Source organism: Dunckerocampus dactyliophorus, chromosome 9 (genome assembly GCF_027744805.1).
Source record: "Dunckerocampus dactyliophorus isolate RoL2022-P2 chromosome 9, RoL_Ddac_1.1, whole genome shotgun sequence".
Lineage (NCBI taxonomy): Eukaryota > Metazoa > Chordata > Actinopteri > Syngnathiformes > Syngnathidae > Dunckerocampus > Dunckerocampus dactyliophorus.
This window is the reverse complement of record NC_072827.1, coordinates 14,868,290-14,923,334: the sequence shown is the minus strand read 5'-3', so window position 1 is coordinate 14,923,334 and position 55,045 is coordinate 14,868,290. Positions and strand designations below refer to the sequence as shown.

At 40.4% G+C, this 55,045-nt stretch overlaps 1 protein-coding gene across 3 annotated transcripts; it reads right to left on the bottom strand.

Moving 5' to 3' along the window:
* Positions 1 to 13,615: 13,615 nt before the first annotated feature.
* On the bottom strand, positions 13,616 to 52,231 carry igfbp5b (insulin-like growth factor binding protein 5b). 3 transcript variants are annotated; one of them, XM_054787225.1, is made up of 8 exons: positions 52,147 to 52,231; positions 51,209 to 51,310; positions 51,073 to 51,135; positions 49,698 to 49,776; positions 32,678 to 33,051; positions 19,501 to 19,715; positions 19,211 to 19,330; positions 13,616 to 17,041 (listed from the first exon to the last, which is right to left on the bottom strand). In XM_054787225.1, the coding sequence occupies exons 5-8, from the start codon at positions 33,009 to 33,011 to the stop codon at positions 16,904 to 16,906; spliced, it is 807 nt and encodes a 268-aa protein (XP_054643200.1). In that variant the 5' UTR covers positions 33,012 to 33,051; positions 49,698 to 49,776; positions 51,073 to 51,135; positions 51,209 to 51,310; positions 52,147 to 52,231; the 3' UTR covers positions 13,616 to 16,903. The 3 variants fall into 3 exon arrangements, with proteins under 3 accessions (XP_054643200.1, XP_054643201.1, XP_054643202.1); XM_054787226.1 differs by lacking the exon at positions 51,073 to 51,135; XM_054787227.1 differs by lacking the exons at positions 51,073 to 51,135; positions 51,209 to 51,310 and having other exon boundaries at positions 52,147 to 52,219.
* Positions 52,232 to 55,045: the final 2,814 nt, after the last annotated feature.

Here is a 55,045-nt window from a genome sequence, read left to right as displayed (position 1 = left end):
AGTGTGGGAATTTTAGTAACAGAAAATGGCTGAAATGCTAACTATTAGCATGCTAACACGGAGCATGATAATAAGCAAGTTTGTACCTATCAAACCTATCAAACCTATCAAGTTTGTACCTAAATGGTAACATGCTAATGTTAGCATGCGAGCAATGCTAAAATTCTAACAAAAATGCCAAGAGTTAGCAGTTAGCTCTGAGTATTTATTTAAGATTATAAGTGCAAAAATGGCTAAAATGCTAACGTTATTCTATGCTATGCTAACAGTTAACATGCTAACAACTAGGATGAAAACGTTAAGTGTCTATATAAGCTTAAAACTATAAAATGGTTAAAATGATAGCATGCTTAGCAACGCCAACATGATAACAGTTAGCATGCTAACACCTAGCATGATAGCGTTAAATGCCTATGTAAGGTTATACCTGAGAAAACGGCTCAAATATAAACATGCTAATGTTAGCATACTAACAATTGGCATGCCAACACCTAATATGAAAACACTCTCTTTACGTTTATATTTAAGAAAAACTCTAAGAAGCTACCATGCTAATGTTAACATGTTAACAATGCTAGCATGCTAACGTTATATTATTTATTAGTATTTGTGCAAGTTTATAGCTACGGAAATGGCTAAAATGCTAACATGCTAACCTTAGCATGCTAACAAGACGAACTGGTATAGGTTGAAAAAGGAAAGGATTCAAAAAAACACAAAAGATAAAGGATCCCTATCATGTTCCTGTACCATGTTCCCTATCATGTTTTTCAACTTTGATCTACCAATTATATGTTGCTTTATGTTCCTTTATTTTACAATGATGTTGGCGAATTCAAACTATCCTTGCAACCAGCGGCGTATTTATCAGCAGCGTCATTTGGGGGTCCAAGGCAAACCTACTCATTGGGGCCCTCCACATCCTTCTTTTTCTTCTTTTTTTCTTTTATGATTACAAAATGTCCATCCATCCATTTTCTATGCCGTTTATCGTCACTAGGGTCGCGGGTATGCTGGAGCCTATCCCAGCTGACTTCGTGCGAGAGGCGGGGTACACCCTGGACTGGTCGCCAGCCAAATCAGAGGGCACATATAGACAAACAAACCTATGGACCAATGGACAAACCTATGGACAATTCAGAGTCATCAATCAACCTATAATGCATGTTTTTGGAATGTGGGAGGAAACTGGAGTACCTGGAGAAAACCCACGCACGTAAGGGGAGAACATGCAAACTCCACACAGAAATGCCCAACAGAGATTCAAAGCCGGATCATCCCGATCTCCTGACTGTGTGGCCAACATGCTAACCACTAGACCACCGTGCGGCCCTATTACAAAATGTGAGTATGACATTTAGGCCATTTTTTTTCCCTGCTTTTGAAATCTGTTACAGTTATCTGTCTTATTAACTTGGTAGTTACATAGTCATGTTTAAATACCGCCTCAAACACAATTTGGAATATAAATGTTTAATCATCTTCCAACTAGTGTGAAAATGATCCTATTTCCTGAACTAGATAAAGTCTTTCCCAATCTCCTGGGGGATTATTATTATCTAACAAGTTAATCATCACTGTTACTGATAAGAACATTAAGTGACATTTAATACAATTTCTCCTCTTTTCCGCTCCGCTGGGATAACTCCGCGCCAACAATGTTTTGCTCCCATCTTCCGGAATCAATCTGCACATGTGCAGTAACATGGAAAAGTCCTTTGCATGAGAAGGGAGCGGCAGCGGTTAAAACGCTTTTGATGTAGTTTTAAGCACATGAATTGAGACTAAAACAGTAGTATGTACTTTGAATTGAAGAAAAAAAAATCAATAATCAGTGTTTATGAGATGTTTGGGGGCCCCTGGAAATCTCTGTGCCCCAAGCAATTGCCTGTGTTTGCCTAATGGTAAGTCCGCCCCTGCCTGCAACGTGTATAATCTCACAATTTTGGCCAATCCTCGCTTCCCAGCACAATTTGGCTTATAATTGTAATTTTCACCAATCAAATTTGTTGCTACGTGATGCTCAAACGGCCACGTCACCTGTCCAACCTATCAAATGCGTCTCGGCATCGCGCACACGTCCTCACCTTCTTGTTTACATTGACAGACATGTCGGTTTGTGATGATACTCTATCACTGGTTTGGTTTTATCCACTTCATGTGAGCAGTATGGGGGGTCGCTGGTATCCCGCCTGTGGAGGGTGCCCATTTGAGACACATATCCTGACCTGAGGAGAAAAAAAAACTTGTCTACACTGTGTGTGTGTGTGAATGCAGCACGTATTCAGGGGCTCATACGCTCGGGTCCACCATTGCAATTTTGTCATTTACTTCTTGAATTGGTCTGCTCATCCCTTGCAAACTCTTTATATTTATAATTCTAAAAGCCAGTCTGACAACACCACTGGATGACTGCACTGTAAAAGTGTGGTCATAAACATCATTCAATTTTGCCTGACAAAAAGTGTCAGCATGATGTGGCAAATGTCAAGTGAGACAGTAAATACCACATAGACAGTTGTAAACATAAGTGTGGGAGTTAACATGGTTAGTGGGATGACTGCATTCCGTCTACGCTTCGCTATGTCTGTACGGTTTTTGTTGTAAAATTCAGTCATCAGGAAGTGATTATAAAAAGCTGTAGTAGTTTTGTAGACTAAAAAAACATATGAGCCAGCCCAGTTCTTCACATGATGGCTAGGAATTGAATAGAATTGTGGGGAAAAAAAGCCACACCAGTACAGTTACATTATCAATTTTAACTATTGTACTTTATCCCAAGCAGATAATCCCTGCCGTATCCCTGCACACGAAGACAGATGAAGACACTTTCTTCTTCTTCTGCGACAGAGCGCCGCGGCCATCTTGTTTTACGTGTGTGTTCCACAGCGGAAGAAGATGCGAGCGTCTTCATCACATACACACGAATGCACAGGCGACAGTGCGCAGGGATACGGCGGGAGACAAATATAACGCAGAGCGATTTGTGAGGTCTTGATTGTTTTGAGGAGGCATTTTTGTGATGCAAATGTATTACTCTTTTGAACGCATATTGTTTTGAGAAGCCAAACATTTTACTTAAATGGTCCCAGCAACTAAGCGGAACTAGGTTGGGGTCCCTTTAATGACAGGTATGACTAGACAAAACAAGGACAAAACAGGACAAAGCAGTCGTTTGTCGTTTGAGTATTAGCATCTATAAACTCTCCCTGTCAAGGAGGGTATACCTATAAGTTGAAGACGCCTGGCACCAGAGCCGGAAGTGGAGTGTGCGATGAATGACGTCTTCCCTGGAGGATGTTGATGTTGGACTCAGGCACGTAGAGATGTGGTGGTCCATTTGGCCACAGTAGGGGCATCGTGAGCCAACAGTGCAAAATGGGATAACTAAAAGCACCATGTAGGAGCTAACTACATAACAAAGAACAAAAATGAACAGGTAAGCTAGAAAGAGTTGCTGAGATGAAACAACAAGACAAGGCAGGAAGACACACGGAAAGTATTTAGAAAAATATCAACCATACCGTGACAGGTAGTTGCAAAAAAGTAGAACATAATTTGGCCATAGGAAACAGGAAGTGCAAGTGGACAAGAAGAAACAACTCTCTTAGCTCTGTAGGAGCTGATGGTATGATCCGGCGTCTTCCTGCTGCAGCTATTGTGCCCAAAAACAGAATCATTTTCCTGATCCAAGCAATTACCAAGCAGGACTCCATTATTTTGAACCCATTTGTACATCTGCTGACACTTTTTGCTGCTTTATTTCTTCATAACTTTCCAAAACTTCAACAATTTCCTATATAATTATCGTAGTAACACACTTAGAAATATGTTTTTTTGGAACATTTGCTTCCTTTTTGAGAAAAAAAGTAAATATAAATTGTATTAACCGTGTTTAGAAGCTGATCATTTCATTTTCCTGGTTTCTATGGAAGGCCTTTTCCCAGGAGTCGGACAAGGTCCTTGAAGAGATCTTTACAGAAGAGGTCCATTGCAGATCCTTTATGAGCTCACATTCCCCAACTGTGATAGGCATGTTCTGTACAACCTCAAACAGGTGAGCCAGTGACAGATTGTCAGTTGCTTAATTCATCATACATCAATTTTACACACAAGCGTAGTTTTATTGAGAAAGAACACTCATAAATGCTCAATACCTTAATCACGATCTAGGAGTAGAATGCCATTTAAAACCTTCCATTGTTATGATTAGTAACTGTGGGAAATAAATATCGAGATACTGGAAAGTGCAATTGAATATTTATATACAGTACTTTTTTTCTTGGAAGAAAATAAATGGCTTACGATTACTGGCCTATACAAATACAGGAGTACAGGAGGAACAATTTGTATTTTTACTATTAAACAAAACTTTTGAGGACGTTGTTGTGCTTTACAGTATAACACTGCACTCATTTATGTTTTAGACAAGTATCTGTTACGGATAATATGCATTTTTTCCGAGTACGAGCATGAAACGAGTACAGCTTGTCATTGTCCGTAATTCAATGATATAAATCAACAATCTTGCACATAAGCTATTGTGCTATTACTGCTATAGTGTTTCAGATTAACCAATCAATTAATCATTAGTCCCTATTCTTACCATAAGCAATTCAAATGATGCTGCTTTGTCCTGATTTTTCTTTTTCACATACATAACAATGACATTCTTGTGTTACATATTGCCTTGTTTATTCTTTCAAACTTGACACACATCTGCGTAAACAAATACTTTAAAATTAGGGATGCACGATCATTTGTTTTACAAGCCGATGTTGATAACTGTCCTCTTTTCAAGACCGATACGGATAACCAATAACTTTTTATATCTATTAATTAAAAAAAAAAGATTTAACTGCAGTTTGTGCACACCTTGTGGTAAAAGTGACTCAAAAAAAGTTGAATTTGACAAACTCTACCAGTAGAATTGTTCTAGCTGTGACACAGAATTACAAACCGTGGTTCGGAGTGGTTTGCTGGCCGATGGGGGCCGGTGTCTTCAGGGATGGTGGAGGACGCTGCGGTTGTCAGCTTCTTTGGCAGCGCGGGTGGGCTTTCAGAGCACTGTTGTGGCGATGCTGGCATTTCGGGTGGCTGATTGGGTTTAGTGAGTTGAGGGTCGATGTTTTTTGTCTGTCATCGCAAAGTGTTTGCGGAGCGTTACCTACAGTAGCTAGCGCGCAAGGTGTCTGAGTCAGTGGGGAGGCTCCACACAATTTGTTTGTTTACAAGCCAGGAGGACTCCATCATCCATTTACAGAACATCACACGTAGGAGAAAAGAAGTGCTTGATTTGCTCACTGTAACCTAACTACAGCACAGTCTAGCCTCTTTGGAGCGTTCTTTTTAAATGATGGTTATCTGAGCTATTTGTTAATCTTATCGTATTTAGCGTATGACGTCATAATTCCTTATATCGGCCCGATAATTATCAGTTCAGTAGTTGTCGTGCACCCCTTGTTCCAATCCATTGGCAAATTTATCGGTAGTTTTTTTTTCCCCCATTAGCTCCACATTTCTACAAAACAAACCATCCCCAACCTTTTTTTAAAACGCACAATCTGTCCCTTCTTTGTCAAAACAATAAGACACACACATGTGTGTAGGGAGATGCCATCATGCATGTGGCAACAGCTTCTAAGCTCAAGGTTACAAGGCAGAACAACTGTTTGGCGTACTGCATGGGAAGGCTTTTGTTAAGCTGGGGAACAAACTGTGCTTCCGACTGGGGGCTTGAATTTGAATTCAAGCTCATTCATAGAAATGTGACAGGGGAGGACAAACAAGGTCACATATCGAGTGTTTTCTTGCGAGGATAGTAGAGCAGAAAAGAAGATTTGAATAGATGCCACCGTTTCCTAAAGCAGGGCTCTCAACCACTCAGCCAATTTTCATCACTGGTCACAAACAACAGCATTGTTTCTGCAGTTCCCAGGGAGGAACACTGTACCTCCTCACCACTCAGCTCCCTTTTGGAGTTGTCCCTCCTTGTCGCGGGGTAATTACTGTAACTGTCACTTTTTTTGTTCTTTCTCATCGAAGGAAGAAAATGGGAAGTCTTTTCTTTCCCCCATCTCTTCATTCTTTTTGTGGTCCCCTTCTTGACCACCCTGGGTGCACGGCGTAAACTGTGTCCACTTCAATCACGACCTAATTTTTGAGTAGATGTGGGCTCAGTTGGGGACAGGGGGGCTGATAGTGAGTGTGGTTAAGTGTCTTTCATGTGTGTCTATAGATTTTTTTGTAACCAGGGGGCATGACCTGAAGATGGGTTGTTATTGGGTAAGGATTGTCCCACCCAAACCATGTCCCACTCTCTTATCCAATGGGCCCCATCCAAAAAGAATTACAAAAGCATGCAAACACATAACAAGAACGCCCACTTCTCCAGCCAGTTAGTTAATCAACACACCCCCAATTTCCTACTGTGTAGATTTTTCCCCCTCCCCTTTTTCACTGTTTTCCAGCTAGTCTCAAAGTGTTTTTCTTTCCTCTCTCCAGTGCAGTATATTCAGTCATGGCCAGTAGGGTGAGTGTTGGTGTGTTAACCCATTAACTGGGGTCGATATTCCAGCGACACCAAAAGTCAGGGGTGATCCCAACTGTAACCTGCTTTAGGATGAACTCCAGTTTATACCCACCAACAGCATCTCCCTAAAAAAAAGCACACTTTAATGCCCCCATTTCACTGAACAGTACCTATTCTGCTCGACCCATCTCTGCTCCTTATTCATGCCTGTAATGTGTGTAGTGGCAAAAGGTCATTCAAGAAAGGCAGTTGCACTGGCCGAGCAGTACAATGTGAAACAATTTTACAGACTCTGAAACTATCCATCCATCCATCCATCTTCTATGCCGGTTATCCTTACTAGGGTCGCGTGTATACTGGAGCCTATCCCAGCTGACTTTGGGGGAGAGGCGGGGCACACCCCGGACTGGTCGCCAGTCTATCGCAGGGCACATATAGGCTAACAACCATTCACTCTCACATTCATACCTCCGGACAATTTAGAGTCGCCAGTTAACCTAACATGCATGTTTTTGGAATGTGGGAGGAAACCGGAGTACCCGGAGAAAACCCAAGCACGCACGGGGAGAACATGCAAACTCCACACAGGGATGCCCAACAGAGATTCGAACCCAGATCTTCCCGATCTCCTGACTGTGTGGCCAACAAACTAATTTGGGAAAAACAAATTAAAAAACTCAAGACTAAATGACATTGTAAAATACAAGTTTTCAAAATTGAAAACAGATTTACAAACCATCCATCCATTTTCTATACCACGTGTCCTCACTGGAGTCGCGGGTATGCTGGAATTTATGCCAGCTGTCTTCAGGCGAGAGGTGGGTACATCTTGGACTTTTTTTTAACCATTATGTCAATCAAACGTCTTGGCAATGATAATTTGATCAATAAGCTTTAACTCTCTAGGGTCCTTCCAGAAGAAAGCATGCTGAGGACCCTTGAGTCCCTTTAGGAAAAGTCCAATAAAAAAAAAACGAATTCATATTTGGTGTGGTAGCTGCAGGATTGTCACTGCTTTTTGTGGGTGATGTGGTGCTGTTGGCTTCATGGGGCCACAATCTTTAGCTCTCACTGGATTTGTTCGCAGCCAAACAAAGTGATTTAGTGGACAAAAACTCACAAACATACACAAAATAGGTTCTCATGAACATTCACAGCACAACTTTACCTCACAACCAATCAATGAAGCTATGATTGTTGTACAACAACATATTTGATTTCTGACACTGAGGGGTTACACCCTTACATTGGCCCAGCTTCCAAAGAGTGGTTAAATTTATTTTTTTAACACAGAGGCTGAGATTGAAAAGGTCGTCACGGATATCACCTTAAGTGATGCTCAAATTGCACTTTACCCCAGTAATGTGGTCTAAATGGCCATAAATGGAATTACTTTGGGCCGTGTAGTCCGTGTGTGTGCAGTGAAGGTCTAACTTTTAATCCCAGAGAGTCTGTGCACTTTTAAACTGTCTAAAAGGACACAATTGGGTCTTGGCGTCCTGGCAGGATTAAGCCTTCAGGACCTTGAAGGTACACAAAGTATGTTAATGGTGAATGTTGCAAGTTGCTATTGCCTATGTTACGCTTATGAATACACTTATGTTTGTAAAGGTGGAGTTGCTGGCAGGAAACCCAAAACAATGACTCGAAAAACATAAAAAATGCCCTACACTGCGGGAAACTGCAAGGCCGGAAGGTTTATTTGTTCCTATTTTATAATAGGTGACCTATTTCACATCGCATATACTGTAGACATCTGATCCACTGTAAACGTGAACTCACAGGTTTTTCTCTATCAATGTTGGTAAAATTGCTACAGGGACAATCGATATTTCATATCATATACTTATCCAAAGGAGGTTTTCATTGTAGCAGGGGATTTTAATCAGGTGAATTTGAAAACCGTGTTCCCTCACTTCCATCTGCATGTGGATTTTGCAACAATGGGATATAACACTCTTGACCTGCCTTACATCAACATCAAAGAGGCATTCAGAGTTGCACCCGGCCCCCATCTTGGCTCCTCACACGATTTCTCTGTGATGCGAATTCCTGCATACAAGTATAGCTGTGTTCGAATATTTGTTTGGGCATCTCTGTGTGGAGTTTGCATGTTCTCCCCGTGCATGCGTGGGTTTTCTCCCTCATTCCAAAAATATGCATGTTAGGTTAATTGGAAAATGTAAATTGTCCATAGGTATGAATGTGAGTGTGAATGGTCTATATGTGCCCTGCGATTGGGTGTACCCCGCCTCTCCAGAGACTCCAGCATACGCCCGCGATCCTAGTGAGGACAAGCGGCATAGAAAATGAATGAATGAGTGCTATATTTTTCTCATAAGCTGAACTCAAAGATCTAAAAATTTTCCTCGGTACAAAAAAAGGCCTATTTCTCTCATATATTGTTCACAAATTTGTTAGTAAGCGTTCATAATTCATAATTCATCCACCTTACAGGTATGGCATATTAAGATGCTGATTAGGCAGCAGGATTATTGCACATGTGTGTGCCTTAGTTTGGCCACAATAAAAGGCCACTTCAAAATGTGCAGTTTAATTGTATTGAGGAGATGCAGAGGTAAGGTTTCCAACCATTGCTTGAAAGACGAAATCGTCCGATATTTAGGAACAAAAGTGCAAGAATCAAAAATACTTGGTGAAATGTCAATGGAATTAGTTGTGGCATTTTATGGTACATTTCCTTTCATGCTGAGAGAATAAAAAATCATTAAAATAAATAGATAAATCATTTTGGTAATTCCTGGTGCTGTGGTGATACACGTTTCTCCCTTTTGTGGCAAAGGGCGATCCCCGGCCGGGGTAATGTGGGGCAGTGCATCCGGTGTACGCAACATTGTGGCGACCCTAATCGAAAAAGCCAAATTTCACGATTGAATTTCACGGTTTCACTCGATCATGGTTTTTCAAAAATATATTAATTAATAAATCATGCTGTTTCCTATTATTAATAAAAATGCACTTTTAAGCAATGCTATGTATTTTTTGCCTAAATTAAGCATTTTCATGCATAAAAATGGCTAAATGAACTAAAATAACAAATATAAGGCATTCAAAAGACATCGATGAAATGTAGTATTCTGCACTGGTCACTAGGTGTCAGTAGTGTTACTATAATATTTGGTGAGACACACGAGAATCAGATTTGATCGGCGGAACAACAGGCATTTATTGCAGGTTTGAATTATCTCATAGCAGGCACAATAATCCCTAACAAAAAATCCCTAAAAAATATACAGGCTACTTTTGCGACCGTTGCCCATGCAAAGCTGAAACTCAACTCTGAACCCCTGACGTCACTTCCTGTCAGTCTCTCTTTCAGGTCCCCTAGGGAAACGGCACTGTCTACTACTGTACATTGGGTAATATGAGCGTAAAGCTGACAATAGGGATGTTATTTTATGCCTAGAAGGCTCTAATAATGTTAAAAAAATAATTTAGAAGGTTGTAAACAGGTTTTCTATGATCTTACTACAAAAATATTCGATTTATAAATAAGGAATCCTACTTTGTGGAAATTCACTGATCACGGTCGGGTCTGGAACCAATTGATCGCAACAAACGAGGTATTACTGTATATACAGCATATATATATATATTTTTAAAAAATAAAACCCCACCAAATTATTTATGGGGGGGTTAAGAATATATTAGGGAGGCTTCAGCCTAATGATGTCCCTGCATATCATGTTTAGACTGCAAACAGTGATGCAGACACAGCAAGAGTTTCAGATCTGAAAGGTACTCACCTCACTTGCATGTACTATAGAGTAAATACATGAAGCTTTTCAACATTTTTGCACTGATTATGTAATAAAAGGGGCATATATGCTTTTAAGTCCTGAAGTTGTATGTGACTTTGAAGGCAAATTGGGTCATGTTTATTGCACCACAAATCAAATCTTCAACACATTTCCTACTTCCTGAAGTCAATGTGCCCTCACTACCACACAGACACACACACACACACATACTGTACTGTATCACAGCAACCTTTACAGCAGCCATGATCTCCTCGCTATACCAAAACAGGCGGGACTTCCACCCCTTAATACACTCCATCGCACACATATGGAGGTGGTCAATGTTTTTTACATCCCCTGGGAAAGATTTTGATGGCCTCCTCAGGCACAAAGGCCCAAACCTGTCACATCCAGAGGTTCATGCAGAAGTAAGGTTGAGCAGACACCTCCAAGCAGACATGCTTGGAGTTCTAGTCACTTTAGGACTGTATCTAAAGAATTGATGATACTCATAGACACAATATCAATATAATAATATAATATCAATATAACATAATATTATACAAGTTTATATTATACGCTCAAAAAAATGTAAATGCTTGTTTTTGCTCTTATCTTACATGAGCTAAACTTAAAGATCTATCTTTCTCAAATGTTGTTGACAAATGTGTGTTACTGAGCACAGCTCCTTTGCCGAGATAATGCATCTACCTCACAGGTGTGGCATATCAAAATGTTAATTAAACAGCTTGGTAATTGCAATGGTGTGCCTTCGGCTGGCCACAATAAAAGGACACTCCAAAAAGTGCAGTGCTATCAATGTCGAAAGCGTTGAGGGCGTGTGGAATAGGCATGCTCACTGCAGGAATGTCCACGAGAGCTGTTGCCCGTGAATTGAATGTTCATTTCACTACCATAAGCCGTCTCCGAAGGCCATTTTAAAGAGCATCCAACAACCAGAGACCATGTGTAACCACACCAGCCCAGAATCGCCACATGAAGCATCTTCACCTCCAAGATTGTCTGAGACCAGCCACTCGGACTGCTGCTACAACAGCAGTTTGCATAACCAAAGAATTTATGCACAAACTGTCAGAAAACCGTCTCAGGGAATCTCATCTGCACGCTCGTCGTCTGCATCGGGGTCTCGACCTGACTGCGGTTGGTTGTCATAACTGACTTGAGTATGCAAAGGCTCACGTTCGACGGCTTCTGGCATTTTGGAGAGGTGTTTTCTTCACAGATGGCAGACAGCATGTATGGCGTTGTGTGGGTGAGCAGTTTGCTGATGTCAGCGTTACGGATGGAGCGGCCCATGGTGGCAGTGGGGTTATGTTATGGGACACAGCAAACACCAGTGAATTTTAATAGATGGCATTTTCAATTTTACTGTCAAGAGATCCTGAGGCCCGTTGTTGTGCCATTCATCCAAGACCATTACCTCATGTTGCAGCATGACAATGCACAGCCCCAAGCTGCAAGGGTCTGTAAACAATTGCTGGAAGATGAAAACATCCCAGTTCTTGCATGGCCAGCATACTCACCGGACATGTCACCCTGGGGCGCTGTCAAGGGGGGAAAAGTTAGGCCAATTCGAAGGGCCCTTGACTGACAGGGGCCCTAGAAAATAGGTCAAATAATTTAGCTGTATGGTTGTGATTTTTTTGTAAATATAGTCTTATAAAGTTGATAAAAAAAAAGTTTACATCATCAAGCTCAGACATTTCATCCAAAAAGATCCCTCTTTTAAACCATGCAAACTTTTACGACCCTGCTCTTAAAAGCATCGGATTCGAGAATTGTTAGGTACCGGAATGGAAACTAAGGAATCGGAACCAGAATCTTTCAAATTCAAACGATGCCCAACCTTACCGGTCAACATCTTGAGATTAGGAGAAGTGATTTGTGAATATTTTTTGAGAGATATGAGCCCTTTGTATACATGTGAAAGATGGGATGCAAAAACAAGAGTGGAGTTGATATTTTTCAGTGTATTTACCCTGCATTTCTTCTTTAATTACTTTGGCAGTAGATGTATATTTTCAAGGGGTCCCCGGGACTGCAAATCACCTCTTCTCCATCTTTTGAATAGGCAGCCTGTTCCGGTAGATGTTTTGCTCCCCTTGAAGTTCAAACTCACGTTAAATGACTTCCTGTTCCTGTGCAATTTTTTGACTATGTTGCTGAATACCAGGTGACTTGCCCCCAAGGCAAGGCTTTATAAAGTCACATCCTGCATGCTGTATGATATCCTGCAGGCGAGTCCTGATGTCTCAGACTCATGTCTAAGAGGTTTATCAGCTCGAGCCGAGGAGATTAGTCACCGCTTACTGCAGAGATAAATCGACTTTAAACTGTGCGTTTTAAGACAAACTAAGGCAGGGGTCACCAACACGGTGCCCTTGGGCACCAGGTTGCCCCTAAGGACCACATGAGTCGCCCGCCAGCCTGTTCTAAAAATAGCGGCAGTTCCCAGCTAATCTAATCAAATTTTTTTGAGTTGCTATTATTGTTTAAATCACACTTGACAATATATATTTAAAAAAACACTTTAAAAATACTGCATTGGAAATGAACTCTGACCTAGTACAGTTCAAAGGTCAGTATTGTGCGCATGACCAAAATGTAGCATTTGTGGAGATCTTGCAAACATGGCGGGAACAAGCTAGCGGGAACAAGCTAGCGGGTGCAGCGAAAATGAGATGGCTGACCCTCAGAAAAAATAAAGAAAACATATCATTTTCATGATGAATGCGAGGTAAGGGTTTTTTTTTTACAGCACAATACAGAAAGACATTTCACACCGTGTCACACAAGCTACCATGCTAGCTAGAAAAAATGCTACGTGAAGACTAGAATGGAACCGATGTAATTTCCACTCTCTCCGGTGTTCAAACGGGGCGCGACTACAATGGTAAGAAGAGCGTCGCCGATGTTTTACATGTTTTATTATTTGTACTTACATGGTGCAAAGTAATTCATGATTTGTGAAAAAACGTTAGCGGCTAGTGAATATGGGACATTGTGATGTGTACACTTGCACTTAAGAAAAAATATAGAAATAAAGTGTTGCAAATTGATAGTTATGTTTTTTTAAATGATTAATTATTATTATTATTAATAACAACATATAGTTAAAGGCAAATTGAGCAAATTGGCTATTTCAGAAGGGTGTATCTAACTGGTAGTCCTTGGCATTCATCGGCACCCAAGAAGGAGCTCTCGCTTTCAAATGGTCGGTGACTCCTGAACTAAGGCTACGCATTTCGACAACAAATACAACACAAGAGAAAAAAAAAAGTCGGACCAGAATGAAGAAATGAATACATAACTTTATTTAAATAAATGCTTTGTCATAACAAAAAAGACAAAGGTTAAAAGAGTACATATAAATTACAAGTTGAATAAATATTACACAGTGATATTCACTTTAATAATTTGATTTTTTTGTTTTATTCTTATTTGTCTTATGTCGTTCCAAATACTGACCATTTCCATTCCCCCCATCCTCCAGCCACGTAGGGATCTTTTTCACAAGCCAGAGAACACCAAATATGGATAACCAATTGTACTGTTTCATTACATCCAGAACAGGTTATGTATTCAGAAAAGCCTGTATTTACTGTACTCCTAAAGTATGACGTGTGAGTTAAAACCAGTAAGGAGTTGCAACAAAAACCTGAGGAACTCACCACTTCCAACCACTTGTAGACACACAGGAATTCACATAGCTGAATAAACCAAGTAACATGAATTTTGTCGACAAAATCTCGCCATTCATTTTCTATGCCGCTTAATCCTTTGTCGACAAAATGCATTTTGTTATCCAAACCTGGCTGTAGTGTGTCATTCCACAGATTTCACTGACTCCCGATAACTGTCCTACAAGCTGTATCTAATGATATGCAGTTGCTGACCCCATGTAGGGGAAGTGGCTAGACCCTGAATATTTCCACTGTACAAGGTGGTCACTCTTCCCATGTCACTGCCTCTCAAAATACCAGCCCCACCACCAACGCATCTTAACGCTCATCTCTGTGAAAGACGCTTTAACAACACCTGAGGCTGAGTATTATCTCTGTTCTATGTTTCTGTAGTGGAGGTCCCAGGCATGGGCTGCAGAGCCCCTGTCAACAAAATATCACCCAAAGTAACCTTTACAAGGTAAGCACAACATTAAACAACATTAAGATTTTTTTTCTTCTACTGACTTCATGTTACTACATCTTAGGTCATTGTCATTTATCAATATCAATAGTGAGTACTTGAAATATGTGCAAGCTGCTTTTTTTTTTTTTTTTTTGAAAGTGGCAAAGGGGATTGGGTGCTAGGGGTGGGGCAGTGCCTTGATAATGTAATCAAAACTGGAGGCCTTTTCGAATTTGCAACCGTTTCCTTTGTTGAAGCAGAGGGAACTGTTGTTTTACCTAAAATAAAAAAATAAAAACTTTGGAGTCCCCCGTCTGGCAATCATATACATTGGTATTCAAAAAAACAAAACGAGCTTACAGGAATCTTAGCTTATCGGTTATGAAACAATGATCATATGGAGGTTCAACAGACTGCAGGTATACAGCAGTTCACATTCAGAATAGCCTTGACACCAACCACTTCAACTGATCCAAGAACTAACCCTTATTGTCACTACAGGAAGTGTCGTCCTTATGAGGGGCTCTGAAAAAGATGTGACCTGTGTCATTGTTGCATCACATTTAGGTATACAGTGGAACCTCGCGTTAGCAAGTGCCTCGGTTGGCGCATTTTTTGGTTTACGTCTTATTTTTGTGTACATTTCCCTGTTGGCGCGAGTCTAGTGGTACACTGCGTGAATCCAGCCGTGCTAGTAACGTATGATCACGGCTGCAAAATAACCCACAATGGCGCCAATGGAAGTTGCAGGTGCCAGCATTTTGATAACGAAGGTGAGAAACAGTTTTGAATTCAAGAAATAACTCGTAGCAAAATATGAAGGTGTCGTAGGTGTGGATATCTCTTATCTCTGATGTCTCTGCTCGTCATCCCCATATTTCTCAACAATCACGTCTTCAATCAAGATAAAAATGTTTTCTGCATTTTTGGGTGTCTGGAACGGGTGAATTGGATTTGCATTATTTCTTATGGGGAAAAATGTATTTGATTAGAGTGCGTTTCAGAACAGATAAACGGCGCTAACCGAGGTTCCACTGTATTTGCATATAGGAAGGCACTGAGACTTTTACAAAAGACACAAAGCAGTTCTATTTAAATTGACCTGTTTGTTGTGATAACACTCCTAGTTGAAACTGGGTAAACGTCAGGTATTCCAGCTTATGACCACCCTATGTCATTCACAATAACACATTGGAATCCATTCCAGCTGTTTTTCCAAGCACATTTTAAATTGCTGTCAAACTTTGCTTCTATAGGAAAGAATACAATTCAATGACTAGATTAAAACACACCATGATCACACTGAAGTCCAAGTACTGAGTGGAAACCACTTGATGAAATGGAACATGGCTCAAAAATGTGGGCTGTCTGTACTTCACTGAAGGCAAATAAAACAGCTCAAACAAAACCGTACAAAACGACACCTCACGCAACTGAATCTGAGAAGCAACCGGCCTGACCTCGCAAGTTTGATTGTGCACTCAACTCAAAAGGTCAAAGTCAAAAGTTTAGGTGAAAAGTGTTGCTTTATTTCACCAGTTAAGTCAGCGCTCGCTTGGCTCTGTCACCCCGCATGGCAGTGTCTGCTCAAATAGGCACAGTTGGCATATCAGGCTAGCTACATTGTCAAAGAGCCACATACATAAATCCATCTGTAATGATCTGATTCCTCTTTTGCTGCCAAACGCTCCACGTCCAAAAACATATTTTACATGAGAGAAAAGGACAGTCTCAATACCACCTCAAGCGCTACGAGCAGTACTTGTGACAAAATCAAACAAGAGAGAAAAAAAATGACATTCTTTTTTTGTAATAGGCTCACTCCATTATACACCAAAGCAGGCTAATACACACATTCACACTGTAAACATACACGCATTCAAGCTCACTTTATTTTGTGAAGTTACACGTCTAAGAAGATTGCCCTGTTTATAAGTGCTCGGACAGAACCACATACCCAAAAACTGGTGCAGCACACCCCTGTCTCAGTTATGCTTCAGGAAAATGCAAATACAAAAGCTCAGCCAATTCAAAGTTCGATTGTGAATAGTTCTGAATGCAATTATTTTTGCTTTGTTTTTACAACATCAATGTATATGAATACATCTGCTTCACAGAAAGCCCCCAGTTATAAAAATATATCCATCGCGTGCATATATTTTTATGAATATGCAGCCCGTGAACCCAGCTGGCACAAGGGGTCCCATGTGCGCTGCTGTCGAGAGACCTCCTTATAACTTTTCCCCTCATTTGGAGATGAGTGTTTGGTCAGAAAATTTGCAGTCTTTCTTCTTAATCCTGGTCCTTTCATGTTGAATTTCTATCTTAAAATCTGAAAAGAATAACTCTTGAAGTGAAGGGAGATTAAAGGTGTGATTCAGAGAGGAAATGTCGGCCCCCGGGTCATGTCGAAGTTAGGGTTGTGGGGTTGGGGTTGATTGTGGTCCGTTTTCTTTCCATTTTACTCATTGTTGTTATTGCTGCTCTCCAGGTCTTTACACTGAATGTCTCCGCCACTGTAATCTGTCCCGGGGAGTTGAACGCCATACTTGTCCACGCACCAACAGATACCCCGTTTGCGGCCACGGGATGGCTTGCACTGTGGGGCAGGAAAGAGGAGTTTGAGTGAAACCGATGGATGGTGTGCATACGTGCATGCGTCTGGCAAGTGCATCCATACGTATGCCCACAATAAGTTAGTCGTGCATCATGTTAAGAGTTAGTTTGGGAGATACAGCAAAACCGAATATACAGTAACAAAAAAAATCAAAATTCTACTGCTGATTAAACATAGTTCATTCATGTATGAGGACGTAAATAAACCATCCCTGGTCCATTTATTTAAACTAGTGTGTGACAAGTTTGGGCAAGTTGATGGGAATAAATGACAGTATACAGTCAGTTTTCGGAGGCCCTGGTTTTCGTATGATTGGGTTTTCGACTGAAATTGTCACCAAAATGTTGCCTTGGTTCTCGTACACTGTCTCAGTTAACAGACTGTTGTATTTACCCTTTGGTATATTGATAGGATTGATAGCATGTTTATTTAGCCATTTTGGATCACACGCCCCACATCAAATCTCGCAATACTACAGTAACTTATACAATACTACGGTATCCTGGAAGGCACATTCATTTGGCAAACTCAAATGAGAATGTTAGACAAACTATAGTAGTCCTTTGCCCTTTGTTTCCGTGAAAATGAGTGCCCAAACAAACTTTGGTGACTCACTGTCCATGCATTTTTTTGTTAAACGCGACTGTTCCATATCCCGCCATGAGGCCAAAGAAAGTTGCAAGTGCCAGCAATTTGATAAAAAGGTGACAAACACTGTTAAATTCAGGAAAGAACTCGCTAAATCACAAAGTATGAAGATGGCTTCCGCGTGGCCAATCTCGCCAGGATGTACGGAAAGTACGCATCAACAATAAGCCATCCTGGCGAAGAAAGACGAAATCAAGGAAGCTAGTGTTGTGGAAAGGGCAAGGGTGTTAACAACATGACGTAATGAATTATTAATGACTCTTCTCACACTTTGTTTTCTGAGTTTCAGCTGCTCCCCTCCAGGTGGCGATAAATGGCTGCTAAATTTAGAACCAATAAGATTTTTAAAATTGTTTTATATCTTTTGTTTTTGCTCTGTATTTATAGGTGCTTGTATATAAGTGTAGGCATTACAATGCTAATGATAGTTGTTTTATTTTGTTTTATTCCTATTTCACTCTCGCAATTGAACAAACAAAAAACCCATTAGCATTTGTTTTAAGAGCTATATTGTGTATTAGTGTGTACTGTATGATTTTTTGTTGGTTGTCGTAAAACTCATTATTCTCTGTAAAATGTATTTTTGTTCATATTTTTGGGTGTCTGGAACGGGTTCATTGGATTTACATTATTCAATATCAGAAACATTTTGCTTTGGTTTTCATACGTTCCGTTTTTTGTCAGACCCTTTGGAACCAATAATAACAAAAACCAAGATACAGTTGTCCCTCGCTACATCACGGTTTGAACATCGCTCCCTCACTCTATTACAGGTTTTCAAAAATGTATTAATTAATGAATGATCACTGTTTTTTTGGTTATTATTAGTAAAAAAATATATATTGAAAGAAAAATTACATGTAGTAATCTGGTCACTTGGCGTCGATAATGTTACATTGATGAGACATGACGTTAGATGACATTACCGTCACACTGCATGTAGTCAGCCATGGCAGGCCCGACATGATCGGATGGAAAAAAAAGGTTCTTCTCTCATTCCGTGTGGAAGTGGTAAGTTTTGGCTAACTGGTTAGCTTGGTAGCTTGCTATAACAGCAACGGCCGTGTCTCATGTCCCTGTAGTGATCCCGTAGTCTGCGCAATGTGGTGTAAACAAAGGATAATAGGAGTATAAAGGTGACTATAGGGGTGCTATTTCATGTCTACAGGGTTCTAATAATGTTAAAAACTGTATTTAGAAAGTCATGAACAGGTTTTCTATGCTTTATCTACGAAAATTTCTACAACGACATCCTACTTTGCAGAAATTCAATTAGCTCGGTTGGGTCTGGAACCAAAAACCTACACCTAAACACTTCAAAGTGTGCACCAAATTTTGGGGAGATTCTTAAAATTTAAATGAAAAAATCAAATTAAAATTCCATCTGACTTATGGGGTCATATTTGGGGGTTTAATAACAACCCAGTAGGGGTGCATGTTTTGGGAAATTTGAACGATTGTAAAATAACCGTACAAAACATGGCAAATGTGATACACGCTTACCTGCTTGCGTTTGAAGAAACCTTTTCTGTCACAGTTGGGAAGATACAAAGACAGAGCCATTACTCGAGAAGTGTCCTTCATTCCCTGAATTATCCCATCAAGCTTTCTCCTGCAGGGTCCCTTTGAGATGAGACAATGTACAAAAAGTATTTGTTTGACTTGTTCGTGACTTTTAAGCTTCTATTCAAAGAAACTTTGCAGTAGAATATTTTATCACTCGTGGCTGCCTAGTAAAATAACAGTTTAAGATGATGCGAAGCCAGTATCTTTCACCAGTATTTGATACTCACAAATTCAGGTTCGTGTTTGTCAATGGGCAGAGGAGAGTAGTCCATCTGGGAGCCCATGGAGCGTTGCTTTCCCAGCTTCCTCTTAAGCTCCTTACGCATTGCATGGACTTTTTTACTGTTGACAATGTCTTTCGTAAGGAGTGGAACTTTAGCTGGCTGCAGCTCCTCTGTAATCTCTGTGGCCATGGTGTCCTCATGCTCTCGAGACTCACGATCTGTAACCCCCACAAAAGATGTAGTTCATGAATATCACCTCTTTCATTAATACTCTGAGCTCTTCATACTGTATGTGTGTTTTGCATCACTGTTTGTGTTATGTACGTCTGGCAATTACTGTGATTTCATTTTTAGGATTTTTAGATATCAAGCTTTGCAGCTGGTGTGTGTTAGAAGCAAAACAGAAGACGTTTAAGGCACTTGAACGGGCGTGACGGTGGTGGACATAAAAGGTAACAATTGTTATTGGACTTCCAAAGTTCCTGTACTTTGGCAATATTATCTGTGTAGCAGAAATTGTGTGCGTATTTTGAAAACAGCACATCCGTCGTGACTTCCACTGCAAGTCATTTTACTGGATGCAATTACAGTTCATATCAAAGCCCCACAATAAAACCGTGACATTCCTGTCAGGTTTTTATATCCTTGTTTTTATCCAATATCCAAGATTAATTCATCAATCAAGAAAAGATCATACATTTTATCACCGGTGGCGGAGCTACGGGGTGGCTGTGGCCACCCTTGGTCACTCGCCAGCCACCACAATTCTTAAGTGTGATTCAGCACGTAAATCTGTTAATATTGGAAGCTCTGTGTAGCAGCATGGTGGGCATCTAAACCATGGAGTCTAGAGTTAAGGCGTCCGCTTCCGTATTATGCCTTGCGTGGGTTTGGCCGCCATGATGTGACGAGAATCTAGAAATTGTGCATTGAAAACATGTCCTCGGCACACTGCTCAGCTATTAATTGGTCTAATAGACACTCCAAAAGCAGTGGCGGAGCTCTGGGGTCAATTTAGTGCCACGCCATGTAAGTAATGGTCTCACCTTGGCCACCCCAATGAAAAATTTCTGGGTCCGTCACTGTTTATCACCACTATATATAGGCACTAAAAAGGGAACAACCCTGACTACAGAGCAGCTTAAAAGACCAACAGGTTACTGGTGGCTGCAATCTACCTTAACAACAGCACAACACTCCTCCCCGTCCCCTACACACTTCATTCTCACATCCAGCCATGTCTAAAGTGCCTTCACGTCAGCACGTCAGCATGAATATTGTGACATGACAAAACAGCAGCTTTTTCTTAAATCCCATAAATACATAGGAGCAACAGATGTTCTTACGTGAGGAGTCAAATACAAATGTTTTTCATTTCAAACCATGCAACATTTAATTAATTCAAGCAAAGAGGCTCATCTTATGAATCTGGATATTTTATTCTAAATGCATCTGTCATTTTGTGTTGACCATATTAAAATCCTTCATTATAAAGACAATCCAAATAATGTTATAAATAATAATAAAAAAAAACCCTCTAAAACCAATCCAATATAAAATCGTAACGACAATACTCGTGGAAAAATTGCAATTAAGATTATTTTCCCAAATCAGCCCTCGTATTAACCCTTGCATCGCAGTTTATGGCAGGGGTGTCTGCGTACTGAAAAGTGAAAGTATGCAAGGGCCATTTTGGTATTTTGTAAAAGAAAAAAACTGCACCTCAGCTTTGTGATATCGGTGAAAAAGTGTATTATTAGTATGAGCTTCGGTCTTTGCTCTTTTTTTTTCATTTTTCCAACTTTCTTCTTAAATTTTCTTTTCGTAATATTCTGACTTTATTCCCATCATATTTTGAATTTATTCTCAGAATATTGTCACTTTTTCCCCAAGCTAAAAAAAAAAGGCCGCACGGTGGCCTTGTGGTTAGCATGTTGGCCACACAGTCAGGAGATCGGGATGATCTGGGTTTGAATCTCCGTTGGGCATTTCTGTGTGGAGTTTGCATGTTCCCCCCGTTCGTGCGTGGGTTTTCTCCGGGTACTCCGGTTTCCTCCCACATTCCAAAAACATGCATGTTAGGTTGGCAACCCTAAATTGTCCATAGGTATGAATGTGAGTGTGTCTCGCCCGAAGTCAGCTGGGATAGGCTCCAGCATACCCGCGACCCTAGTGAGGATAAGCGGCATAGAAAATTGATGAATGGAATTTTCCAAAACTTTTTTCTCTTAATATTTTGACTTTATTCTCATAAAATTGAAGTACAGTTTTTTTCCATTTCTGCTGATGTTTTTGGTTTTCATTTTCCAACTATTTCAGCTTTCTTCTTGTAAATTTTCTTCTCGTAAGTATAACTTTATTCCCATAATATTTTGACTTTATTCTCATAACATTCACATTTTTTCCGCAACTTACTTTCCCAAAAATTACGACTTTTAATTCAAGTACACGTTTTGACGTATTGCTCCCTCGTCGTGATCAGCTATTGGTTTATTTAAACTCGCTAATCAATGATTGCCCTCCATAATCAAATTCTAAAAGTCATATGAAACATCTTAACATTGTCAGAATTTTTATGGGATCACAAAAGTCACTCCTAAAATTTCTGGCTATGACTGTATATTATATTGTCCTTTTAAAATTTTTATAATATTGTGCATAATATATTGTAGAAGATTTATGTGAAAATCTGAGCTGGTAGAAATAGCAGAATATAACAATGTATTCTTCCAAGCAGAAGGCATTTTGGTTTGAAATATTTCCAATCCAATCCAGCACAGTGGTCCAAAGTGCTGCACAGAATAATATTTCAGTTACGTCACGAAGTAATTTACGAAAGCTGCCCAATTCATGTTCTTATTTTATATTTACGCTATCTTTGTTTTTACTGCACAACCTTGGAACTGATGACAAATCCTTTAAATTTTGGTCCGAACCAGAGTACTTAACGCAAACAGCCTCAAAGGTTGGGCACGGTAGTCAACAACAGAGGAGGACTTATGATGCCATTTTAAGGCAATGGTGATAATTTTTCATAGTAGTCTACCAGTTATTTCACTTAATATTGATTACATGATTTTCATTTTTCCCCCAAAAACATATGTTAAAAAAGAGCGGTCGTCTTATATTCCGAGATTTGGGTTGTTACGCTGTCATTGTGTTAACAGGCAAATCAGCAGGTTTATAATTTCTAAAACCCACTGGATTGAAACTGAACAGAAATGCTGCAATGCAAATGAACTACAGTAGAACCTCGGTTAGCATGTTTTTCAGTTAACGCCGAAAATTACGCCAACATTTTACCTACGTTTGAGTACATTTTCTGACTAGCGTACACTATGGTGCACGTCGTCATGTTATTAATACACTGCGTGAGGCCAACTGTGTTCTTAATGTGTTTATGTCACAAAACGTCCTTGCTAGCAGCCCATTAGCTTGTTAATACATGGAAACAGGAACCAGAAGTGAACTCCGTCACCAGTCTGCGATGTCATCAGCGGTTGACTCTAGTTCCTTGCTAGTTAACTAACACAGTTACGCCACAAGTCTAGAATTACAGTTTTACATGCATAAAACAATACTAACTGCAAAATTACAAATGAAAGGGATAAATGAACATTTACTGTAAGATGACTTTTGCTTTCATTGAAGATGACGTGTTGACAAATAGTTTTTTTTTGGTTACAGTTGGACCTTCTGGAATGGATTAATAATGCTAACCAAGGATGTATATACTGTAAATACAATATATTGCTGTTGAAATCAATATTGCCGTCTAATTTATGTTTGAAATGTCTTTCTAACCCTGAAAAGAAATCAAACGAACTATGCAGTTTTGAGTGTCAAAAGTGCAGTGACAGTAGCGAGCGTGTGCTGCCATACCAACACATAAGCAGGTGTCGTCTGTTTGTGTTTGTGCTACCAATTGCTGCCTTCTGTTTATTTACATAGGAGAGGCCCAGGCACAATCAACAGCTGACAAACTACAGCTGACACAAAACTTTCCAAATAAATAGTCCTCAGCGAAATCTGCCGTCAAACGCAGATAAACAGTGTTAAACAGCTCATAAGGCATCTCGATTGATCGCTGAATAAAGTTACCATACTCGGTATGTTGTGCAAATAAACTGCATCATATGCTATCAAGGGACTGTCAGACTGTCATTTTCTAATGCCTTTTGTGGAGACAGCGTTTTTAAAAATAAAAATATCACTTTTTCTGTAACTTACTGCACATTGCAGTACTTGTCTGATTACTGGACTGCTCTTGATTGAGCAAGTGATCATAACAATGAAGATATTTAAGATTGGAGGACGTGTCTTGGTAGGATATCCATAGGTTGGGGTCCCTTATCCTGAGCATACCACCTCCTTCTACACCCCCTCCTGTATTTAGAGCTCAGCCTCTCTAAGCCAAGACCCCCACCAGAGGTGCTTTGACGCCACAAAAAGAAACCCTCCGTCCCCCCTCCAGCTTAGTTGTACCACAAGTACTGAGTTATTGTAGGGGCTTGGACTAGCTGAAGCTATGATGCCAGTGGACGACCCCGGTTATATTTATCTGACAAGGAAACCCGCTGTGGTGCAAAGGGCCAGACGCACTGAACCAGAGAGGAATGTTGGCTGCAGACTGTAGGCCAACTGCTGTTGAAATACAAATCAACCTCCATACGCGTACAGGGGCATGGAAGTGAGACAACGCGTTCGCAAACTATGTATTAACAAGTTGCTAACTTTGCTGACTATTCCTAGGGAAAGGTAGCAGGGACACAAACGACGAGGTTCTGATGTTCAAAGAGCCCCGACACAGCTTGAGTGTCTGGAGTCTCTAGCAGGGGAGGGGGAGAAGGTGATTACCGGAAATGGGTCTTTGGCTTCTGTACAGCCATCTCTTTGAAATTAATCTCACAACTCATGACTTGGCAGGCCTTGGGTTTGTGTTTAGATGTGCCCTTGTGTCTCCCTCCCAGACTACCGCGCTATTATTTGCTGAATATAAATACGTCCAACAAGCACTCCTATGTATACCGTTCATGACTACTTTTATTTACTTCATTTTTTTGCTGTATATTTGAATCCTTTTGGGACACATTGTGTTATCTTACCAAACACAGTGGCACCTGGGTTTCTGACTAAAAATTACACGGAGCAATTTTTCCCAGGGGCAATAATGTAAATCCAATCATTTGTCCAAGACAATCAAAATATTAACAAAAAGTGGATTTTATAGAGAATAATTATAGTTATACTTGCAGAAAAATTGTAATAATTATAAATGATGAATAAAATGGATAAATGAACATTTCACATTACTTTTACCTTTCATGATGACTCGTTGAGAAGACGGCGAGGAGCGGACAGATTGTTTGTGATCTCACCTATACGCCTTCCGCAAAATTTGCTTCCTTCATTTCTTATTTCTTCGCCAGGATGGAAGTTATTGTTGAGGCAGCAAACGGACTAGTTTGTGTAACTTTTGTGTAACTCCATCCACATTGCGGCCCGACCGATTAATCAGGCCCGTTATAGCCAAAAGAGAATAATCGGTAATCTGCCAAAATATGGTCGGTTAACGCCGATGTTCACACTTATTTTTCACTAATAAAATGTAGGTAATGTGGTGTTTTTCCTAAAAATGATTAGGGCCCAAACAATTAATTTAATCTGCCGATTATACCTATTGGAGAATAGATGTTTACTGAAAAAGTTCTACTTTTTGCACTATGGCCTACCTCTGTTAGACAATGAAAGTGAAAGTAAATGTCTTAATTCATAAAGACTGCATGATTTTATTTCCCAGAGGTTTACTGACTTTTTGCACATTATTTTTTTTTGTTTTATGTTCAAATTCTTCATATGCTGCCTCTGTTCCACACAATTTCTGATAGCAAATGTATTTTAAAATAGTGCAATGTTCTCCCTTGAATGTATGTCTTTGTAACAAGTGTTTGTAACTGTATTTAAGCCATCAAAATCAGATATATTTGCCTGAAAAATGTAAAAATTAAAACGGCTGATATATTGGTTATCGGAATTTTTTATGCCCTAATAGTGGAATCGTCATCGACCCCCAAAAAATCCATATCGACTGAGCCCGAGTCACATTTTTATTAATACCAAAAGATTAAACGTGCCAAAGGGTGAAATACAACAGTGTGTTAAGTGCAATATTGTACAATAACCGAGACAGTCTACGACGAATTTTGGCGAAATCGTTGCCGAATCATACCAAAACTGGGACGTTTGAAAACCGAGGTCTGGTCCGGAATGGGTTGTGCAATCAGACGTAAAATTACAGCTTGTAATTGAATGCGTAGTTCAGTTTGAACACTTTGGCAGTATTGTATACATGACACTGGAGCGGCAACAATTAATCAATGCATCAATGATTAATTCATTATCCAATTAATCGACAACTATTTTGGTATTTGATTGTTTTTTTATTTTAAAATGTAAATAGCCTCCGATTTCAGCCTCTCAGATGTTACATTTTTTTACATTTCCGTCGTCATCCATGAAAGCAGACCTATTATCTTTGTGTTTGAGGCAAAACAAGATATTCACACACATCAGCTTTGACTTTGGCAAACAGTGATGAACATTTTGGCCTCTTTTCTAATATGTTGTGGACCTAACCACTAACTGTGTTTGCTTCATAATGATTCGGTCCATCTAGAACCTAATCGATTACTCGATTAATCGAAACAAGCTTCAGATTAATGGATTTAGAATATAATCTTCAATTGCAACCCGATACGATAGACTTTATGTTGACAATTTTGTGACATTTATCAAATCTTTTCAGGGTGGGCTCTTTGATGAGCAGCTCATACCAGTTCCTCCATGCTTCAGGTGCCCAGCTTTTAAAGGAGGCTTAGAGGGTCCATATTTTAACCCCTGAAACGCAGCCAAGCACTGGACAGATGCCAGGTGAGCCAAGTCATGTGCTTCGCCACCATTCACTTGAGCCCAAAGCCGTGCTGCCATCTTCCCGTCCACTTGAGTTCAAGATTTCAATTAGGACAGAAGAAGCTCAAGAAGGTGCACCTGATACGTCTCTGTTTAAAAATTAACATCTGCACATAATTATGCTTCATAAATAACCCACGCAGAGCATCACTGATAAACCATGCCTGTTTTGGATGATGGTCTTTCCGGGATCATTGGTGCCATGAAATACAATTTAGGTGGCCACATAACAATAGAGTCTCACACCTTCCATTGGAATTCCCTGAGTTACACCACGCTATGTCCGGCCTTTGATAAAGCCAGTCTCAGATCAGCATCTGAAATTACATCTTTTCAAGATGCAAGCAAGCAGTGAATAGACTGCTGTTTAATCTCAACAGAGGTGGGACAAGATAATTATAGGGATAAATGAGCCGGAGGGCCTGTGTCATATAAAGTGTGATGCTAGAAAACCATCCTTCAGCCTTAGTCTGCCTATTTAATATTTGAGCCTAAGGCCTGATATTCCTGCAGTTTCTGGGTGGCACGGAAGGTGCATAGTGAAACTGAGGTCCTGATGACCACGGAAAAATTGTTATAGCAGCTGGAAAAGAATGTTGACAATTTAGAATGGTGATTTTTTTTTTTTCATCACTGGGATAAAATAAAAGAGTGACATAACATTTTAATTATGTAGTCGTGGTTTTGTTCCAAGCAGCCAACAGGTTACGCCCTCCTCTCCACAAAACCTGCTGTGCACAAAGTCTGGCACACATCTTAGCAGAGACTAATTGAAACAGCTTTATTTCAACTAAATTGTGTCTTATCTAATATTAAGTTATTCAACGGAAATCAACGTTTTAAATCGGTATATCCTCTTAGCATGAATTCCTGTTTACTGAAGTCAACGTCACAGGTTGCAGGAAATACCTTCAGAATCGCATTGTTCACACAGAATCGTAGCTATTTATGCCACGCATTCAGGAAACCAGGACGCAAGAACAATCCGATGATTAAAAAATTGTCAAACACAACATATGAGAGGATGTAAGATATTTCAAGAAGGAAAACGGCTTGATGGAATAAACTTTTGGACCTTTCTACAGCTGCAAATAAATGATCACTCTATGTTGTATGTCATGAGGATTTTATCAGAGGAATGTGAATTGCTGTTCTGCTCGACGTTCCAAATTTTGGTCTGAGGTCTCTTCCCACATCTATGTTTGGGTTTTTAATGAGCTACATTGACGGACAAAACCTCTTTTTTGGTTAGCTGTCACCGCAAGACAATTACTGGGTGCAACAAAGCAATGTGATATCACGAGGTAGAGCATAAACAGCACACCACAGTTTAAAGACTTTTTTGTAACGTCATATTTTTGTATTTTAATACGCACGGGAGGCATTTAATGTCTAATTATCTTGTGATGTCTAAAAATAAAATATTCCTTAAATCCCTAACTTGTGCATGTAAGACTGTGAAAGATTGTGATTAATATTGTTTGCAAATAACTAGAACACATGGCCATAGAGAGTGATGTTTTACCTAGTGGGGAAGTTCGTAAAATTACAGTTTTATGATAAAAAAATGTCATAGAGTTGTCAGAAGTGAAATAGGTAACTGTGTTTTTTTACCCATGTTGACATCTTAAATCCTGGGAAGCCCAGGTTTTTGTAGGACTTGTTTTTCGGCAAAAACGATCGCCACAAAAAAGTCACAGTTTTCCTACACTGCCTCGGTTATCGTACGGCCATAGAGTGCGGCTAACAAACTAGTCAAGTACTCAAACAAAACATCCACGCATTGATGACTCAGTCTCTTTGAAGAATTGATAGTGCTTCTTTTAGAGTTGGGACACTATAGACAGATTCCAGCCAGGGAATCATTAAATCATCTTTATTATGAGCGGGTGAGTGGTTTATTTGTTCATAAAACGCACACAGAACTCTGCATCTGTTTCATACCTTCCTCATTTCAAACACTGCGCTGTGCGCACTGCATATTGTGAGTGTTAAAGGTGTCTGTGCTTTTTTTTTTCCCGTGCTTTATTTATTTTTTCATGCCAGAACTTTGTTGAAGAAGGTGAGAAACAAAGTACGACGGTAGCATCATAGTACATTTGTAATGCAGAGGTAGGAACTTTCAACACAGGTTGCAACGGGGAATGGTTTAACAGCAACACATAACAGACGCATGTAATACTATAATTAATTCACTATAAAATGTGTTTTGTGTGAATACTTTCGGGTGTCTGCAACGGATTAATTTCTGATATGAAAATGGTATTTGTTTTTTGTACGTTTTGGTCTTTGACCATTTGGAACAGATTCATGTCTCATACAGACCTTTAAATGTGAACATATGGACAAACTGCTAAGCAATAAACGCTGGATTGTTTAGAAACGGCATGTTTTTCTTGCATCAGTGATATCAACAATTTCAGTGCAAATGCGGGATTTTGAGTCGAGCAAATACCACTGTATGGCTTTGCTGGGCACTCATGCGTGTCAGCTCCAGTGGTGTAGTGTGTCCCTTTGATGACAACGTAACTCAATATCAAAGTCAGAGCTTATGTATATGTTTTCTGGCATGACATTTTCCATGACTTACAGGCTTTTCTCCTATAGTCTTCATGCACTTGAATATGAACCCGATGACCTTCCGAGTAACCTATAATAACTTGGAGCAGTATGCTAAGCTTTCACTGCACATTTCTTGGTTGCTCAAGGTGAGACAGATGGACAGCCACATTGCATGTCCATCATGACGCTGTCAGGCAGCAGTTACAGTAACCCTAGCCCAAACCGATGCTTCCTCCTCTCTCTCCCTGTGCCCCAGTGGTGGCTATGGTCAACATAAAGCACACACAAGTTCATTTAATTGCGTTTTAATATATGTAGTGCCAGAATAAGTAATTTAAGGACACAGTTTATAGAGAACAAGTCTATTGTTATTTTATTAACATTTATTTTTCTCATTTCTGTCTCTATAGGGTTCAATTTCTCATCTGTTCTTATCGCGTACGTGCCCCCTCCTTCACCCACACACATGCTGTCCACGTGCATGTGTGCACCTCGAATGTAACTGTAGAGAAGCGATTGCATTACAGTTGGCTATGCTGCGTTTAGTACATTTGTGTAAACCTCAGGCTAACACTTGTTGGGCAAAATATAAGAAAAGCACAAGTTCAACGCAGACCACACAGTTTTGTTCATGTTTTGAAACCTTTTAAAATATTACAAAAAAAGCCCCGGAAATAATCATTTTCAGGGTGAAACGGTCAGGGTGAAACATCACAGCTTACTGTTGTTGCTCCTTAGTTATAGTAATTTAACTATCCTACAATTTGCACAACCAGTCATAATGGCCATGGAGTAATGCATTGAATGATGCGGAGTATTATTAGAAGTGAATTTCATTCATACATTTGTTAATATCGATATACAGTATATATACTCATCACACACTGATCACAACCGCGTGACTACGGCAATATTGACACCTATTTGCAGGTCGGCATTTCCTTTCTGTGTGAAAAATCTAAGCAATTGCAGAGTTAGGCATCAGATGTTTGCTGAACTGAGATCTTGTGAGCTTGAAAAGGTTTGTTTTGTTGGATATATGTTCGGTTTCTTGTATTCAGACATGTTTTTAGGTGCAATAGATGGAGTTTTTAGTTGTCATCTGCCGTCTTCCTCAGAAGGGTGACAACGACTGCAGGATCTGGATTCAGGACCAGGATCGAGACACGTCAAGGTAAACAAACTCCATCTAACATACCGAAAAAACGTGTAGAAATATAAGAAACGGAACATATGTGAGACCTCGTGAGGTCAGGAACAACATGACGTGCCACCTTATGTCATGCACGACGGCACTTCTAGCGCTGTTTTATGTGACTTTGGAGGCATCGCTCATCTTGAAAGTACCAATCAAACTGTGATTGTCAGTTACTTGTCGGTAAAGACACAAGGTTTTGATGGATTTCCGTTTATATGTGGGTTAAGCATCCTGGCTTTGGAACCACTGCCGAATCATCTTTTGTTTCTTGGCAAAGTGCAATCTGTTGGAACTAAAAGTCCTTTCAGAAGCTTGAAGGATGAGGGGCCTGCTGCCATGAAGTCATAGCTGCTGGCATGCTTTGCAGGCGCTGTATCACTCCAGTAGGCCTAACTAAGTTTGAGCATGTCTCATGACTTACAATTCAGACAGAACTTTAGGCCACAGTGCGACAAAACATTAATTAATGCTTTGCCGGGACATGAGCCCAGATGCAGAGTATCAGTGAGGATTCATTACTTACAAATTTTGGACTGCAACATTTCCCCACTCCCATTGTTTGGGCCCACCATTCAGAAGGCTGCTGCTGTCATGGTCTCCTGAGTGTTGTGCACACTTGAGCTCCCCTTCCCTGTGTTTACCTTGCTCAGCTTGTATAGCATACACACAGCTGCAACCCCACACCACAAGAAACTAGACGCTTGCCTCGCCAGTTCCCATCCATGGAGCTGTTTAACAGAAGGCTTTTTAGAGGACAGAGAAGGCCAGAGGCATTCTGCTGAATCACTGCGTTGCGACTGAGTGCCCACGCAATAAACGGACTGCCAGAAAACCTGCAGTGATCTGTGAGCCAACAAAAAGTCATGTTCCCTCTCTGTGTAGTGTCTGTGATTGTGTTCTGTACGCATGTCGCTGAAATTTAATAGTAGTTGGGAAGCATCACTTGTATGTTGTGGGGACTGTTGCACTGGCTTCATAACTCTAAGGGAAAGTTTGACAACTTGCTTTTAGAGTTACGGAGTTAAGCTTAATACAGAGGATACGTGCATTGAGGGGTCTTAGCAAAAAAAAAAATGTAAAAAAAGTTTGCAAAGAAAGGAAATCATTGAAAACACGCAAAATAAATGCAAGTGGCATGCATGGCGTACATACCCTACTGATCCATCCAAATCCTCAATGAGACAAATTGTGGCCTACAATGAGCCTTGTAGCCACAATGCATGTGCCGACCAAACTATTCATCCACAAGCCGGAGTGACAGACCTGTTCCATCTCTCACAAATGCCTTAACATGATTTAAACCCAGAGCTCAACTTGCTTTTCTGCCTTTGTCCGACTCCCTGTCTTGTTTCCCTGTCTGTATCCCTCGGGTATAAAGATTTAGTGGTAATGTGACTCCGTAAGGCAAAGCCTGCCTTTTAAAACGCACTTAGACGCGACTCAAAAGTGTGATGAAAAGCATTCATTTTCTTTCGTCTATGACTTTTAATAGCTTTCATGTCATCACCTAGGCAAGTTACTTGACTCATGTAGCATCGCGGTCCAGAACCTTTCTGAGCCAACAGGCTGGCTTGTGTTGCATCCCCCCCCACCCCCCTCCTCGGCCCAGGACGTGATCACGTGCACCCAACATTGACGTCTGAGTCATTACTGAGACATTAACTTATCGGTAAATTACTGTTCTAATGTTATTTTCAACTATATTTTATAATAAACTTTTTTTTTTTTTTTAAATGTACGCATCCCAGTACTAGTTCATGGACTGAGCCGAACCAGTGGTTGGTGACCCTGATGAACAGCATAGACAAGGGAAAAGTGACAGACATTGGGGGTCAGAATAAAATACTAGTAGGTTTACAGCAGTAGCAACAGAATCACACTTAAGGACCCACTTCTGTCTGTCATGTGTACAAACACCTATAATGTGGTCTGTTCCTTACAATAAACATACGATAAAGTATAGCTGAGTCCTGGATCGATTTGCAGCCCCACTTTGACAGCCAGTGTCCCGCAGAGGAGGCTCATCTCAGCGGGGACCATCCCATGAGTGAGGCGTCTAGCGGCTCACAGCAGATTAACAAGCAGCAGTAAAGCAGCAGTGGAGCGTTTTGCTGTTCTAAACTCTTTGTGGACGCATTCATAAAGCATCATCATTACAGCCACGCGCATTATGCGGTATTCCGGCGTGCAACTTGCATGAGAGAAGACATAAGAAGCTCCAAGGCGCTAAATTAAATCAGATGACACCTCATAGGCTGCCATCTGTCAAACAAACGGTCCGTCAGGGAGCAACTTTTTTAGATTGCAGCACCATCTGGATAGAGGATCAAATAGTGGGGGCGGGGGAATAATCAATAACGTGGGTTAATTAATTGATTAAACAGCTTTATATCAGACCCCGCGGTGTGCGCGCCATATGTATTGATCCTAACATGAATGTGCGAGGCTTACCTATTGGTGGGTGCGCTGGTTTGTAGCCCTTCTCGTTGGTGCACACTCCCCTGCCGTGGAGGAGGGCGTGCAGGGGCTTCTCCTCCCCGCTCCTGGGCAGGCAGCGGAGACCCTGCGCGCACGTCCCCGTGTACACGCCGCACGCTTGGCCCTCGGACAGCGCGCATGTGAGGCAGCAGCCGCAGCCCGGCTCCTTGACCAGCTGGCAGCCGCTCGGGATCGGAGGACACATGGACATCGCCTTGTCGTCGCACGGCTCGCACGGCACGTACGAGCCAAAGCAGCCGGACAGTCCCGAGAGAAATGTCACCAAGAGGCAAAAACTCCCGAACATCTTCAGACGTCTTGTCTTCTGCTAGAACGTCAAGATCAAACTGCGCACAGGAGGAGGAGGAGGAGGAGGGGGGAAAAGTGCTCTAATGAACACAATGCCTCAATCAGATAATCCGATTTTAAGAGTCTTTATCCAAGAGTGTTGCTATCTAATTTAAACGACAGGAGCAAAAAGCACATTAATTAAGTAAAAAACGTCCTCTGCAGGAGCAAACCTTTGCATTTACACTCCACTCCCCCTTCAATTAGCACTACTTTCTCACCAGAAGTTCCAGAGCAGACTGATCAACTTGAGAGCTGCCTTGGCTTTTTAAAAACAGACCAAACCCCGAACTATGAATACTTAACAGCAGTAAAGGGAGGCGCACTTGTTCCGTGGCTTGGCCGCCCGCCATCCCTTTTTTTTTTTTTTTTTTTTTTTTTAACAAGCCCAGCAAGGATCCCTCTTTCACCAAAGGGTGGGCGATATTGCAGATATTGGGATCAATCCGATACCATGTAAATACTGGAGCCAGTTTTGCCGATACTTATACTTTTTACTGGAATATTTACAAGATTATTGAATGATTTTGTGATTTTTTTTCTTGAATTTGTTCATTGTGATTATAATCAGAATAAACACACGACAAATGTTTTGGGCAAACAAAAACAAAACTAAAATTTTAACCGGGATCCAGGATGTGCAGAGGTTACTTCAATTAAATTGATACTGATAAAGATACTTTTTATTTTGATAATCTGATACCAAGTAAAAACAGGACCAGTATTGCCGATACTTTATACTAGAACATTTTACAGATTATTGTATGATTTTGTGATCTGTGCTCGCATTTTTTGAACAACAAACTAATTTGTGAGCAATTTAACAATATATAAATATAACAATGTCAACAATTATTCTCTTATTCCCACAAATAGCTAAACAAAAGCAAAAACAAACCTTTAGGGCAGCGTTTAGTTGTGCAAAATGGCAATCCTAGCCCACCCTCTTTCCATTTTTCAAGAAAATAGAACACACATGTTTCTTTGCAGGATTCTTATGTGCCTGTGCCATACTGCAAATTGATATTGATGTTACCTTTCACGTTTGCCCCTCCTTGCTTTCACCAAATTGTTTTGTGTTGGAAGCTGGACAACTGGGCTACTGATTGGCCGTCTGCCTACTTAAAACTGTTTTTTTTTTGTAGCCGGGAGATGCCATTTTTTTCTTCCATGCTGGCTTGGACTTCTACTTTTTAAACATTTAATAGTTGCAGCATCCTCTAGTGGTTCGTTCAGTTGCTCTGCATTTCTTTGTTTTCCTGTGTTGACTTGTTGGCTTTTCAGTTAATTCTGCTCTCTCCTTTGTTGGCTTTGTTGTACTTTGAGCGGCTATAACCGTTTTTTGGCCTCTGCATCTGAAGTCCGGACTGACACAGCACATAACGCCGATACAGATACTTTTCACTTGAAATTCAATAATTCAATTTTTGCAAAATGTAGGCAAAAAAAAACATTTATTTTCATCAACAAACTCATTTGTGAGCATTTGACCAATGTAACAACATCAACACAATAATACAATTATGTTGTTATGTACAACTTCTGGAGCAAAATAAAGTAAATAGTGCAAAATAATCAAAAGCAAAAACCACTATTGGCTCTCATTCAAATCCTCCAAAGACTTCCTGTGTCCAAGGACTTACTGCCTGAGTTTGTAAACAATGTGGATATAACAATATCAACAATGTAACAAATAAAACAGTGCAACAAAAAACTGATATTTGTGTGTCCTGGAAACTGGACAACATTTCTGTTTGCTATGCATTCATTCACAGTCAAACCAGTATAATTTGTGTACATTATGACAATATTTTCTTATTTGGGGTATTGCACATAGATTATTTTATACATTCAACCATCATGCCCAAAAGCCACCTGCACCTGTTGCATCCACTGGACATCATTTGTGTCAAAATTGTGGCCACCTTGGTCCTCCTCCCTTCATGCATGTGGGAAGAGGAAAAAAACAAAAACAAAAGAGATCTATGGGGGGAAGATGTCACGAATTGTGAGATTGGAGGCAACAAGCCTGACAAGTTAAGTGCAAGGAGAGCTCTGTGCATGGACAATAATACCTGATTGCTTCAGCGTGTGCTGCGCTGCACGTCACTGCAGCTTGCCAAGCAAAAGGCTGCTATTTCCATCTAAGCCGCTTTCTGAAATGTGTTTTTCCCATCCAGGAAGCTATGTCCTTCATATATGACACTCACCTTGTGATAAACGGCCGCACTCTATTTCCAAACTTGTAAATTATACGTTTCATTATATCTGACCTTGCATCTTAACCGAGCATCTATGAGGAATGGTTGAGTCATGTCATTATACTTATTGACCACTAGAAGACACTGTTAACACTGACAAACAGTGAAGCTCAATTTCATCACATGCTGTATGCTGTATAGTTGGAAGCATACAGAGAATGCACATCAGCTTGTATCCATATAATCCAAAAATGTACAATATTTGCTTCAGCCAGAGTGTTTTCCTTCCAGAGGCTGCATGATTTTAAAAAAGTGGATGTGGCCTCCGGTTTCACGTACCTATGCAGCTAACTCAACCAAGACCTCACCTGTCTCCGGTTTGGTTAGGAAGGCATGTCAGCGCCTTTACTTCCTGAGGGTACTGAAGAACGCTGGTCTATGAGGCTCAGTCCTAACACAGTTCTACAGATTGATGGTTGGAGATTGTTCTCTGCTCCAGCACATTGTGTGGCACGGCAGCTGCGCACAGGGTGTGATGGCTTCACAAAAGGTTCTCGAGAGAAGCCTTCTTTCTATTGCTGACATCTTTACTTCCGGATGTAAAAAAAGGGCCAATTTTTTTTGCTCCGCTTCCATGAGGAAGGAGGCTGCAGATCATCGGAGAGCAGGACAAAGCACCTGAGGAATAGTTTCTTCCTGTGAGACTGCTGAACTCTGGGGATGCTCCCTGAAGGACAACAAACAAGAGAACACAACCAATACTGCATATGCACGGGACTTTCTTACAGTCCGGCCCTTAAAACTTGCAGCAAGGTGAACACAAGTGAAATATGATCGGAAATCGTTACTGAAATTACAACAGGCAAGCACTGGCTTGGAGAATCGCCTGCTCAGACAGTTAGCAGAGCGGCCTGCAGAGCAGCACAGCCATGCACCACTGCTAGCCGCTTTAGAAGGAGTTGGAGTCAGCCACACAACAGGCGTAAGCACTGACCAGGCTAAAGGCTAGACCGTGCCTCAGAGTCCATTTGTTCTATTCATCAGCTTTTATTGCCGTTTATTAGTGGTGAGTACTTATGCATTTTACAATTTAAAATCGTTGAATAAGTGTGTGAGGCATATTTACTGTTTAAAACTTGTGCTTCCATGCAACTTCCTTCAATGCGAGCAAACAATGGAAACTGAGAGACAAGGAGGGTTCTGAAGCTGAATCTAAGCTAGAAATTACACTTTCATTGCAAATGTTGACCCAAAATCGAGCGACAACGTGCAGGAGCAGGAGGGTTTGGAGGGGGTGGAGCGAGCCGCATATCCTACTGTGGCACTTCAATGCTCAGCATAATCCAGTCTTTTTTAGTGTTAAAAATAGACAATATTATGACCGACTCAATTACTCCCTTAAGTCTCGGGAACGTAACAATTCAAAGAGCGGGAGATCCACTGTATGCATTTTTGCCATTTTCTGTCCAGACTTTAGAGGCACTCTTTAGACTACATGAGGTGGTCAGCAGTACATGTTTCTCACAACTGGCTCTGCTTATTATCTCAGTGTGACAGTCGACAAAACAGGTTTACTTATAAACAACTCACAAATTCTTCACAAGTTCAACAATTATAAAACAGCCCTTTGGAAAAACGCCACTTTTTTTTTTTTTTAACCATGTAAGGCCACTATTTATCCACGCATGTTTGGTCGAATTGAAGTATGTTCAACCAAAGCCTAGCTGTACAGCTGTACATTGTCAGCATAGGCTGACTGTTTTTCTTTCTCTCATTTGTTTGGCACATCACACAAAGCAAACCAGAGTCTTATTTGATCCAGTTTTACAAAACCGACCAGTAGTCACATCTGTATCCCCACATCTCGAATCCAGACACCCCCACCCTTCAAAAATCAAAGCCATTATCCACCTGTTACCTGCGAGTACAAACATAGCACAAAGACTCAGTCACACAGAACGTTATGTGTTTATTTTGAAGTCAGTCACAGCGGATAACTGCAGTCTAAAAATGCAAGCATACCAAACTTCTCCCAAACGTAGGATTTGGCTGTGGGCAATCTGTTATCTACCATCCTGTATTCCCATCTAGCTACTGTGTCACAGACTCAATCTCCTCCGTGATGTCACCCTGAATGCCACACTTGTGTGCTGTACAGCGAGCTGAGGGAAGTTAAAGAAAATCAGTGGAATTCACAACAACGTGACCCACTTTCTCACTGACCCAAAACCAACATTTAAAAACAAAAAATAGAATTTGACAATACCAAGCCAGTGACTAGTAAAGTGTTTCATGTTAGTGAACGCCTTGGAAAGATTGCAAAAATCAGTTACGGCAATAAAAAAACACTGACTACAATAGGACCCTTGCGCTGGTGGGGTCATAGAAAGACTGTATTGCAGTCATCTACAGCAGATTATTTAATGAGTTCATATAGAAATAAAATACAAAGACCCCAAATTGGGACTCAAAGTACACAGAGGTATGCTTGATATACATGTATATCTGTTAAAAAGCATGAGTGCACTTAACACTTAACACATTCTGTTCTTCCTTGTTCCACTTTGTCAATATGTCATTATTTATATACACGAGCGAAGTGTGTAATACACAAACAACACCTTGCTCTATGGCATTAGAAACGGGATTGTTTGTGTGACTAAGGGTGTTTATCTGCTGAGACAAGCCTCGTGGCTTCAGGAATGATCTTGCTAGCAATCTGCTTTCTGTCATCTGAGCTGCGCTGACAAAAGTCACCAATTCGTATAAAGTAAAGAACATACTGTAACTTCAATACGCTGGATGTTATCTGACAAAGAGAATGGAAAAATATAGAGGGATGTAGTAAAAGTTCATTCATTTTCTTCCGCTTCACTTTTTCAGTGTCACGGGTGAAGTGGAGTCTTATGCAGCTGACTTTGGATGAGCAATTCCCACTTATATTGTGTCACCCGTGTCCAATACACCTCACACTATAAACTACTGCAAAGCCTACACTCATAGAACCTGTGTCAGACTGTACTAGATAACCTTTGTATTGTTGAAAGTCAGCCTCAACTTTTAGCCAGGAAGAAAAATATTGGCTGTCTGAATACAGTCGTCCCTCGTTTATCGCGGTCAATTAGTTCCAGACCCGATAAGACCTGATAAGTGAATTTAGGATTCAATATTAGCAGTAGTAGGATTCAATATTAATAAACTGAATATTTTCATAGTTAGAGCGTAGACAACCTCTTTATGACTTTCTAAATATCAGTTTTACCATTATTAGAGCCCTGTAGTTATGAAATAAGGGGAAAATTCCTCTACAGTGCTGTAAGAGACTTATTGTGCCAACACTTGATTGCAGTTGTTGCTGCTAAGGGTGACCCAATCAGTTATTAGTAGGGATGAATGAGTACACCACTATCTGTATCTGTATCTATTCACCCATCTAAATGATCTGTATTTGTATCTGTACTCGGAGTGGGCGTGGTTGGGAAATGTATTGTTTATTTGAAAACTATTTACAGAACGGCCTCAAAATTGAGATTCAAATTATGTTTTTGATCACAAAAGTAAAAGAACCACTTACAGAACATATTTTTTATGATGTATTTTAAAGGTTTTTTTTTTTTGTGAAGTTTGTGATTCATGCAAGCATCCAGTGATGGCACCCAGGGAAATAATCTGTCAGCCTTTCTCACTGTATTTTTCTCAAAAGCACTGTGTTCAATGCTACGAGCAACGTTTTCCAACTGACTTTATATCACCAGCCAAATTAGAAGCAAGCAGACGAAAAAAAAAAAAAAAAACACAGACAGTGACCGATGCAATACGAGCCGTTTACAGCTCTGTCTTGTCAAATGCATCGCGTATGTAACGAAACAAGTCTAACAACGAACTGTAAGTATCATACAAGCCGATTAGCAGCAGCGAGCACTTACTCATTGCATCGAGCATTGAGTGCATGCTCATGACGGGTCAAATTCAGCAAATTCAGACACCGTGAGCGCGAAGAGAGTGGTCTTTATGCACGCTGAGTATGTTTTGACGCATGGCAATTTTGGCATTAATGTGTCGCCAAGCGAGTCTCTCTAGGGAGGGACGGTCGCTGTGCGTGACTGGCCAATCACAGAGCGTTAAGAGTGAATACATAAGTAGTTACCCAATGACGATAATCCTTCATCACAATTACGGATAATGACGAGCTGTATTCGTTTCATGCTTGTACTTGGCAAAAATGCATTATCTGTAATGGATACTTGTCTAAAGGCCCTGTCACACCTTGACGATTTAGCCAGCGTACGCCAATGTATGAAAAATTTGGCCAATACGCTGGCGTACGTCGAAGAAGTTATGGGTAAGTTTTGCATAAGTGAAGAGCACACTGAAGCACGCCGGCATACGTCAAAGTACGTCCAAATTGTCCAAAAATTTGGTGCATGCACAAAACTTTGACATATGTCAATGTATGATTCATATGTCCCACATACGTGGGCAATAAGTTATGCGATCGTTGACGCCCGTTCACACATGTTATTTGTAAGTTACGCACAAGTCGTAATACGTCCACATACCTTGAGACAAAACTGTGTCTTCTTGGCTCTCTTCTTGGTAAGGATTGGCTGAGAGGAGATGGAGACCACTGGCGAAGCAGCTTCCGATACCATTGACGATGCCTGAGAGGCGTCAGAACCTGCGTCATCTCCATCAGAGTGAGAGTGGGAGGGGGAGGCTGTGGGTGGTGATGGATCCCTCCGTCACTGCCTTGATACTTCTTGGCAGCGGTCTTCGAAATTTTCTTCGGCATGATGGTGATGTTGACACTGCGATGTCTAGTGAGGTTATGATTTGCGTCATCACGTGGCAGCCTTTTTATAGGCTACGGCACGTGATCGTCGGCCATACGCTGCCGTGCGGTTTGCATAAGTTAGACTGGCGTTGGGCATAAGTTGTGAACGCCAGCAACACGCTACGCATTCGTTGGTATAAGTTGTCTATAAGTTATAGAAACGTTCTATATCAGTTACTAATACGTCATGTATACGTCGAACTCGTTATGAATACGCTATGTATACGCCCAAAATTGAAAAAAACAGACAGTTCAACGTATGCCATCAAAATGATCACGTCGGGCATGCGCTGGCTACATCGTCAAGGTGTGACAGGGCCTTCAAACGAGTATCCGGCTCATCCCTAGTTATTAGGTTTAGGAGGCAATCACGTTTTCATGTAGGTTTGGATTTTTTTTTCCTCCTTTAATAATAAAAAGTTTCATTTAAGAACTGCAGTTGGTGTTCAGTAAACTTGTCATTTAGTCATTTTTATTCCTGAAAATGCTTGTCCCCAGGGTCTCATCGGAGGCATCCCAAAGAGATTAACGAGCCACCTCAACTGACTTCTTCTCCATTTGGAGGAGCAGCTCTACTGAGCACCCACTGGATGACCGAGCGCTCACCCTATCATATATCACAAAATATGAGTCACAGAAAGCTCCCATACAAAAACATCGATATCAGTGTCAGCCTGGAAACTTGTGAAATAAGTCCCAAGGTCCATTATTAGACTTATTTTGGAAATGATTTGAATGCAAACTTGCTGTGTGCATTGGCCCGTTGAAAACATTTTGGGGATCACAAATTCGGTTTTCTGTTTCTGAAGCATTGCATCATATCTCATCGTAAAGACCAATATGTTTTGTGTCCTTTAGTTGACAGTGTTGCTATAGTGTGGGTTTCAGTTACCATCAACCAGCATCGATGCCCAGGAGAGGACCTGCATGATCTTGTAATGTGAGACTCATCCGAGCATTGGGATGGAAACTCTGCAGATTGAGATAAGCTGTCTGTTAAACTTAACACTGTACACAAGTAGCAGTCTTTTTATAGCCTATTAATGTATGGTTGGCCTACAGCATTTCCAAAACAAAGCCTATTTAAACATGTGGATGAAGCCATGCAGAAAGTTCAGTGGGGGTAAGAGTGTGAGCGCTTTGGAATGGTTTTGCTTTGTGGCCTGGTGCTTGGCCAAACATTTACGCACAACTTACAAAAGCGAACACTGGGTTTTGTTAAATAGTGATGTATTTTTGGTTTGTCCTCCCTGCAGAGTCACTTTTTTAACCTCAGGGATGATTAAAGGCTGCATATCACTTGCTTCCAAATATTTTCACTGTTTTTATGTATCTTGCAAATATATTCAATCATTTTATGATACATGGTTTAGAGACTCAGCCAGCATCAATTTGTTGCCTTTCATTTGGAAAATGTAAAGACATGGAACAAAATATGCCCGGGAGATAAATAGTCTTTTTGTCAAACTGGGTCATTCTGCTAAACTGTCATAGTTTGACTCAATCCATTTCGAACTTTATAAATCTTTACTTTTTCACAGCTGTTGAATGATTTATATTTATTAACTTACAGATCAATGCAGATTTATGTTACATCTTTCTAGCAATACATATTAATCATTAATCAAATCTGTCATCTACAACAGCTAATAAACCAAGGGCTCTGTCCCGTAGGGCAGAGATTCTCAACTGGTGACCCATTTTCAGTGGGTCATGTATCTTTGTCAAAGAAATCATACGAAAATAATCTTGCACTTTTATTCTGAAGGGGTGAGATGGCGGCGCGACTGAACGCAGAGGCCCCTCTCCCTCCCGATGTTTTTACATTTTGGCATTCACCAAAACACGTGCACGTACGTTGCTGTCAGACATTGCCGTCAGCTTTTAATGGACTTTAAAACCAGAGAACGCCAGGGAACTACAGAAGCTAGGCTTCCTCCGGCGGCCCGGCGGTGTGAGAGGAAGCAGAGGGATCCAGGCTAGGCTAACGGCTAACCCGTACAAGTCTGTGTTATGATATGAATGATATCAGTGGTGGTTCTAACTTCAGTGATTGGTGGGTCCCTCAGCCAAACCGGTTGAGAACCACAGCGTTAGGGGGCATGGCTCAGGTGGTAGAGTGTTCTTTTCCCAAACTGACGATTGCTGATTCGATCGTCCGCCCTCCCGTGACCATGTTGTAGTATCACTGATAAGACACTGAACCCCCGGTTGCTCCGCATACAATATCATCAGTAGTTAAACGTGGTAGCACTGTCAAAGCGCTATGAGTACCTTCAAGGTAGAAAAGCTTGACACAAGTGAAAGTCCATCATCCACAATGTAGTTTAACGATTCTGTGTAAATATTGACATCAAATGGTGGCAAATTAAAACTGTTTGGCCATGGATGGTCAACAGAACAGCACGGGTAGCGTCCAAATACATCTCAGAAACATCTGCTTAAGTATGAATAACATAATAATCATTCAGCCCAGCCTATGGAACTTCTGATTAAGTATGAGTAATGAACGAAACGACTGAAAAATGTCTGAATTTTGTTTGCATCTTATAAAAGGCCAAGGTACACCCATCGCATCATCACAACAGTTGTAGCTCCTTGACGGTCCACATCGCTAGATTTGAATTAATACTGTATTTGGATCACTATTACTTTAGAATACTGTTATTTTGGAGAACTATCACACTTCAAGGTCCTGCACAAGGAACTAGCTGAGTCCCATATGCGGCTTACTGCCCTGTAGGAGATGGAGCGTGATGACAAGCAGACTGCCTACATGAAATATGTGAGTATATAACATGCCACAACTGCGAAAACCTTATTTTTTATCCTCTTGTTGGCAAAATGTTGTCATGTTGTCTATTGGTGAGTTCCATGATTGGAGAAGGACAAGCTGCCCCTGCCCAACAGCCATAAAAGTCTAACAAGCATCAAGATTCCATCTGAGTAAAGGTGAAAACAGGAAAAAAAAACAAAGAAAGAACATATGAGAACCTATAAAAAACTAACAGTATACAATTTTGTCCATGTCCAAAGTTTGGGACAGCTAGTGTCATCTGTCAATGTCTAGAAATGTCTGTAAACCAGCTCAAAACAAATAAAAATGTCCCAAAAATTTCAGACAGAATCATTAAACAGTGCCGTCGGACAGAGCCTAAAACAGGGGCTTATTTTTACTTTGTTTTATTCTGTGCTGTAATGACAGTATTGTAATTTAGGAAGCAACCACCTCATTTGTCCCTTAAAGTGCTCATGACACCTAAGCACGTTAATCTTGTTATTTTCACTGTGAAAAATAACATTGAAAGGCATATTTCCTGTGTCAGATCTATGCTAGAATGTTGAAATATTTCGCGTTTCTTACACTTTTAGTCACTGAAAGCAGTTTCCGGAAGAAGACTGGAGAAAAACATCACTTCCACAAGTTCTTCATTGATTAGAATGGTTTCTGCATTGTTGTGGTGCACGCATCCATCCATTTTCTTCTTCTTATCTGGGCCTGGGTTGCGGAGGCAGCAGTCTCAGTAGGGAAGCCCAGACTTGCTGGTCTCTGGTCAACTCTTCAAGCTCCACCAGGAGGACATTAAGACATAATGCCTCCAGCTTGTCCTAGGTTTGCCCCAGGGCCTCCACCCGGCTGGGCATGTCTGAAACACTTCACCAGGGAGGCGTCCAGGAGGCATCCGGACAAGATGCCCAAGCCACTTCAACTGGTAAATCTAATGTAACCTCAGAAATGCCGTCTATATTCCAAAATGAGGGTGCTGGCCTCAAAATGACACCCTAACATTAGGTGTGTTACTAGAAGTGAGCCCATCAGTGTTGCAGTTCCATGCCAGACATTGTATTTGTTGGAAAGCAAGGGTCTGCCTGGTCATTCGCAAAGGATCAACAATATTTTACTGCTTTTTACCAGTGAGACTCCTGTTGCAAATGTGCAAATAAGCTGTTTCGATTTCAAAATAGTTTTGCAAGGACGATAGCAACAAAAGCACCCTGCTCAACAAATGTTGGCAATGAAAGACTTTTTCCACTGCAGTTTGATGAGCCGTTGAAAAAGGGTGGTGTGGATATTCGCCACCATTTCACCACTGGGGTAATGGGGATGTGAGGAACCGTACGCGAAGAGTACATACAGTACATGACCTTCGTCATCCACAAGTTAGTTGCAGTAACAACATCTGGAGCACAGGCTATACTATACTGCAAAACAGGACATCAGCCTTCGCATGCACATCAACTTTAATGACATCCCATTCTTAATCTGTAGGGTTTAATATGGAGTTGCCCTGCTGAAACAGAGTTTTGCATGATGCCATGCGAGGTTTGAGAGCATACACTGCCAAGCATCAGCATGTTTTGTTAGCTTCAGCTCAGCTGTTTGTTATTTCGCTTTTTCTGTGCGTGTGTTTAGTCTTTGTGACGCCACTGCTGGGTAATGGAAAAATAAAATGAGATACCGGCCAGAAAAAGAAAAGAGAAGTTGAACTTGGAAGTGGAAGTGTGTCACGCAGTTCAGCACAATATTGCAAAGTCGACAATAAATTCATCAAAACATTTTATTATTTGCAATTTACTATTACACTGGAAACCGTTTATGTTGACGTCCCTCGGACTGGCTGAATGAGTCAACGTAACAAAACATAACGTAACAAAACTAACAATTTCTTGCACGTTTACTTGTGATTTTGGCCAGAGAATGGGCAATGATAAAATATTGTTGAACCTAGTACATTATTTTGTCATGGTTTTCCTCCATTTGTGCATATTCTTACTCATATTCTTCTGTTTGTTGGTGAAATGTCATACTCAATCTAACGAGAGCTGCAGCGGTAATTCCATTGTATGTCATGACTACAATAAGATTCGTACAAGTCTTTCATCCAGTGGCTAACAATCTTTAAAAAATAAATAAATAGGTGTATTTTGTTAGTTCCTGTGGTAGAATCCAGTTTAATACCGCTGTGCTTTTACTTTGGAGCTTACTTTCTGCTGAACAAGAGGTCACTGTGTGCTTTTTAACGCTGTAACTAGACAATATCTGCTTTGGTCGTGTCATGCTACTTAGCGATGACGCAGACGTTAATGCAATGCGCTAACATAAATGGAACCATTTTTGGCTTTCATTTTATTTTGACTGACTTTTGACTATATCGCGGTTCATCGGTTCCAGACCCAACCGTGATTAGTGAATTTGCACAAAGTAAGATTCCTTATTTATAAATGGAATATTTTCGTAATTGGAGCACAGAAAATCTGTTTATGACCTTCTAAATAATTTTTTTTAACATTAGACTCACTAAACACTCCTAAAGTCACCTTTACACAGATATCACCCAATATAGTAGACATAATAAGACATAAATAAGACAAAATATACACACAAACACACACACCATCGTTGCCAAGTCTGCTTATTCTAAGCGACTTCGTTTTTTTTTTTTGTAAAGTTGCTTGCACATTCCCAATTTCCCTGTTGTTTTGGACTTTATTACTACTTTTACAACATTTACTACAGTCTGATATAGTAATAACACTTGTGTATTTGTACATTGTACTTTTTACACACACACACGTCTTACACACTACCACTCACTTTAGAAAATACTGCATCTTGTTCTATGATGATGATAATGATGGTACGTTAGATTCGCATGCACAGGGTTTTGTCTTTCAATGCGTGTCTTCTGAATGCCTTATATTTGTATTATAGTTAATTTTTGTGCTTGAAAATGCTTTAGTTGGGCAATAAATATTTACAATTTGCTTAAACATGCATATATTTGACTAATAATAGGTCGTAGTCAACAGCAATCATTTTTTTATTCATATATTTTGAAAAGACGTGAAAGAGTGACGCTGCGAAAGTCAAAACGAGGAATGACTATGGTAGGGATTATATCAATTTCTACTTTACCCCAGTTTAACAAAGCAGGGGATTCCAAGTGTCCCAGAATGGATTGTATTTGACATTCGATTTTACACTCCTGTATTTTATGTTTTGAGTTCAAATTATGTCTACTGGGGAGTTACTGTCCAATGAAAAAGTCAACTATTTTGCACACTGAAAAGTTTGTCAAATTCATGATTCTGTGTTGCAGTTTTAGCCCAAACAACTGTCTGTGGTAAATGTTCTCCTGGAAAGCAAAAGGTTGCAGCTGGGTGATCGACTGGACTCATCAGCAAATGTGAACAGGCTTCACTGAAAAGGGCAGGGGTGAGTATACTTCCATGAGGCAATTTTAGACTCCTCCTGCTGGGAAGGCAGCTGTGTGCCGTCTCATCACTGCCAGAGCATGGACTTGATTCATAGAAACGTTTCCCTGATCAAAAAATTGAAGCCAAAATTGATAATGACTAGCTCTAACTTTGGGCAGCAGTAGTCTATAAGGAATTTTATCTGTGATTTTAAAAGTAATCTTCTTCCTTTACGCAAGGCATGGACCGAAAGGAAAAACGAGGATGAGATTTATACAACTTTGGCAACTGACTAGCGAGTGAGGAAGACAAACACTAGCAACTGACTTAAATTAGAAAAGGGTGAAAGTCATGTCCCAGTAAGGCTGCTAGCCAGCATTTGGTGTTAAATGACATGGGTTGTGCACTTACTTTATTTTTTTACAAGCAATTAAGTGTTTTATAGGGCGAAAGTCTCAGACAACAATGTATTTTAAGATGAACTTAAGAAGAAACATGTTTAATTGTCCACCCTAGGGGAAATCCTGTTTTTACATTCTCAGATTTTTTTGCAATATGCATGTTGTGTAGATAAGAACATCCACATCCAGTAATGTAATAGTGATGCAGTAAGAAAGTAACATATGAGCAGGTTGAATACCTGGCAACCTTCCCGTTTTTTCCCGGCAAACTCATATTTTGCCTGTATTTTACATTGCCTTTCTATTTAAATCGTTTCCTGGAAATATCCCATATTTTTGCTTTCACCATAAACATAAAATGAAAAGTGCTCAGCGGTGGGGCTTGGCGATTAATTGAAGAATACACACTACCGACATTTAGACTTTCTAATCGACGTAAAACTGCCGTGTCCGTTATTTCCATGAACCCCACCCCCGTATATTAACTTTTTCTGCTGCGCGGAGATTCTGTCACTCCCTTAGAGAGTTTTAGAGAGTGTATTAGTGTTTTAACGTGCCTGTTCATTTAAAACTAAAATGGGATTTTTTTTTAAGTATTTTCGTGCAAGAGATTCATGATGACGTGTTGCAATCAGTGCAAAGGGCACTGGCAAAGGCGGTATACATGCAACGACTGCCAGCTAGTGCAGCTGTGCAAAAGTACGCTGGTACATTTCACTCCCTTCAAGGAAAACAGCACTTTTTTGGGGGAATTTTGCCTCACCCACAATCCTTATGAGACATGAACACACAGTTCTTTCTTTTTTCTGTGCATTCTGAAGATAAAAAAAAAACAGCTTAAAAAGATGGCGCTAATTAATGCATGGAACGGGACACACTTATTTTGCCTATAAAGCCCGCTTTTAAAGCACATCCAAAAACCTCCAACAACATGTTATTGTGTTATATAAATGATGTGACCATGTAGTAACAGGCACGTTCATGATAACATGTAATACTTACAGTATTTTGCAGTATTTTATTAATTTTAAGCATTACCGGAACATCCTTCCTGGGCGCATTAACTTCGCATAGCAACATAGCGCCTACAATAACAATGAAGCTGTAGCTTGGTTAATGTGCATGTCACATAATGTAAATAAAGCGTTGTTGGCGGTTTGTGGAGGCTTTTTGGTGAAATAGTTGTGTCCTATGATGTGTATTCTTAACACATTGGATTCATTCTTTCCTCTTTTAGCTGTTTTTATATCTTTAGAACGCACAGAAAACAGAAAGACATGTGTTCATGTCTCATATAAGGATTGTGGATGATGGGCAAAATTCCTCCCAAAAAGTGCAGTTTTCCTTTTAAGTTCATGCTGGACATTGAGCTGACAATCCGGGCTTTTAGCCCAATGGCTAGCGCTCTTTCTGCAGCCCCTGGTTCGAGCCCAAGGAGCTAACACGAGGCTAGCTGGACCAGGTGCATTGCTGACGCCCTCTGAAAGTCATATAGACACCGGGAATCATGTTCTAAAAGCTGACCAATTTGGGACGCGAGGTTCGATTATTTTAGTTGTGCTCGTCATGAATTACTTATCTGTCTTAAACAGAAAATAGAATATGTAAAGAACAAAAACTGCTGCATTTAGCACCATGCACTCCATATTGCTAAGTCACGACTGACCATGTGGTTCATGGCAAATGATTGATATGTTGACGTTTGAACTTATCATGACTTGACTGGTGGTAAATGCGAAACCAGCATTCGCCTTTGGCAGTTAAGTGTGGTCGTTGTTTAGTCATGGACCGCAAAATTGGACTTGATGCTTCAGAGGAGTATGATTCAATTTCTTCTTTTGCTGCATGTCAACTCGAGGTCATCCCCAATCACTCATTTGAATGCGAGTGTGGGTTTCCTTGCGTTCCTGTCTCTTTTGTGTTTTTATTGGAATGAACATGCCAAGAGAGAGCAAAGTTAACAAAGGCAATACATGTAGCAGATTAATGTAAAAGATTTTTTTTGAATCCCCCAAAAATGAATGAAAAATAATTTTATGTAATTTACCATATGGCAACAAGTGGTTCCTTCATTTTTCTAAATTACTACTTACTTCCCATCAGCCACAGAAGTTATTTTCCTGCAATATATTACATTTTTTTCTCTAAAAAATCACTGCCAACTATAATGATGGGACGCATTTTATGTAAATGTAAAGGTTTTCAGCTGAGTTGTACTTTATGGCAGCTTATATGTGAAAAAGAAATGCATGGCTAAGCTTTACATTACATTACGCCCCATTTGTTAGTAGGGATAAGGATATTCAGCTAACTGCAGGCAAAAATTTCCCTCCGAATGTGAGTCTCTTAGTTCTTTGATTAGAGAGTGGTTTTAAATTTTGATTTGGTCAAGGCTCTGGTCGTGACTGCAATGCCACGATGAATCCCAAATAGGCCCAAGAGGACACAGAAGCTTTGGCAGGGTGTGTAATTATATAGTAAATTATTCAGTGGGTCGAAACCAAAGCATAAAGGCATTCATTTTCAAAACCAGCTTACAAGCGAGTCTCTGGCAGTGATTGCCATTTTCTTTAATAAACAAGACTAGAAAAGCTTCCAATCTCCTGCTGGTATAATATATCTTTGCATGCATATACAGTAGTGACTCCAATCCCTCCACCCCCTCTTACACGGATAAAGGACATTCCTTTAAAAATGGGTTCAAAGCACGCTCCTAAATGGGTGGATAAAGATACACACGTCATCGTCCCCTTGCTCTAAAAATCTCTTCACTTGCATTTGTTACATTTGTTAATTGTTATTCATTGAAATTTGCAATTAATCATCATCCCATCAGTGCAAACTCTAATAACTTTTTATACCCTAAATTTGTTGACATTTCCTAAAGTCACCCAAAACAGATTCCTGATCAAAATGTAAAGAACTTTCATTTTACACTGTTGAATCTTAAAGGGATAGTTTGGATGCTTTGGCATCCATATCAGTAGAGTACTACAGCAAAAGTGACTTACCTTCCCACTTGGTCCCATGAGCCCAGCTTTGTCGGATTTCGGTGAAGAGGAATGTAGTACCGGTTAGTTGTTGGGTCCCCTTAAGTAAAGAGTTTGGTTTCACAAAACAATATGCATTCAAAAGAGTAATACATGTGCAACACAAAAATGCCTCCTCGAAAAATAATCAGACATCACAAATCGCTTGGCGTTACTTTCTCTCTGTTCGTATCAATGCGCGCTATCGCCTGTCCATTGTTGTGTGTGCGATGAAGATGGACGCGAGTGTCGCAGCCATCTTGTTTGTGTATGTGTTCCACAGCGGATGAAGATGCGAGCGTCCACTGTCTGGACCTGAAGTCCATTTTTGTGAACTCCCCTTGCCATCCACCTCTAAATGTTCTTAATTGGATTTAGATCAGGTCAACACGCAGGATCGTCCATCTACAGGAGTGACGTTTAAACGGCTCAGGGCCGGTGAAATATGTTTTTGGGTCTACCACTTGGCTTTTTTTGTTTTATAACATCAGCATCTATGAAGAAGTTTCAAATGACTGCGTTACTGCGTCCAACATCAGCAGCGGCAGCGAGAGGCCTTGCTTATGCAGCGCAACAATCCGACCATGTTCAAAGAAAGGAAGCGTTTTTGCCTTTGCCATCAAGAGATCATGACAGTGTGAATACCTGACAGAAAACGGCATTGAATCCTTATTTTTGCCAAGATTTTGGCTTTTAAAAGGCTGTGGTCTTAAACTTTTGATCGGATGATGAACATCTTATTTTACTTTAATGCTTGTTTGCAAGAAATTGCTTACTCAATTTTTTTTTTGTCTCACTCACATTCACTCACTTTAATTTTACATTTTGAAGCTCTACTATAACCTCCTTAAGATGCAACAGTGCAAAATGTAAATTTTTGTAATTTTTCAACTAGTCTAGGTCTTGGAGTATGTAAATCTACTTTTTTTTTTTTTTTTTAAACAGGTGCTAAAAAGGCTATTTTGGATCAAATTTGACCGATATCGATTGGGATGGATTTTAGCGGTCAGTGTGGTCAAAATGAAGGACGATTTTGGTCATGTTTGTGTGCATTTTTTATGGGACAATGGTGACAGAGTTCAAGGCAAACCGCAACACTGTTATGAGAACCGTCTGTGTTACCACCATTTTTGCCGGTTTTTGAAGTGGGAATCTCACAACTGACACAGTAAAAAAGAATTGTAGTAAATCACACATGATGGGAAAACATGTCATTCAGAGGTCATAGGGTGCCTTGACACACACACACACACACACATCTGTACTTGCTAGCACAAGTACATAAAACGGGCTACAAAGTAACAGATTCAATTTGAGTTGGGGGGTGGTTTGGTTTTCATATCATTAGAAAATTTACTTGAGCTGCAGTTTCAGTGACTGACATCATGGCAGGTAGTGTTGTGCAGGCCTTTGATCTGATCTTCCAAGATGAGGAGGTAACACAGAGAATGTGTCAGAGGATGATACAGAACGAGGGAGAGAACTGTGATTACCCTCTGATGAAGATGGATCTGATGGAGAGCAGCACGGCACATGTTTATGTTGAAAGCAGAGTGTCATTTGAATGATTTCAGGGCCTGGCTTTCCCCAACCATCTGACAGGGAAAGGAACCAATAGTTATGGTCAAGAATGGAAGACCTTAGATGCGTCTGACTTACTGTTAGTGCTTTCATCGGACTTCAAAAACTGGCTGGTTTTTAAGGGTCCCAAAGTGAGACTACTACTAGGAAATCAGAGGTGAAAACTGATATTTTCGAGCCACCACGTCTCTGAAATTGGTGTGTACCATATCGAGGGTGCTCCGATTCGACAATCGTGAGACAAGACAGTGTGTCGCTGCCAAATTGGCAGCAATTGGGGATGTCTGGGACTACTGCCTCTCGTGCACAACCCTGGGTTGGGAAATGTTTATGAAAAACAAGACAGGACTGTGTACTGGTTTAAGATTTTCCCATTAACAAGTGTGAAATACTCTAACAGATTACGACATTTTAATTGTAATGAAGTCATATTAACATTGTGGGGGAGAGTGGACTGTATGTGTGTTAGGTGGGTTCGTTGGAGCACCTCATCCACACCAGAACTGCGGTCAGAGAGTGAGTCCGGACACAGCAACAGAACTATTAAGACTTTATTCATCTACAGTCCAATTTCCATCCAACAGGTTAATCTGTAATGAGTATGATGTCTCTGGTTTCTGTAATGAATGAACATTAACACTGAAATGTAAATCGCTAGCTTAGAGGAGCACATGCCAATTTACATGCACACACATACTTGGCTTCACGACAAAATGGGCGCCAACAGGTTAGCTCGCACTTCAAACCGTCTGCATAATACACAGGCACACACACAACAATGGGCGATATTCGCCGCCTAATTTGCATATAAATACGATCGCGAACGATCGTTAACAGCACATTAACTCACCTTCGTCACTAACGCAGACAGACATATAGAGTACAAGGACAAGCTTTCCAACATGCCTGGATTGCTAGGCTGCGGTCCTACTGAGGACCCCTTAGTTGCCCTGGAAGGTGCCTGGTGCAAAACACAAATTAAGTCTGCCCTGAACAGTGCCTGTACTAAACATGAAATTAGGAGGGAATTTCACTGATCTGTATTAAATATCTGGATAGTTCATTGGCGATGACTTGTGAATCCACACGGCCGCCATATTGCCACTCGCAAGAAACACTTCTCGAACATGCTTTTGCATTCATAATGACCTTCTTTTATTAATTCGGATTGGACACAAATTTTACCTTAAGATGCCTTCATGTGCAGCTATTAACTGAACAAATCGCCAGTTCAAAGGCTGTGGACGAACATTTCACCTGTAAGTATGATTGAAATGTGGATTTATGATTGATAATTTAAGGGTTTTGCACTGTCGATCTCTCAGATATTTTCGATCGTGTAAAATTCCTCTGATTAAATGTATGTCCAGAATTGATATATTTATATAGCTCTGTAATAGCTAAGAGGAAATTTACGTACTTTTTTGTTATATCATGATATATGTATTTCTTTAAGGGACGAGGGTTGCGTTACTTGAAGGAATGGGAGAATCTCAGTGTTTCCATGATGCTTACCAGGCATTGTATACAGTGCAGTTAGCAAGCCAGTTTGCATACAATTGACCCGGCATGACCTTTCATTTGATAAACAACCATTTTTTTTTTTTTGCTGCTGCTGAATGACTGACGTAAAAGGATTCATTCATACGATATGTTCTGGAAAATAATTTAGCATAAGTGAATTGTATGAAAGTAAGAAAAAAAGTAAAGGATCGATCATGACCATAGATTTTAGTGGAAAAAAGGGATGGGATATGCAGTTAAAATTAAAATCTCTTTCTAGAGGAGTAAAACTATGCATTGCTATAGGGGAGTGCTGAGCCAGTGTGCAGAGTAGAATTTTGTCCCAAAGGCAATGAGAATTGGAAGGGGAAAAAGTACATTTAATAAAGCCAGAAGATAGAGAATAACGTATCAAATCGTTTTTAAGAGACGAAGGTTGCGTTACTTGAAGGAATGGGACAATCTCCCCACTTTTTAATGTAAAATATAGATGTTCTGCGAGCCTCTTCATCTGCTTTGTACACTATGTACGCTGTGCCAATGTAGTCGCGATGTGAGTGGTAAGATGGCGTCTCTTTGGCTTCAGCGGCTTGCACGGGCGGGTATGAGCTATCCAGTTATATTATACAGATCAGTGGGGAATTCACAACAAATATTGAACTCATAAGATGGAAGCCTTTTTACATTCTTTTGTGTGCACAGATAAAGTTTAAATGTCCAGTTTCAAAAGACATTTTGCAAGGTCAGTCAGTACTTTAAAGGCATTTCTACCAGAATTAAGTCACATCAATTTCTTCTTCATTCAAAACAGGTTTAACACCTGGGTGACAGGCAACCTTCGAGGAGTCTCTCCCTTGCAGGACGTCCGTCCGTGCGTCTGCCAGGATGAACAGCTTGTCGGGACGACTTAGGTGTTTCTGGTGTCTCTTTTTTTGGGGGATGCTTTCTTCCAGGTTTGGTCTAATATTTAAAAAATAGTTATTGAACCGTTCAACTACCTCGTTCATATCACCCTTGAAATATTTGTTAACTTGTTTTTATACATCTTATACGTTTTTTCTGCCTCTGCCTCTCGTTTTTTGTATAATAAATCTTCTATATAATGTGTTTTTCTTCTTACAGGCATTTTGCAGGCCCTTCCATTGAATGAGAAGGTGTGTCCAAACTTTTGGCCTATACGCTATATGTGTGTAAGTGATCTGTAAAACGTTATTATTTAATTATTTTTTTTATGATCTGTGTGAAGTTGGTGATTCATGCAAACATCCAGTGATGGCAAATGGGGAAATAATCGGTCAGCCTTGTTCAATGTAGTTTTCTCAAAAGCACCGCGACAAGCAAAGTTTTCCATCTGACTTTATATCACCAGGCAAATTAGAAGCAAGCAGATGGAGGAAAAAAAAAAAAAAAAAAGGCCGGCTGTGACCGACGCAACACGAGCCGTTTACAGGTCTGCCTTGTCAAATGCACCGTGCACGTAACGAAACAAGTCTACCAACTAACTTTAAATATCATATCAATAAAGAAGTGAAATAAAGAACGTGAGCTGGAGTCGAGCCAAGCAAGCAGAGAGTCACTGTCTGTATTGTGTCTGTGTGTGAAAGAGTGACAGGCATGGCTCCTCTCTCTGGCTGTTGCGAGTCTGTTTAGGGAGGAGCGGTCGCTGTGTGTGACTGGTCGATCACAGCGCGTGAAGAGTGAATACAGTAGTTACCCAGTGAGGATTCTCCTTCATCACAATTATGGATAATGACAAGCTATATTCGTTTCATTCTCATACTCGGATACTCGTTTTAGACGAGTATCCGACTCATCCCTAGTCAATATCTTCATCCACCTCCTTTGAATGTAGAAAGTTGGCAATTTGTTGCTCCGTTGAAGCAACATCCATTTTATCTGGTTCTTCTTTGCTCCTGACTGCCCTGACATACAACCTGGGTTTAATTTGGAGCCACGTCAAGATCACATCGTTCATTCGTTTTCAATTGCGTCCTTCATTTATTATTATTATTTTTTCTTTTGTGTCTTTCGCTTCTTTAAGAGCAGCGCTCAAAGCAGCATTATTATCCTGTAATACCTTGATTTCATTGCGCAGTGCTCCATTTTCCTCCCTCAGGTGTTTAACCATTTCATGAATCTCAGAGACGTTTTCAAAGAAGCTCGTCTTGAGGCTGTCATTCTGAAGTTGTAGAGATCTAATATCTTTTTGCAGGTTTTTTTTTAGATCATACCGTATTTGTACCGCA

Bases quoted from the DNA above. Each gene is read 5' to 3' on its own strand.
- igfbp5b (XM_054787225.1), bottom strand. From the start codon at position 33,011: ATGTTCGGGAGTTTTTGCCTCTTGGTGACATTTCTCTCGGGACTGTCC. The intron at 19,331-19,500 runs GTGAGTATCAAA...CTCATCTCAAAG, and splicing joins ACAAACACGAACCTGAATTT to GGACCCTGCAGGAGAAAGCT. The intron at 17,042-19,210 runs GTAAGCGTGTAT...CCTGCCCCACAG, and splicing joins GTTTCTTCAAACGCAAGCAG to TGCAAGCCATCCCGTGGCCG.